Source organism: Vicia villosa, unplaced genomic scaffold (assembly GCF_029867415.1).
Source record: "Vicia villosa cultivar HV-30 ecotype Madison, WI unplaced genomic scaffold, Vvil1.0 ctg.000048F_1_1, whole genome shotgun sequence".
Taxonomy (NCBI): domain Eukaryota; kingdom Viridiplantae; phylum Streptophyta; class Magnoliopsida; order Fabales; family Fabaceae; genus Vicia; species Vicia villosa.
In genome coordinates this window covers 1,430,031-1,502,119 of record NW_026704980.1, presented here as the reverse complement: position 1 = coordinate 1,502,119, position 72,089 = coordinate 1,430,031, and the positions used below count along the sequence as shown (strand labels likewise).

The 72,089-nt window shown below is 31.9% G+C and overlaps 4 protein-coding genes across 9 annotated transcripts; all 4 read right to left on the bottom strand.

The window, feature by feature from the left end:
* Nucleotides 1-15,063: 15,063 nt before the first annotated feature.
* On the bottom strand, nucleotides 15,064-15,400 carry LOC131623005 (uncharacterized). Its single transcript, XM_058894005.1, has one exon. It carries the CDS (start codon nucleotides 15,398-15,400, stop codon nucleotides 15,071-15,073), a length of 330 nt encoding a protein of 109 aa, XP_058749988.1. The 3' UTR covers nucleotides 15,064-15,070.
* Nucleotides 15,401-40,549: 25,149 nt separating this feature from the next.
* LOC131623004 (uncharacterized) lies at nucleotides 40,550-41,919 on the bottom strand. Its single transcript, XM_058894004.1, has 4 exons — nucleotides 41,457-41,919; nucleotides 41,084-41,278; nucleotides 40,971-40,996; nucleotides 40,550-40,884 (listed from the first exon to the last, which is right to left on the bottom strand). Exons 1-4 carry the CDS (start codon nucleotides 41,913-41,915, stop codon nucleotides 40,677-40,679), a joined length of 888 nt encoding a protein of 295 aa, XP_058749987.1. The 5' UTR covers nucleotides 41,916-41,919; the 3' UTR covers nucleotides 40,550-40,676.
* Nucleotides 41,920-45,456: 3,537 nt separating this feature from the next.
* LOC131623003 (DNA-directed RNA polymerases II and IV subunit 5A-like) lies at nucleotides 45,457-47,670 on the bottom strand. The gene is made up of 4 exons (XM_058894003.1): nucleotides 47,520-47,670; nucleotides 46,936-47,334; nucleotides 46,560-46,673; nucleotides 45,457-45,734 (listed from the first exon to the last, which is right to left on the bottom strand). The coding sequence occupies exons 2-4, from the start codon at nucleotides 47,302-47,304 to the stop codon at nucleotides 45,609-45,611; spliced, it is 609 nt and encodes a 202-aa protein (XP_058749986.1). The 5' UTR covers nucleotides 47,305-47,334; nucleotides 47,520-47,670; the 3' UTR covers nucleotides 45,457-45,608.
* Nucleotides 47,671-59,047: 11,377 nt separating this feature from the next.
* Nucleotides 59,048-71,114, bottom strand: LOC131623050 (type IV inositol polyphosphate 5-phosphatase 3-like). Of its 6 annotated transcripts, none has more exons than XM_058894072.1 (12): nucleotides 70,876-71,114; nucleotides 63,415-63,449; nucleotides 63,136-63,316; nucleotides 62,244-62,306; nucleotides 61,969-62,041; nucleotides 61,723-61,827; nucleotides 60,567-61,398; nucleotides 60,278-60,462; nucleotides 60,074-60,182; nucleotides 59,824-59,963; nucleotides 59,489-59,716; nucleotides 59,048-59,345 (listed from the first exon to the last, which is right to left on the bottom strand). In XM_058894072.1, the coding sequence occupies exons 1-11, from the start codon at nucleotides 70,961-70,963 to the stop codon at nucleotides 59,506-59,508; spliced, it is 2,022 nt and encodes a 673-aa protein (XP_058750055.1). In that variant the 5' UTR covers nucleotides 70,964-71,114; the 3' UTR covers nucleotides 59,048-59,345; nucleotides 59,489-59,505. The 6 variants fall into 6 exon arrangements, with proteins under 6 accessions (XP_058750055.1, XP_058750057.1, XP_058750056.1 ...); XM_058894074.1 differs by having other exon boundaries at nucleotides 63,136-63,271; XM_058894073.1 differs by having other exon boundaries at nucleotides 63,415-63,446.
* Nucleotides 71,115-72,089: the final 975 nt, after the last annotated feature.

Here is a 72,089-nt window from a genome sequence, read left to right as displayed (position 1 = left end):
AACCAGTGTCATCCTTTCTACTTCTCTATCGTCCTCTTTTCTACCATAACTCACAACACAATATCATTGTTTTTTTCTTAAAAATAAAATGTATGGATATTATGCTTTGGTGAAAATGAAGGAAATTAATATGATGAAATTTTGTTGTTAAAATAAGAGAGATTTGTATGAATGTTATGTGATAATAACATCTTGTGTCTTAAAAACAAGTTAAAAATATTTTTTCAAAACATAATTTTAGAAAAATAGTGTTATCCATTGATATCTGTAAATATCCACGGATATCTTAAAACCCGTGGATTACCCGTTTAGCGAATATCTGACAGATATGGGGCGGATATAGATATCATATTTATCCAACGGAGCGGATACGAATATCATACTATCCGTTCCCATGGATATTCATTTACATCCCTACTTACATTCCACCATGTCAAACTTTTTTAGAAGCTCTTTTGTTTACCGCCTTTTTCCGGTCTCCCCCTTTTTTAGTTATAAAAGTCTTTTCTTTATATTGGTCAAATTAGGGTATTTCTATACCTAATGGGTCTATTGCCCAACTAACCTAACAATTAAAAATAATTTTGATAATAATATTTACATTAATACTAATAATCCTAATATATAATTAATAAAAATAGTTAATAATAATATATACAAATTCTATAAGAATAATGTTTAAATAATATCAATAATAATATCACCTAATATTAATATTAATATTAATAATAAAATTAATAATATTAAATACTAATAGTTAGAAGTAATAAAAATTACTAATAATAATCCAAGATAAAAAAAACAAATGCAAATGTTAGTAAAAAAAATAATATTAACAAATGATGAAACCCTTGAAACACCTGTTAATCGCACCCCATTTATTTCTCAGGATATTTTATAAGAGGGCGGGTTTGACAATAGGAATGTCAAACCCCATGACTCTTAATTTTGACCCTTGATAAATTAAAAGATATAGATCTGATCGGGCAAATTTTGGGGTATGACAAATACCATTGGACTCCACATTCATTTCTCCCTTTACAATCACCCTAAAATTACGGTGATTGGTTCATAGGTGGAATATAAAGGATACATTTATTTCAGCCCACCGTAATTCTCCCTACTAAGTTTAGCGTCAATCACCGCTGAACCAACTAACGATTGTAAACTAATTTCAGTTCTTACAAATTTTAAAATTTAATATAAAACTAATTTTAATTTTTAAAAATTTCAAAAAGAGAAAACTACTCCGAGCATAGGCTAATGCTTATTAGATTGACATCCTAACTTAAATACAACTCATCAAACAATAAACAAAAGAATATGTATTTAAAAATTACAAACTACGAATGGAAAAATAGAATACAGTTTTTCAATCTATAACATTATATGCAGTCTTAACTAAAAATTTGTGAGTCAAAAAAAGTTGTCGCTTGTCGCTATATGTTCTCTCTAAGCACATGTCACACTCATTCATCAATGAATCACTTATATAAAAAGAGCTTCCACTACCATTTTCACATAGATTATGCTTTTCCCTCTTAGCTTTTGAAGCTTCTGTAATTTCATCACGATCATCAGAAGAATGCTTACCGGTTAGCTTCTGCACAACAGATTTAAAACTCATGGCATCAGTTTCCACATACTCTGTAGTGATTATCACAATCTTCACTGCCTTCTTCTTATTGCTGCAACCACCACTCGCCATTCAATATTTCTCTTTTCAGATAATAACAATAGTTCACTTTTTGAGGCCTTTTTTCTTCTACTTTTTTTCCTATGGTTATTGACGTTGCATGCATGTGTTGTGAATTATTATATATTTATATTGAAGGGTACATGCGGTCGTGTCGTGTGGGGTTGAGTTGACTATGGAGAAAGGTGGAGAGAGTCCTTAGATGATATAAGCTGACCATTAGTTTGTAATATGTGAATTAATTAAGGGAATGCGTCTTCCAATCTTCCAAAAGTAGGATGCGGTCAACTGAAGATTCTAACGGTCATGCCTCATACCATGCAAACATAATTGCCACGGAAAATTCTTCTTATTTGGCACCAAAAACCACCTTTTAACTTTTCAACTCATATACATAGTTTTAAATTGTGGACCGCATCACGTGATACGGTCGCAATATTGCGGTTGCGGTAGTGTCTGCATCCGCATCAAGCCACAATTGCAGTGTGATTATGAATCATAATAAAAACGGCATCATAATGTCGTAACAGCCGCATCGTAACACCGTAACGACCACATCAGTCTGCATCAGGTCACAATAGATTAAACAATGTCGCAAAAATTATTTTGTCTACCTTCCTTTCTATTTATATCATAGATTTAAGGTATTTGTTAAAAGGATTAGTGATATTCAAAAAATAATAATAAATTGTTAATGATATATAAAATATATAATAAAATATAATATTTCATGTTTATAAATATAAATTTACCTTCAACGACTGCAATCCGCATTGCAACAACCGCAATAACCGCTACTGCAACTGCAATTTAAAATCATGCTCACATAAGGGAAAATTTTCGGTTTCATAACTATTTTTTTTGGAAGTTTATACTCCTCCTGTTCTATTTTAAGTGTCATTTTAGCTCAAAGCTCTTCAACCAAAATAATGGATTGTTAAAGTTATTTTTCATGTTAAACTTTCATCTATTTTCTCTTTTCAAATAAATTCAATCATACACTCTCTACTTTTTCAATAAATAATTGAGAAAATAATTAATTTTATGAAAAATATGAAGTGTAGTTATTGAGAAAGTAAGAGTATAATTAATAAATTATAATATTAAACTATTAAAATGACACTTAAATGGAAAACAAAAAAAAACCTTTAAAACGACACTTAAAAAGGAGTAATTTTGTTATTAGTTTATGATTTTTTGCAGGTAGCCTCGCTTGTATTTTTTGGAGGTATTTGGTTGAGTTTGCTTTTCATATATATTTTTTAATTTGTGAGATAGTCTTGTCAATGTTGTGTAGAATTTTTAGGTGGTTGGAGTGGCAATTGTGATCCATCAGAATTTTAGACTGTTTTTTAAGTTTGTTTTTTGTTAGGAGGTAGGGTTAACTATAAGGAAGATAACTTTATGGTTTGACATGCAGTTATTTGGTCTATTTGAAAAGGCTGAAATGATGTTATCAGTAATAGAGTCACAAAAATAACAAAAGATGTGGAGGAGAGGAGTATTGTCTTGACTTGATTTTAGATTTTGGATACATGCATAGAGAACTCTTGTACCTACACAAATTAACTTCAGCATTCTATTCTCAATCTAAATCTATAGAGGATTGAGTATTTACTCTGAATTAAAGTGTGTTGGTGGATCTCGTATCTCTTTTTTTGTTGAAATTTGATCTGTCGATGGTGATTCTGATTGGTTTGAGCTCTAGTCCGTGAGTAGCAAAGTGATTCTTTAATTGTGATGTTTTTTATTTCTGATTTTTTTGTTGCTACCTCTAAATTTGAGGCTTTTTTGTTTTTGTCGGCTATCTTATTTTTTTATTATATTTCTAAACACTTCTTGTACTTTTTGTTGTTTGTTGTAACTCCATTTTTTCTTTATTAATATTTTTATTTTTTCATTAAAAAAAAAAAAAGAAAGAGGAAGGGCCATTCAAGAATCTGTCTACACCTAAGACAATTATTAAAGAAGATGATGAGCAAAGCTAGAGCCATAGAAAAATCCTAAAAGCCACACTAGGATAAGTAGTAAGAGCATATGAAGAAGTTTTTTTTTATAAGCAAAATTATATTATTAATAAAGGAGAGTACAAAGGGTACTCCAACCCGATTACAAACCGACAAATAGAAAAGCTTACACGACACGAAGAAAATCTAGAGGAGCATGCAACCAATTGTATAAAATGGTACAATTAGACCTTCTATTACGTATAGCATGCCAAATCCAAGTAACAATTTTAATGTTCAAAATCACATCATCTAAAATAGGTATTTCATTGTAGAATATCACCTTATTTCTCACATTTCATATTGACCAATTATGGAGAAGTTTCTATGTGAGCGAAATTTTAATTACCTACAAGAGCTATAAGAGCAACTTGGCAAAATCTTTATGAAGTCAAATTGGGATCAACTCTCTTGTCCACCATCTGCACAACTAGAGGATCCAACAAAGAATCCAAATTTTTTATGATGAGGTTGCAGCTATATCAGAATAATGAAATCAAAATAAGAATGCATAAAAATAGGTAGGCATAAACGGGTATGTCCGTTCCGTTTAGGTCCGTCTAACAAAAGCTCGTAAAAAAACGGGGCAGAGCGGTCATAGTTAAAAGTGCGGGTCTAAAATTTTTCCTGCCACAAAATAATGAGGGCGGAGGAGGAGAATGTCCACGGACTTGCACCTTTTAGGCTTAAAAATATAAAATTTTATGTAAATGTCTGTGCCCGCAAAATAGGGACGGGACGCGACGAACACATTAGAGGTTGCGATCTTAAAATCTTGGCCTGCCCCGTAGAAAAGTGTGGGCAAAACAAACATGTCCAATGGATCAGACCCATTTTGTCACCCTTTAAAGTAGGTGCAAGAAATAAATGAAGAAGGATAAGCCTATATTTGAAAATCAATAAAAATTACGGATATCGCATAGTTTGTAGAAACTAGTAGTTTCAGAAAATCAAGGTACAAAGAATGTAAACATGCGGCAGCGGTGACTGACAGTGATACCAAACACACACTAAGAAAGCTCTAACCTTAAGCCCAAGAAAAAAAGGCTAAGGCCTAAAGGTTTCCCAAATCTATCAAACTCTAAATCTAGCTTCATGCATAACATTAACAAGGCAATGAATATCATATCTTTTGCTTTGATTATTCATGTTTTAAGTATACTTTTTAAATTAGTTTTAAGGTACAACTCCTAACTTCCAATTTTGAATTGGAGTGTATTTACACTATTCAATTCTAAGTTTGGGGAAAAGAGTGGAGTTGTAAACTTAAATTTTAAACTTTATTTCTTAATTGTAGTTTTGTATTTGTTTTTTAGCGTTTCTATTTAAGTGTATATTTTATGAGGAAAGTTTTGGAGAAACATTTAGACACTTTGAAACCTTTGAGTAGAAGAATGGAAAAAACACAACATGTTTTACACATAGGTTATGTTTTATATGAAAAAAATTGAAAGTACCCAAGACTTTGTTTGGAAGTTTGGAAGAGAAAAAATGAGAGAGTTTAAAAAAAGGAAAGAAGAATTGAGTAAAAAATTAGAAATTTGTTTGTTTCTCTATAGCTCACATGATTGTTTAGTGACAAATTAATCTCGTGGGTGTTTGGTTCTAAAAAGATTAAAAAAAAAAAAAGGGATTTAGGTAGAGAGAATTTTGAATGTTTTATTTTTGTTTAAAAATCAAAACTAAGGATAAAAAAATTGAATTAGGGAAGAAATTTATTTCCCATTTTGTTTGCGATATCTAAACTGTAGGACGTTTAGATTGTCGGTATGGGAGATTGTATATATTGAGTTTAGAGGTGGGCAGTGGCGAAGCCAAGGCCCGGCCAGGCTGGGCACCTGCCCGGGCTCTTCCTCCGTCAACCATGGGGTTTACCCGATCATCAACCTATCTCATCCAACAAACACCTTGTGAAGATTCTCCACCAAAGCATCCCCAAATTACTCCTTCACTATCCGTGCGGCGAAGTGGTTACGGCACCCTCAGATCCAATAGATCACTATCAGTATTGATTCAAGTTTGCTCTTCAATTTGGTCAGGACAGTTCAGAATTTTTATGGTTGTAGCAAAGTTTGCGGTTCTGTTTCGTGTTTACGTTTTTGGTTTTTTACGGTAAGCTAACGATTTCAACATAGTTTCGAGTTGTGTTATAGCCTGCTTGTGATTCGATTTCGATGCGAATTTTGGATTGAATTAAATAAACAGCAAGCAAACAACATTATAACGATAAATGGAATGAGCAAATGCCGGTAAAAATGAAGAAAATGGTGATTTCGTCTTTGCTTGCAAGGTGCTCGATAAAATGCCACAACCAAGTGAAAATTGTGTTCGCTTGCAAGGTACTCTTTATGTGTAGCTAATATTATGCTCAATTTTATGTTTTACAACTACAAGTGAAAATTGCAGGGGAGAGCCTTATGAGAATGTGATATTCTTGCACGAATTTATAAGTTCTTCCTCATTTTGGACACAGACAGTGTTTACATGTTTCTCTGAAAATGTAAATCATAACTACATATTGATTGCCATAGACCTGTTGGGGTTCGGAAACAGTCCTAAGCCAAGAGATTGTTTGTACCCTTTGAAGGAACAGGTGTGTGTTGCTGCTTCACTTCACATATTTATTTTTCTGCTCATTGAATAAAATACTTGTTCCATCCAATAACAATTTCTCAATTATGATTTATGGATAGGAAAATCATTATCAATAATGTTTAAATTCACATGTGTTGCAGAAGAGCGACCACAGTGCACACTGTTCTCATTTCAAGTTAATTTGTGGTGTTTGTTGTTGTTCAATGGATAACACATCCTAACTATTTTAAGTTATTTTACAATATTCTTAAGTTTATTGTTTGAAGTAATTCAAAATAAACACACCCGGATGTTGAATTATATAACCATACATCCAATTCATACTCTTTTTTATCTAACTAGTTAAATAATTTCACTTTATTTCTTATCATATGCACAAATATACTTATCATGTGAAAAGAAAAGGCTATCTCAGGCTATCTCTGTGATTTCATTCAGAACTGGGCTGCTATAAACGAAATTGATGTTTCTCTATTCTTTGTGTTTGTGGTTTTGGTGGTAGCCATACTCTTCTTTTGGAGAAAATGATGCTTGTTTGGTAGCATAATTCCAAATGCTGACCATAGCATTATGCTATTAGGCAGAGAGAAGAAATTTGCACAAAGTTTGGAACATACATGGAAAGACTCCTGAACTAAATATGAGAATTCAATTTGTGGTTTTTAAAATTTTGCCCAGGCTTCATAATTTTTCTGGCTTCGCCACTGGAGGTGGGGTGATTTTGGCATCTCTATCAGCCTTAACCCGGGGGATGTCTCGACTGTCCAGGATCTTTGCAGTCTGCTGATGCATGTTATTATGGCCGTGGCCGAGAGAGATAGCGTGGGCTGGAAGCCGAACTTCTCTGTAGGTTTCACGGTCAGAAGTTGCTATGATATTATCAGCAGTTTTCTTCATTCTCTTGGGCCTGCTAACTGTTTCGATTCGGTTTTGATTTCAATTTGAAAGTTGGAGGTTCATCATAGGATCAAAGCCTTTGATTGGAGATGTTTCATTAATAGAGTACCGACGCGAGATTTGTTAGCTATTATAGGTATTGTTCCTAATAATACCAACATTAATTGTGTCTATTGTAGTGTTTTTGGAGAATCTTCAATTCACGCTCTCTTGTTGTGTCGAATTTCTGACCTTGTTTGGAAGGAAATGACCGAGTGGATCAGTTTGTTGAGTTTAAAAAATATAGTTTTAAAGAAATATTGTAAATTGAAGAAAGCGAAAAGAGTCAAGGAAGGATGCGTTTGGGTTACAATTTGTTGGAGTTTGTGGATTCTTAAGAATGCCATTATTTTTAGGAATGTCGATTGGAACCTTTTAGACGTGGTTTGGGAAGCTACTCTTGCGCGGAGATGGTCTTTCATCGGAAAAATTACTCATTCCAATTGCAACTTCTATAAATTTAACAAAAACTCTTTGTTTTATTTATCTTAGATTTTAATTGGTGTATAATTTTCTTATGTCGTGGTTAGTCTCGTTCTTTAGTAATCGGGATTGAGAATTTTTGTTCTCTTATCAATATATCACAGTAATTATTTATATTAAAATGAAGTTTCAGAATAGTTATAATTCATTTTAATGAAATACTATTTTTTTAAAAAATTATTTAATTGAAATATTAAGTATGATTTAATTGTGAGACCTTATTAATTATCACAATGTTATTTTTTAAGTGTTCATGATCAAATTTTATTGTAAAATAAAACAACAATATTGTAAAGAGACTATTATGTAAATAAATTGAGGAAATAAAATATCAAATATTCACATATATAAATATTAAAAATAATATTTATATTAGATTGATCCACCATAAAAAAATTAAATGGTGTGTTTTACAAGTGTCATACTCATTATTTTTAATTCCAAAAAGTGATTTTCTGAAAACTTGTTTTTCCTTCCACTTTTTCTATGGTTATTGACGTGTATTTTATTTATTTGCACGTGTTGTGATTTATTATATATATTTATTTAGATTGATGGATGCAGTCAAATGGGGTTGAGCTGAGAAAAGTAGAGGGAGTCCTTATATAACATAAGCTGACCGTTAGTTTGTTATATGTTAAAATGTTAGTAAATAAAGGGAATAAGTCTAGAAACTATGAGAAGTAAAATGTGGTCAATTAAACATCCTTGTTAACGTTGACGCTTCATGCATTTTGGCCATATAAAATTGTTGTGTAGTATTAGTTATTTTCATTGTTGACCTCTTGAGTTATTTCTTCAAGTTTCTAGTATTTTCCCTCCTTTGTTTTAATGGATGATATCTAGAGTCCTTACAATTTTGACATTTATAATATGATTTTTTCCTCATTTGTTGTTAACATAAGTCGTAGCGTAAGATAGAAATTGTAGAGAAAAATAAAGAGTACACATTATTAAGATTATATTATTAAAGTTTGACAATTTTTTTGGGATTATTATAAGGATTTGAGAAACACTTTAAAAGTAAGTTTTTGTTTTTATATTAAGAGTTTGAGAGATTGAAAAATATTTCAGTAAAATATAAAATTTAGTTTGAGAATTTCAAAGACAATTTTTTGTAGTTTATATTATAATCTCTTGTAATAACATTTGAATTATAATGAATCAGAGACTAGTTCTCTCCTCCTGATATAAACTATTTTGATTGAATTGTGTAAATAATTTCTTTGGATTCTTGACTATTGTATATTTTGTTGCTTAAAGTTATTTGATTAATTGTCATTTGTTGAAGTATACCTTAAAATCTTTGCTGATGAAGAGAAAGAAAACATATTTCGAAATTGTCAAAAATCAAAAGGTCAAAAAGTAATCTATCCGAGCGATTTACGGGTATCGAGTTCGATCGGTTCGATTTATTAATGTTAGAATATTTCATATTAATTTGAAAATCATATAAACTAATATAAAAAGATATTATATGATATTTATAATATTTTAAAAGATATTATAAGATATATATTTATAATATTCTAAACAATATTATAAGATATATATTTATAATAGTCTAAGAGATATTATAAGATATTTATAATATTCGAGAGATATTATAAAATTATAATAATAATATATTTTTATTCTAACATTAAAGGAGATATGCTTTGGGATTTGTTATAGATTTTTGGATTTTAACTATTATAAATATGTATTTTTCTATTATTTTAGTATTACAATCTTAGAGCTTACATCAACAAGGGAGAATAAAGATTTAAAGGCATATCATAAAATTTTGGCTATTCTAAAGGGAAACCTTAAAAAGGCAAGAGTTTTTGGAAAACCTTTGGAGTTGTTTAGGGAAATTGGGAGGGTTATTCATATATTAAAGGTTGAAGAGGTTGAGAAACACTTTGGTAGAAAATAGAGTTAATTTTTTAGCGTCTTCAGGATTGTTATTGGGAACATGAAGACAAAGACTATTTTCTAGTAACTCATATGTAATATCTTGTAACAACTTTAGAAAGTTATAGTGAATTGAAGAGTTGATCTCTCCCCCAGAGTAGATCGTTTGATCGAGCTGGGTAAACAAACCTTCGTCTTTTTTTCTTGCCTTATTTTGTTATATTATACGTGTACGAATTATAATTGCTGAAGACAATTTATTTTAGTTGCTACTATTCTTTGTCTCACAAATTGATATTGAATTTTTTCGTAATTCACAACAAAATTCACAATATCATTGTTCTTTGTTCTATACATCATAGTCTGTGTGTGCGAAAACACAATTAAAGTCTAGGCCAAAATCACCATGCAATTAATTTTAGGGTTACTCAATTTTTTTCATACGATAACAAGTCAAATGAGTGTAAACACATTAAAATAAGTAAACTGAATCTTTCTCAAGTCTCTTGGAGTCTATTGTAGTCATAAAAACTCTAGACTACGTTAAAACAAAGTAAGACTCAACAATATGGATTTATAACCATATTTCGTGTTAATAATGTCACTAACTGAATGGACGAAAAATTGTAGAACCACAACCGAAGATATTTGTGCGCATAATCAAATAGTCAACAAAATCAACTTTCACATATCAAAAACAAATTTGGTAGATCGGATGGGACATTGGGACAATACCGTTAAAAATCTAATTAGCAGGTAATTAGTATGTTTAGTGCAAAGATATTGCTCAAGATAACCACACCCTTGAACAAGAAAAAAAGTAGCACTAATACAACCAAATTCTCTCAATTATTTTTCACCCTAATGGAACTAAGGCATCTTCTGTGAAAATAAAAAATAAAGAAGAAGAGAGTGCAAAATGAAATGATATTGTTTTAATTTCGAAAACTAGTGTGAAATAGTATGAGGAGGAATCATCTAATTCTAAGAAAAGAATTGACTCAAAAAGAAAATGATTCTCGAGTCTTTTTAATGTTTTAATTGATTAACTTTAGTTGTTAATCAATTAGGCAATCCTAATATGAAAATTTATCATGATATAATTGGACATGATTTTTACATCAGAGTAGAATCTTGTCTTTCTAATATCTAAACATGATAGAAATGATTGGATCAAGCCTAACTACTGCCCTAACTAGATAGGTGATGAATTATTTCAAGAGTTACTAAAGTATTGGGCATTAGATGTGTTATACGAGATGCCAACAAAAGGAAAAAAAAACATAGAGCATATGAAAAAGAGGTCGGCTTGCACCATGAGGAAGTATTAGTACTTCCCAACATACACATCAGATGATTAATCACTAATTTTTAGAATTATATTTTTATTTGTTATTTAATTTGTATTTTTTATATATATATATATATATATATATATATATATATATATATATATATATATATATATATATATATATATATATATATATAAGAACACCGTTTGGATAATCTCCACGATGCTTGTAAGGTGAGATCGTAGATGTTAGAATATTAGTTTATGGGGATCTTTTCAATCAAAGTGGTATTGTTAGTGATCGTTACATCCCTCAGCATTTTCCTCTTCGTTCTTTATATAGTCATCCCTTTGGATCATCATATTCCTTCCATAATGAATAATAATGCGTCGTTGAACGTTTCTCAGGATTCAATTTCCAAAGTTACACCCATCGTCATCATAATTGCTATTGATCTTGAGTCATAATGGGTCACCGAATCCTTTCATAACCTCCGTATGAATCTTGTATTTTCCTTAAACGTTACAAACTGTTGCGTACTCCGACAACCTGGCTCTTATTGTGGTTCGACTTGTGTGTCAGTTCCGTGTACCTTCATGACCCTGACATCTAGTTAACCAATCCGGGCTAGGATGGAATGGCTTATTTTTTAAAATTGTGCATCTCCATGATCCCGACACATAGGTAGTCCACCTGGGTTCTGGCTAGTCATAAAGATTCTTAACTTATGAATCATTACCTTGTCCTAAACTAAAGAGATATCTCGACTAAAAATGTCAAAATTCTGAGATGTACATAAGCCTCATAAACACGAAGTATGAAAGGATGAAGTGTTTGGATAAAGAATCTCGGCAACAATCTCATCCATGGGAACCTTTCCACGACTTGGATTTTGAACCGATTAGATCCCAACCACTATTTTGATCAGATGATGACGTATGCTTACGTGTCAATTTGGTATTGATTTTAAAAATTCCACCCATTGGGATTTCTCTCTCTCTCTCTCTCTCTCTCTCTCTCTCTCTCTCTCTCTCTCTCTCTCTCTCTCTGTAATGATGGCTTTTATGGGGAAGCTATTTTCATTGTGACTTTTCAGCATACCTACCATTACTTTATCAAAGCCTTCCATGAATAAATATTCAACATCTTTTTCTCAGACTTTTCTACTCTTGAGATTTTGAATATTTTGATTTTCTCTTCCAGTGTTGTTTTTAAAGCTTCACGCCATCAACTACTATTTAAAAAAACAACTTTTGGTATTCTTGTATCTGCCTTACTTTTCTTTTGTTTTTAACTTTAATAATGGTAATAATACATGAGAGCGATGACCAGGGAAACACATTGATTCCTCGAAATGTCCGGAAGAGAAAATATCTTTGTGACTTATGTGAAATTCTGGTGCAGCATACCCAGATGTCCTATTGGATGTCGAGACATCCGGTCTGTCATGAAATACACACAAGCAAGATATACACAATATTGAAAGGTAAAGAACACAAGTGATTGTTAACCCAGTTCGGTGACAAACACACCTACACTGGAGGCTACCAAGTTAGGAATAAGATTTCACTATCAGTAGTACTATTTTATGTAAAAACCTCTGGTTTACAGATAAACAACATCCGGTTTACCTAGTCACTATCCAATGCAACCTTTGTCTTAGAACCTCATCTAAGACAAGAGAACCTCTGCTCACTCCCTAGTGATACCTAACTATTACAACCCTACAACACCTATTTAAACAACAACTGCAACACACACTTCCATGACAATACCTAGCCAAGACTCTTGACTACGAACAACAACTTGGAGTTGCTTCAAAGCTTCCTCCAAGAACAATACACCTCTTACCTATGGGCTTCGAGGTACACAGTACATCTCTTGCTTCACAGCTTCGAGACAGACATGGTGATCTTCCCACAACCGGGAGATTCACCTAGACAAACCCTAGATTTCTACATCTTGAATTGTTCTCAAACTAGGTTACAAACCCTTATATTTATATCCTATACCCAACTGGATTTGGGCTTCTAATCACAATTAACTGGCCGTTACAAATAAGCAGTAACTTCTGATACAATCAAGGTCTTCAACCATTTGTTTCCTAAATAATCTCTTTATTTAGAAACTGTATATTCTTCAATCTTTCTGACGTGATTCTTCTGAACTTTAAATCTGTGCCTACTAAGATTGCACCATATCCCTGATTATTCTGCCATTGTTAAATCATAACAGATTTAACTAATTCACCTCAACTCAGGTGCGATATCGTGTGTTGTTATATATGGCATCTCATACGACATGTCATTCCAGATGTTGCGACATCTCAACGTAACATGTTTTAACATGAGACAGGACTACTTGCTCAACCTGTTTTTGTCTACAAGTTAATTCAGCCTATCTACTAAACCTGCTTTTTTTGTTTTACTAAAATTAATGCCAATCCTAAAACAGAAAACTTACATTAAGTTTAAGAGAGTGTAAAGATAATTTGGGAAGGGTTGAATTAGATTGTATTATTAAGTAAGTTTATGGCAATTTTGATGCATCTGTTAGCAAAACAGATTTAGAATCTTCTTCATCAGATTCTGTAGAAATATTTTGGAGATGACTGGGTATTCGTTCTATCCAGAAGTAGAGAGCTATGATCGGAGTTCAATTGATGATCAGTACATTTCCATACTCTAGTTTGAGAAAAAAAATTCCTCCACGGACAATGAAAAAATGCTATATTAGAGCCTTGCATTCATGGTGAACGAATTTGCATGACCCGTCCTCAGGGATTGTCAAATGAATTCTTCTACTTTTACTATGGGGTGATTGAGGAGTTTAAGATTCGTATACCACTTACTAACTTTGATTCGGATATTCTCAAAACCCTAAATGTTGTTCCATCTCAACTTCTCCCTAATAGTTGGGGTCAGAGAATCCTGCCATGGACGTTTTGCTTACAAGCTTTAAGTTCAAGTTTGTATTCATTTTTTGAAATAGTGGTTGCAAGTCGGTCTCCTTTTTTACAAGGTACTGGGAGCTGAGTTTAAGGTATGTTGAATATTTGTCACCACATTTGCAAATATTTTGGTTGATAATGTTTGTTTCTTCTCTTCGCTTTGTTTCTTATTGTCGTTTGTCCTATTAGATATTACACGAGAGTCGTTGTTGTGCAAAGTTTGAGGGAATAAAAGATGAGCAAGATTGGAAGCCATTATTGATGATGATTAAAGATTCAAGACTTAAATCAACAGTAAATTCCACCATTTTTTTTTTTGTTAAAGAAAACCATTTTTTAGAGAAATTGTTGTTAACTCAAATGAAGGAGTCAGAAAATTACAAATTGAAAACTATACAAAACATTAACTTTTGTGTTTTCATATTATGATAGAATTAGAATAGAGTTAAATATGTTAGAGATCCCTATAAATATGTGATCCTGTATTTTTAGTCCCTAAATTTTTTTTGATGAATGGTTCTTCTAAAAATTTTATGCATGCAGTTTTAATTCCTGCTATTTTTTAAAATTTTAAAAACTCTTTAATCACCCTTTTATTTTTAAATTTTAGAATATTTTTTTATACAAGTTTAGAATATTTTAAAATGCGAAGAATTTTATATGAATTTTTCAAATTTCAAAAAATAATGATAAAAGTAATGAAAATCTCAACTTAAAAATTAAATTTTAAGTTTTTTTTAAGGAACTTTTTAAAACGTTATAAACATATCTGCAAAAGAATCATTTAAAAATATACATTAATTTTTCAGTAGGGACTAAAAATACGTACATAATAATTTTGTAGAGACTAAAATATGTTATTTGTTCTTCTTATAATGACAAAAAAAAAACAAAATTTTGTTATTTTATCGGGACCAAAGATATATTTAACCTAATAAAATATTACAAATTGGAAACTATTAGCTAGCATTTGTGTATTTAAATAACACAGAAAATATAAATTTATTTCGTTTCTTACCCTTCAGTTTATTAGTACTTGAGACAATTAATTTTTAGAAACAATTATAAGTAACGAAAATTTAAGTATTATACATAATAATTGTTCATAACAATTAAATGATATTTAGTCTAAAATAACAAACCACCAAGAATGAAATGTGAATATATTTTTTAACTATAAATAAATAATCACAGACAAATTAATAAATTAAATTTATGAGTCAAATAAAAAGTGGTTGTTTGTCTGCATCTCCCTAAACAAAATGTCACACTCATTCAACAAAGAATCACTTATAAAAAAAGAGCTTCTTCCATCATGACCACTTTCACAAGCAGCCACATCAAAATCACTAAAATCATTTCTTTCCTTCTTAGCTTTTCTACCTTCTGCAGCTTCATCATCAACACGGTCATCAGAAGAATGCTTACCAGTAAGCTTCTGCACCACAGACTTAAAACTCATGGCATCAGTTTCCACATATTGTGTTGTAATAATCACAATCTTCACTGGCTTCTTGTTATTGCTGCAACCACCACTCTCCATCTAAAACTTCACGTTTTAAATAATTAAACCTAGAAAAGTTGCTCAATTTTTTAATCACAAAGTTTTATTCTACTTTTATTTGAATGTGTTGTGAATTATATATAGTTATAATAATGGATGTTGTCATGTAGGGTTGAGTTGACGATTGAGAAAAGTTGAGAAAGTCATTAGATGATATAAGCTGACCGTTGGTTTGTTATATGTGAATGAGTCTGGAATATATGAAAATGTTAGATATGGTCAATTTATGATGCTACCTGTCATGCTCCTTCAACTCAGTTGTTTGTGGCCACAAAAATATTTGTGGTAGAAGCTATCTTAAATACGGTTTATATCAATTTTGAGACAAATAAAATATTATTTATTCTAAAAATAAAATTGTTTGTGACTCAGCTTGATTCACATATAAAAAATTTAATTGAATTTGAAAAATCTGATTAAATTTATTGTGTTAATTTAAAAAAATAGTTAATACTCAAATTTAAATTTTAATAATTTTAATATTAATATTAATATTATAAAAATACGTTAAAATAATATATGTTGTGTAAAATATAAAATATAATAGAATAAATCCAACATCAGTATATGATCAATTTTAGTAAAAAAGGTAAATTAAATTATTAAAATTTATTAAAACAATAAAAAATCAATAAAAAATTGATTAGTGGAATATATTATAATAATAACTATTTTGATGTGGAGTAGAAATCAAAAGTAGAATGGTGAAGTCTACCGTGGAAGGTCTCTAAAATGGTGGTAAAGGTCTTTGATGGACAAAAATGAGGTATATCTGTAAGGTTAGCATTCCAACACCCAAGTTAGTGAAATCTAAGAGGAGAAACTTTTAAGTGTGAAAAATCAGTCGTACTTTGAAAGCAGTGCATGACTTTAGTGTGGGGCTCCTTAGCAATAGTACCTATATTTTCCAGTTTGAGTGGACAAAACTTTGGATTTGGTCTTGCGTTGGGCAGGTCTTATTTGGCCGTTTGGTCAAAATATTGGATCCTTAAGTCCTTGTTATCGGACATGGAGCTAGGATTATTGTGGGATTGTCGAGACTGACCTCAAGGAGTTATGTATTCAAATGTTCTGACCGTTGGAAGATATTTCTTGAGGAAGTCTTTGGAAGACACCCTCCATTCCAAAAAGGAGTTGGAGGAAGAGGGGTCAGATCTTAATGACACGATTTAGTGTCGATCTTTGGTATCTATTTTGAACGAGCAAGAGAGCAGGTTTCCTTCTTCTACCTCCAGCTGAACCTAAGCAAGTTGGACTTCCTCAAAGTTATCTGTGATGATCATCTGGTGGACGATGAGGTTGTGTCATTGGAGCCCGAAGGATCCTCTCTATCTCAAGATGCTCAAGATGACAGTGTGACTATGGAGAAAGATGAACTTGAAGCTTCCCAGCCGGAGGATGCCATCATAAAGGAGGCAACTCATGAGGAAGGTTAACAGTTTGAGTTTTTTGTGGTGTTCCTTGGCCTTTAGTGGTCATTGTTGTATTTCTTTGCCCTTATGGAGATTTTCGTAAATGTTAAAACATCAGTGTCCTTTGGATGCCTTTCATATTAATTGTTGTTTACTTTTTTTGTTTTTCATAGCAATTTCCATGTGATTGTGTTGATCCTTATTTGGAGTTATTTGTTGACACCATACTCTCCATGCACAAATAAAAAGTAGACAATGTAGCACCCAACTGATTAAAATTTGCTCGCCCTATACATATTGTAAGAAGATGAGGCATTAATAACCAAATATGTGGCCTTAACTTCTTTGGCTTGATCTTGCTCTTCAAAGGTGGTCTTTAGCGTAATGTAGCATTTCACTTGCACCTGCTCCCCATAGAATCCAACTAGCGAGATCTTGAAGGGTTTTAGGTCAATAAGATCGAGGTGGAGTCTTTCAAATGCATCCCAATATAGAATATCTGCAAAACTTTCTTTGTCCACTAGAACTCTTTTGATCTCTCATTCATAACACCTAACTGTAATGACTATGTGGTCATCTTGTGAGAGTGGATGCCCGTTAAGTCTTTCTCCATGAAGGCGATTTTGGCTTCTAGTGTCTTTTATTAACCTTCGCCTTCAACATTAGGGATATCTTCTATATCCAAGATTTGGTGAGCATACATTCTACGGGTGTAGCTAGTCTCCCCACCTTTGACAAATCTTCCTACAATAGTATTGAGCAGGTGGTGCACGAATTTGCTATCCTCGTCTTGGGATGCCTCTTTTTAATTGCTTGACCTGGGGCTCCCTACGCCGTCTAGCCTACGAGAGATGGATTTGTATGATCCCCATGAAGAGTCTTCTTTGACATATTTCTTAAGGTGCCCCTCATAGATTAGCCTTTTGATCTCTTTCTTAAGTTAATAACAATCTTTAGTATGATGTCCTTTAAATCGAAGAAACTTTCACCTTCTACTTGGTTCAGGACCCATCACGTCCATTTTATGAGATGGAGGTGTAAAGATGTTGGGTAGGCGAAGAACCTCGCGCCAAATTAGTTCACGACGAGTGTTCAGGGCGTGGAGCTTTCTTCTGTCTTTTCTACTCTCTTGAATGCAGTCTTATCCTTGATGGTAAAGGTATATATATACTCTTCCTTTGGTTGTGTGTGCCTTTGGTGTTAGGAACAAACTCTTTGAAATCACGTGTCGCCTTCTTAGCGTTGCTCTCTTCGCCTTTCATGAAACATTCTACCCTTGTGATCAACTCCACTAACCAATGGATGGCTTTTAGGCGAGAAACTCATTAAAGTGTCCCATCTTGAGTCCATTTTAGAACGAACTTACAAACATTTCTTGTTTTGGAGGGACGACCTTAATGGTGGCTTCATTGAACCGAGAGAGATAGTTCCTTAACGACCCTGAGGCACTTAGTCGTATGTTGAATAGACTGGTAATGGACATCTTCCAATGACAGATGATAATGAACTAGTGTACGAGCTTCCTCATCAGTTCTTGATAATTGGCGATGAAAGCTCAGGGTAGACCCATATACCATCGCAAGGTTGTATTCTTGAAGGTGCTAGACAATAACTTGCATTTGAGGGAGTTAGACGCTCTGATGATGGCCATCTGTGTGCTTATGGAGGCAACATGTTCATAAGGATCGTTACTCCCATCAAACTTGGCCAGAGAGATATACTTGAATCCTTCATGGACAGACGCTTCCCATATTTCGTCCAAAAGTGGTTGTGGATCCAACACTTCCATCTCCTCTAGGGGATTGGTTGTTGGCACTATCGGATATTAAGTATGTTTTATTATAGGGTTTAATTTTAACGATGTAATTCATCCATGGCGGCACACATCTCCACCACGACATTGGTATCAATTTTCCCCGGGTGTACCTTCCGACATAGGGGAATGTGATCTCCTGTTAACCATGGCTGAGAAGGTCTGGGTACAAAAGCTGGGGTGATAGTGAATGTGGTGATTGTATAAGAAGGTGTGGCTCAAGTTAGTTTTACCGAGGCCCCACGATGGGTTCCTTTCTACTAGTTAAAAAGTACAGGTGTATGTGGTATCTCTACCAGGGTAGAGGCTAATAAGAGGCCTTAGTAGATTTATAACAGTTAGGCTGGCAAGGGCTTGCCCGCGACGGTGAGAGGACCTACATGATGGTGTTTTTGGTGGTAAGAAATTACAGATCATATGAGATGTGAGAAGGTTTGTGTTATGAATATTCTGGTTAATTTATGATATATCTTTCTCGTGTTAAGACAAATTTATTTATAGAGGCTCTCGAGCCTAAAATTAGTAAATCCTAAGAAGTGGTAATCGCCCCCCTTGATTGGGGGAGACTATTGACCACCTATTTTCTTAGGAGTCAAGGTATGACTCAGTCTGCATGATTGGTGGAGGGAAAGTGTCATTTTATACATGTTTTATCATGAGTAGTAGCCTCCATACTACACAAAGGTAGCACCCAGGTGTCGTTCTTATTTGTGACTCTCACAAATATAACACTAAACATTACAATTAAGTCTGGGTAGTTATCCCCAAAGGATTAATAGTTCATAGGGTTAAATTATCCAAGAGGATCAAAGGTCCAGAGAGTTGAAATCACAAGAGGTTGAGAATGTTCCAAATGGTCTTTATTTTAATTAAAAAAGTTGGAATTTATATATGGATGATCATACTTTTGAATTTAAACATATTCTTTTATGAAGAGATTATTTTAATTCTTCTTTGTTAAATTAAATCTATTTTCATCTATGGATTTGTAAAAATATCGGCCTATTGATAGTATGGATCAATAAAGTTTATGTCTAAAATCCCTTTCTTAACATAGTTCCCAATGAATTGATGTTTAATCTTTATGTGTTTTTCTCTGGAGTGAGAAATAGGATTTTTAGATAATAAAATGGCATAAGTATTGTAAACATAGATATGAATCTTAATTTTCTTTATCTTATAATCTTCAAGTTGATGTTTCATCCTAAAAAGTGGAGTTTGACAACTTGCAGCTAATATGTATTATGCTTTTGCAGTAGACGACATAAATATTTGTTGGCTTTTTCTTGCAGGTGAGATGATATTTTCACATAGGAATTGGCAACTTTAGTGGGACTTTTTCTTTCCACTCTATCTCTAGCATAGTCAACATCACAAAATCTAACTAGGTTGTACTCATTTTATTTGTTTATAAAACAAGTCAAGGTTAATTGTACCTTTTAAATATCTAAATATCCTCTTAATAAAACTTAAATGAGATTCTCTAAAATTTGATTCAAAACGTGCACACAAATATACACTAAACAAAATATCAGGTTTAGAAGCAATGTGGGAGATCATATTACACCTCTGTGTACCTTTTGATATGCCTTTGTGCTTACATTTAAGGATAATATCCATACTCGCGGATATCCACGGACAAAATCTGTCACGGGTACGAGGCAAATAGTTTAAAAGATATTCACAGATAAAATAAATGAATATTTAAATACCCGTTTATTAATGGATATGGATACGGATTTAATGTTATCCATACCCGCGGATATCCGTATCCGTTAATAAATTATAAAAATTATTTAAATATTATTAGTTTATTATACTCTATCTTTTCATCTTCTAATAAATAGAAAACTAGTCTCCTTTATATTATATACAAATTTTATTGGCCATTTCATATTTAAGCTTCTTCTATACTCCATAACTCACTTTAATAATTTCATTGTCCAACCAATCAATACCGTTCTTCTCCCATCCAACCACTGTCATTCTTTCTACTTCTCCGTCGTCCGCTTTTCTACCATAATTCTCAACACAATATCATTGTTTTTTTTGTTAAAAATAAAATGTATGGATATTATGCTTTGGTGAAAATGAAGGAAATTAATATGATGAAATTTTGTTGTTAAAATAAGAGAGATTTGTATGAATGTTATGTGATAATAACATCTTGTGTCTTAAAAACAAGTTGAAAATATTTTTTCGAAACATAATTCTAGAAAAATAGTGTTATCCATTGATATCTGTAAATATCCACGGATATCTTAAAACCCGCGGATTACCCGTTTAGCGGATATCTGAAGGATATGGGACGGATATAGATATCATATTTATCCAACGGGGCAGATATGGATATCATACTATCCGTCCTCATGGATATCCATTTACATCCCTACTTACATTCCACCATGTCAAACTTCTTTAGAAGCTCTTTTGTGTATTTAGTTTGGTGAATGTATACTCCCTCAATACAATTATTAATTTGAATATCCATAAAAAACTTAAATTATATATCATTAGTATCATTTCAAATTTAGCCTACAATATCTTAGAAATATTTTTGACAAAAGTGGCATTAGTTTACCAAAAATTATATCATGAACATATATTTGAACTACTAAAATTTCATTCTCTGTTATTTTACTAAATAAGGAATTATCACTTTGACCTATGGAAAAATCATTTTTATGATTTGTTTGAGATTATAAAGTGACCCTTTTTATTTTGTGAACATGTTTTGGATGTTCAAAATCTTCGAATCTAGGAGATTATGTTACATACACTTTTTTGTTAGCGTTAGCGTTTAAGAAAGCACTTTTGACACTCATATGATACTATGTGATATCATAGTTTACAATAGCATGTAATAACAATATAATTTTTTTCTAATATAGCTTGAGGCGTAAACAATTTAGTATAATCAATACCTTATGGCTAACTATAAAATTGAGCTTCTAGTCAAGATTTGTTTCTTACCACTTCTGCTTCCTCATTAAGCTTGTTTTTGAAAATCCATTTGATTAAAATGACGTGATTTTCTTTTAGTTGTGGCACAAGATTATTTTATCTTTAAGTACTCAAATTTTCTTGGATCCTTTAAGGTCCGTCCTAGAAGGTTTCATATTCTTCAACCTTTGAAACTTATAAGTTTTTATCAAGAAGCAAGATGTTTTATCATAACTATTTTTAATCAAAATGAACCAACCACGCATGTTGGTGTTTTTGGAGTATCTACTTTAATAAAGTGGTTCATCCTTTCTTAGATCATTGAATCCCTCTTTCCTCTCCATATTCCATTAGCAAGGAAATCTTGAAAGTATTTTCATATTTTTCAAAGTCACAACTTCTAGATATATATGATTGAAATTTTTCTTTTATAATGGAGATTTCTTTTTTAAAACTCTAAATCTCATTGTTCACAGAGATTTATTTTTCAATTAAAATAATGTAATGCTTTTACAAAATTTTAAAATTTCAAGATTCTCTTTTAGCATTGTTATCACATATTTTAAAGTAGAAATGAATTACAGTTTATACAAGTGAAATTCTGCTTCATCATATGTATCCTCCTTATTATCAAAAGTTGTGGCCATCATTGCGTTATTTTCTTCTTCATAATCTTCTTCTTCCTCTTCAAGATTATCTCATTATTCCATCAAAACCTTCTTATTCCTTCAATTGAAGTTTTCGCCTTTTGATGTTATGAAGCTTTAGACATTTCTTGAAGTGGCCTAACTTGTTGCAACCAAAGAAAACTTTCTAGTCTTCCTTCTTAGTCATAGAAGCAAATCCTCTATATGGTTGAGAAACTCATCCGAGGAAATCCTTTTGGAAAAAACTTGGTTCCTCTTTTTTATAAAAGTAATTGATCTCTTCATCATCCCTTAAACCCCTTCATCCTCTAGGGCCTCATTATGTGACTCCATTGTCTCGGCTTGAAAAGCCTTAGCTTTTGGCAACTTTTTCTTTTGAATTTAAGGTTATAGGTTCCATATTCCTTAGAGATTTATTTTTGTTTAACTCAAGCTCATGATTCTCAAAGATCTGAAGAGTTTCTCAAGTCCCATGTGTCAAACACAAAAATATATCGTAAAACTGTGTATTTTCTCTTGCTGTATTATTCCTATATATATATATATATATAATCTATTTCCTTAATTAAGGAGATGCTAAAATAATTACATAATTACAACTATTAATAACCAATATTTTTTAATAATGAGGAAATCATCTATGTCTTTATTATGCTAATAATAGTCAATATTCTGTAATCAATTCCATTGACATCCCTCCTCAAATTGATGTTGGTAAATCTATTAGCATCAATTTGCTGACAAGGAAATTAAGACGCTGACGTGTCAAAGGTTTGGTGAATATGTATGCAATTTAAACAGAAGTGAGACATGAGGCAGAGTAATAAATCTACGATCGTAAGCTTGCCGGTGGAATAATAATTCTATGTGTTTTGTCCGTTCATGGTAAACAGAATTTGCTGCAATTTGTATGGCACTTGTATTGTCAGCATGCAACGAAATTGGTTGTGTTTGTGAAATACTAATCTCTTACAGAAGACCATGCAACCAGATAATCTCAGAGCATGCTGCAGACATGGCGCAATATTCTCATTCAGTGGATGACTTAGAGACTGAGTCTTGTTTCTTACATTTCCATGAAATTGGTGCATTTCCTGAAAACATACACCAGCCAGTAGTAGATTTCCTAGTGTCTGGACATCCGGCCCAATAAACATCGCTGTAGGCTTTGAGTTGTGGAGATGCACAAACAGGAAGAATATACCACGATTGGAGGTGCCGACGAGGTATATAATAATACGGTGGACTGCTGAAAGATGCAAGTGCCGAGGGGATTGCATGAATTTGCTTATTGTGTGGACAACAAACAAGATGACTGTTTGTGTAATGGTTAGGTAGATAAGACTCCCCACAAGTTTTCTATAAACAGTCGGGTCTTGAAAAAGTGTACCTTCATCCCATCAATATTTCACATTTACTTCCATGGGGTTGTCAACCATAGTTACATTGACAAGACCAATGGGCTTAATCAAATCATGAACATATTTGTGTTGGGTAAAAAAAAGGCCTTCTTGTTGATATTGCACTTCTAATCCCAAGAAGTAAGTTAGTTGGCCAAGATCTTTCATGTGAAAAGTGGACTGCAACAATTTCTTGATTGTTGAAATAGACTATTGATCAAATCCAGTGACTATAATATCATTCACATATACAAGGAGTAACACAATTTCCTTGGAGGTGTTTTGTATAAAAAGGGAGGGACCGTACCGACTTTGTGTGAATGAAAAGCCACAAAGTGTTATTCTAAATTTTTCAAACCATACTCTTAGGGTCTGTTTCAATCCATATAAAGAACGCTTCAGTTTGCAAACAACATTAGGCGATGGATAAGCTATACCTGTAGGGAGTTTGATGTAAACTTATTCCTTAAGGTCACCGTGTAGAAACACATTATTTACATCCATCTGGTGTAGGTGCCAAGATTTGGATGCTGCAATGGCAAGAATAATGAGCACGATAGTCATCTTGGCCACCGGTGCAAAAGTCTCCTTATAGTCAAGACCAAATTCTTTCTTAATTCCAAGAACAACTAGCCTAGCATTGTAACGATCTATTGATTCATCTGAGCGAAGCTTTATAGTGAACAAATATTTACTACCAAGAGGTTTAATAGATGGAGGACAAGAAACAACATCCCATGTCTGATTTTCTTCTAGTTCTAGAAGTTCTGCTTCAATAGCTTCTCGCCATGAGTTGTGCTTCCGGAGGTTTACCAACGCGAGTACTATGACATAGGGAAGCTGGTTCTGGATTAAGTACTTGACCAACAGTCAGAGATAGATCAAGAGGGGGCCTAGTATTGGGTAGCACAGTCGAACGTCTTTGGTAAACCAATAGAGGTTTAGGTGTTTATTCTCCTGCAGAAACATTAGAAAACAACAGCAAAATAGACTTGCATTTAGAAGGGAGAATATCTTGATGAGTTGCAAAAAAACATGTATTTTCTTGAAATATGATATTTCTAGAAACCTGAATCCTACGTAGATTAGGATCATAGTATAGAAAACCTTTTTGGTTGGGCAGCAGTGGAGAGAGCTTCGCACCAAAATCGTGGTGGCGCAAAGGATTCCAACATGAGAGTAAAAAGGACATCAAAAAGATGTCGATTTTTTCTTCCAGCTACCACATTTTGTTGAGGTGTCGAAGGACATGACCTTTGAGATAAAATACCATTGACCTGCAAGAAATCTTGGAATAAATGATATGTGTATTCCCCCATTGTCAAAGCGCGGAATTTTGATTTTGGAAGAAAATTGGGTTTGAACATAAGCTAAAACAATTTTGTAAGCAGAAAATGCTTCATTTTTAAAACGCAAAAAAAAATACCCATGTGAAACGACTATAGTCGTGAATAAAAGTGGTAAAATATTTGTAGTTCCCATGAGATATAACAGGTGATATCCCCCATAAATCATTATGAATCATATCAAAAGGTTGATTTTTATTTGATTGATAGACCGGAAATGGTAGAATTTTACTTTTACCAAGTTTACAAGAATTGCAATCAAATTGAACAACACTAAAAGAAGGAAATTTTTTATTACCAAGCACACCAGATTTCACTAAGTCATGAAGTACATATGAATTTGGGTGACCAAGACGCTTATGCCAAATTTGAAAATCAACAGTAGCAGAATTGCAAGAAACAAAATGTAATAAAGAGCATGGAGACAAAGATTAATAAAGAGGAAAAAGACGTCCAACTTTAGGCCCCTTCACGATCAGTTTCCCTAAGTGTTGATCCTGCACAAGACAACCAGATTTTGACAATTCAACTCTGCAATTATCATCAACTAGTTGTCCGACAGAAATAAGATTACTAGTGAGGCTAGGGGAAACATAAACATTGGTTAAAGAGGAGGAAATATCACCAATTTCTGTGATAGGTAAATTATTACCATTGGCCGTGTAAATTTTAAGATCACCAGAATATCTTGTAGCGTTTGTAAGAGTATCAACATTGTTGGTCATATGATTGGAGGCCCTAGAGTCAAAATACCATGGAGAACAGGGAAGAGAAGGCTTACCTGAAATTCCTAAAGCAGAAAAAACTGAAATTATCATTTGTTAAACCATTTCAGGAGTCATGTTAAGGACGTTGGTGGAAGCAATCTAATCCATACAACCAATTGCAGAAGAGGAACCAACAGAGGCAGTAAAAGCAGGTATAATTTTCTTTGGTGGTCTTATAGGGCATTCCTTAATGATGTGACCTTCTTTTTTGCAATAGTTACAGAACTTGTTAGGACAGTGTGAAGCAAAATGTCCAAGTCCTTTGCAGCAGAAACATTGGACAACACTCATATCTCGTCCTCTAGGCTTACCTTGTACAGCGTATGCAACTACAATAGAAGACAATTTATGTTGTTCCATTGTTGTTTGAGTTAGGAGGTGTTGTTCTTCACGAAGAAGCTCATTAAAGCATGCATCCAAGATGGAGACAATGGCTCTATTCATGAGATTGGACTGGATACCTTCAAACTCAGATCTCAGTTTCATAAGAAATTGATCTCTTAGAGTAGTTTCGTGAATTTTTTTAACTGCAATTTGATTAGTAGTTGACAAATCTTCTTAGACAATGTCAGTGTATTCAGCCCAAAGATTGATAAAATGAGAATAAAATTCAGAAATTGAGAGACAATCCTGTTGAGAAATGGCAATGTCGCGTTCTAGCTGGAATCTATGAGCTGCGTTATTTTGGCTGTATACTTTCTTTAGATAGGCCCACATCTTTGCTGCAGTGTTAAATAGTCGAAGATTGAGAACAATGGAAGGACCAACAGAGCTTATGATCCATGCCATGACTTGAGCATCTTTGACTATCCATTTGGCATGTTCTTCCTTCTGCTTATCTTTGTCAGAAGTAGGTTTGGTGCCATCAACATGACCCCAAAGATCCTTACCAGTGATAAAAATTTGGAATTGGAATGCCCAAGCTGAATAGTTCTTGTCATTCAGGTGAATGAACAAGATATCATATTTGTCATACTTTTTGGTAGACATGAGGCCGAGATGCTGAAATAATTACATAATTACACATAATAATAACCAATATTTTATAATAATGAGAAAATCATCTATGTCATTATTCTGCTAATAATAGTCAATATTTTGTAATCAATTCCATTGACATCATGATGTTCATGTACTTAGCTCTCTAAATAGGTGTAACTTTGGGTCTCCATCTAGAAAGTAGATTTTTAAAGATCTTTTTCACATGATCTAGAATAGTATAACTCTTGTTAAATACATGAAGTCCGGAAACCTTAAGAATATGGTTTTAATATCTTCATCGTCATGCATCTTTAATAATTCATATTGTTGTATCAGTAGCCTAACTTTTGATTCTTTAGTCTATTGATATCCTTTATAAGTACTTACTAGAAAATCATAGATGGTCTTGGATGTAAATTGATTTGGAATTTTAAGAAATTCCTTGAAAGAGATTATGTTGACCATAATGGTTCTTGCTTTATGATGATGTTTATATTTCTTCTACTATGTCATGTTTATGGTTCTTGCTTTCAGTCCAAAGCAACATCTTATTTGTTAACAGAATATAGAACAACTATCTTCAAGCATATTCCAAATATCTTCAAATTTAGACAAGAAGAAACTATAGAGCTTGTTCTTCTACCAAGAAATATGCTCATACTCTCTCTTGAAGAATAACTTTCCTAAGAATTTTTTTTTATCAAAGCACTTGATTATGTATAATTCTTAAAGCACAAAATAATTCATAATGTTATAAAGTTTCTTGCGTAAAGCCTTGTGTAAAAACCAATTGTTCTTCAACATTTGAAAATTTTATTTTCATAAAGGTCTTGAATATTATATTTTTCGATCAATGGGCCATTGGAAATATAGTTGTTGGTGTTAATCAAGTGACTTGAGGAGGTAAATTGTGATAAAAATATTTTTAAAAACTTTAAAAAAAAAAGTTTATTTTACTTGAATGATTTTAAGAAAAGAGATGAAGCAGAAATTACGTCAAAGACTAAAAGAAAAGAAAGAACACACCATAAGTAAAATCAATTTACTCATTAACCAAAAACCACATTAAACAAGAAAACAACATCTTAGTATTTAAAAATACAAACAAGAATAGAAACATAACATATTTTAAAAACATACATATATTATTTAATTTGTCATTGAAACAAAAAGTGTTGGTTTGGCAGCAACTCTCTATGCAACATGTAATATTCCTTCAACAACAAATCATTCATATAAAAAGAGCTTCTTCCAACATCACCATTTTCACTAGCACCCACATCAAACCCACTTTGATTGTTAACGTTTTGAGCTTCTGTAGCTTCATCATCAGAAGAACACTTACCAGTTAACTTCTGCACAACAGACTTAAAACTCATGGCATCAGTTTCCACATACTCTGTAGTGATTATCACTATCTTCACTGCCTTCTTATTGTTGCTGCAACCACCACTCGCCATTCAATATTTCACTCTTCTGATAATAATAATTATAATAATATTTCACTTTTTGAGGCCTTTTTTTTATGGTTACTGACGTATATTATTTTGCTTATTTGCATGTGTTGTGGATTATATATTTATAGGATCATAGGAGTAATATGGTCATGTGGGGAACAGTTGACGAATGAGAAAGGTAGAGTTCTTAGGTGACATAAGCTGACCGTTACTTTGTTATATGTGAATATGAGAAGTTAAGGGAATGGGTCTATGAAAAGTAGGGTGTGGTCAATTAATGATACTAAGGAAAAAATTTGGGTTGCTTAGTGTTATTTATGGTTAATGGGAAACTAAAAGTTATATCAATTACTCGCTCCGTTCCTTTTTATGTGTCATTTTAGCAAAAAGCTCTTCAACCAAGATAGTGGATTGTTAGAGTTATTTTTCCTATAATACCCTTATTTATTTTTCTCTTTCCAAATAAATTCATTCATACACTCTCTTTTTCCAATAACTAATTGAAAAATGTGAGGTGGAGTTATTGAGAAAATAGGGGTATAATTGACAAATTATAACATTAAATTATAAAACGACACTTAAATAGGAACACAAAAATTCTTCTAAAACGACACTTAAAAAAGAACGGAGGGAGTATATATTTTCTTTTTAGAAAGCAGGTATCTTCGCTGCAAAGACTAATCACTTTAGTCGAAAAAAAATTATAATAAACAGTAAAATTCTCTTAAATTTCTTTTAACATTGTTGATATTTAAAAATATAGCACAAATAAATTTGTTTAATTTTTTATTTTTAAATTAAATAATTTTATCTTATTTATTAGAAGTCTTAAATTTTGTCGGATATGATTGAGTGTGTTAAGAAAAATAATTTAAAATATTTTATTTTTAAGAATTAAATAAAAATAATACTAAATGATTGAATGCTAGGTATTATATCTAACAAAGTTCTAGAATATCAATGTAAAATCCAATTTCATTTTATAAATTTATGAAACAAAAGTCTAGTCTCTGAATTGTCAAATGATTTCTCTCTTTTTTTTCTTTCATATAATAAATTACAAATAACATTATCTTTTTTAACCATAAAAGTCAACTAATTCATATAATAAATTAATTTACCAATATTATTTAGTAAGGCATAATCTCGTCGAACCACATATGTGTTTTTTTTTTTTAATATTGATATTTGATTATGAAAATCATATATGTTGTTGGCATTATAAAATTTATGGAGGTTTTTCAGAATTTGCGTGCGGAAAGTTTTGAGCGAAATATGAGAATTACTCCCTCCATTTTTTATTATAAGCAAAATTCTACTTTTTAAATACATTGAATAATTAATGTATTAGGACTATATATAGCCTGAATACATTAACTATTCAATGTATCTAAAAAGTGAAATTTTGCTTATAATAAAGAATGGAGGGAGTATACTTGTATAAAAATTATTTTTTGTAAGCACTTAATCACTTCACAAATATTAAAGATGTTCTAATGATAATACACAAGGTATACGATTGATTTTATTGATTCTGTTGTATACTTCACAAGGCGTGGTTATACAACGATTCAATTTGCGAATTCTAAATTCAACAAGTTTCTCAGATTTTAATCACCATTAAAATAAAATTTAAACAATTTTTCAAAGTTGAATAGACCTTAAACAAAATTTAATCATTTTTTCAAAATTGAAGTATCGGAGGTATTCAGAGTTTGCACGAGGAAAGTTTAGAGCAAAAATATGAGATTATACTTGTATAAAAATTGTTTTTCGTAAGCACTCAATCACTTCACAAATATCAAAGATGTTATAATGATGATACACAAGGTATACGATTGATTATGTTGTATACTTCGCAATGTGTGGTTATACAACAATTCAATTTGCAAATTCTAAATTCAACAAGTTTCTCAGATTTTAATCATCACTAAAGCTCAATTAGGTACCAATTCCAACAAAACCTAATCTTAAGCAATAAATCACTACCAATTGAATAAAGGATAAACTACTCTAAGAATTAAAAACATAGACATGCAATATCCTACGAAATGCAAATGTGAGAGTAAAAGAGAGAGAGAAGACGCCGAGATTTAGAGTGCTTTAGCGTTCATCTTCGTTATGCCTACGTGCACTCTTCAATGGTTTCCCATTGGATACAATCACTAGTCCAAAATAATGCTGAAGAAAATAAATCTTCTATCTGCATCTTGACTTGTATACAACTTAATGCCAAACTCTTTTGTGCAATCTTTACTCGATTAACGTTTTTGAATCTTCCAATATCACCAATTTGCCCCAACCCTTCGTGTGTAGCAATCAATCCTTTGATCCTACCTATTCCTTGAGCGATGAATTATCTGAAGATTTGAGAAGAACTCCGCTTTGTCTATAGCCTTCCACACAGTCATTACCAAGGCAATCTGGAGAGAACAACCTTTTTCTTTTCATTGAAATTTGTCAGCACCAATTACAACGCCTCAATCTTGCAAGAACTTAAAAATCTTTACCCAATCTTCAAGAATGATTAGTTTCAAGACAGTGTCTCCCTCAACCAATCACAGATCCCTCATTATCAAGATTTGAAATCAAGACAAAATTTGAAAAAGAAAGAAATTTGAATGCAAGGGTTTTAAACTTTTCAAAAGTGAGAGAGTGTTGATTTCATAGAAAAACACAAAATGATTATGAGATTCGTTACATTAAAAGTGTTCACAAAAGGTTTTGCATGAGCTTGAGATTAAGCACAAAAAGTAGTGGAAAAAATTGGTTAGATTGGAGTAAAGAAGAATACATGGTTTGAGTCAAATGAGCAAGTTAATGGAATAAAAAAAATCAAAATTTTGACCAATTTCACGCTTGATTCAAATAAAAAACAATATTTGATTCAAATCAAAGACTCCTTGATTCGAATCATGTACAAATTCTTATTCAAACCAACTACAACAGGCCCTAATGGAAAATGTCGAAATATGGTATGATTTGAATCAGGTGTAAAGTCTGATTCGAATCAAATTAAGTAGAGGTGGCTAGAAGGAGCTTGATTCGATCAAGTATAAATTGTGATTTAAATCAAAGTGGTAAAATGTACTTGGTTTGTATGTGTCCAATTTGATTTGAATCAGGATGTGTGTTTGATTTGTTTGATTCGAATCAAATAAACAAAATTTCAATTTTTCATAGTTTTAAAAGTACTTTGATTTTTTTTACCTAACTTGAACAAAAAACACATATAATTTTTGTTCCACTGACTCATGCAATTGACTAAAATCATCATGATCAAGTTCAAACATAATCATTGATTTATGCAAGCTAAAACAAATAACGAATCGATTTCAACCTTGATTCAAAAGATGTGCAATCATGAGGGAGACTCAATAAACAATAAAGCGACAAGACAAGCAACAAAATAACCGTATTGGGGTTGGTCCCCTGCATGTGTTAGGGATATGCAGGTTCAATAAGTAGTATATCAATGGTCACCATAGCAAGTTATTAAAAGCTCTGAGGGGTTTACGACAAGGAGACCTCATATCTCCTCTCTTATTTTTAATGATTATGGAATATTTGCATAAGTGCTTGGCTTAATTGCAAGTTCAGCCAAACTATAACTATCATCTCAAATGTGAGAGGTAAGGGTGTGAAAAATATTCGGTTGTGAGGACCAAATTCATAAACATATCCAAATCTGTTTTAAATATCCAGATATAATTAAATGGTTATTTACCAGTTTAGTTATTAATGGTTGATTATCCATCCATATAATCTGGATATAATTAAATGGTTATTAACCGATTAGATTATGTTTGGATTAAGTTATAATCTGATTATTATCCAAAATCCAAATATTTTAATTCAATTATAAATTTTTTAATTTTCAAAATAAAAAATATATATACAAAATTGGATTTTTGTTTTTTAAACCGTTATATAATCATAACCAAATTTATAACAAATTTTTATTGAAATATAGTTATGGTTATAAATTCAAACTATTTAAATGATTTAAAAATGATTATGATTTAATTTCTAAAAATAACCAACCATACACACCCCGTTAAGAGGTTACTTATCACAAAACATTTGTTTTGGAGATGACTTGACGAGTTTTACTAGAGCTGATGAAATGTTTTGTGATGAAATGTTTTGTGAGTATGATGAAGGAAAAATTCCATGAATTTTATGAGGCTACGGGTTTAAAAGCTAATCAAGCTAAGTGGGGGAGTGCCATGGATAGTGAGTTAATGAAAGGCTCCTTATCTTTTAAATATCTGGGAGTCCCTTAGACAAGTAGAAAGTTGTCCATTCATCAATGTAAACCTTGATAAATAGTCGGGAAAATCCATCATTGGGTTGCAAAGACGTTAAGTTATGCCGGGAGATACAGTTGATTCGTAATGTATTTTTCTCTATTACAAACTATTGGGTATATGTTTTTCCTTTGCCGAAGAAAGTGTTCAAGCACATAGAAACACTTTGTAGAAGATTTCTTTGGACATGGAAGGAATGAATACCCCTACTCATAAAGCGCTCCGGTTGCTTGGGATAGCATTTGTGATCCAAGAAACGCTGCGGAGCTAAATGTCACTTCATTACTGAATGGAATAAAGCTACTATGACAAAACTGCTGTGGAATCTACAACAAAGGATGATAAATTGTGGGTGTGGTGGTGGATTCATAATTATTATATTAAGAACCAAAATGTAATGACATGGAGTATTCCAAAGACCTGCTCGTGAATTCTCAAAAGCATTATGAAACATAGACATGAATTGAGCAGAGTACTTGCGGGTAGGAGTTTATACGTCGTCAAGGTAAGTTCGTTATAGCAAATGTGTATCATGAATTTAGATGGGACAAGATTCCAGAAGAATGGAGAAGGGTATTCTTCAACAATGTGGCAAGACCGGTTACATAAGTATGGTGTTAACACAGATAACTTATGTATGTTCTGTTATGGATTAGAGACGATAGACCATCTCTTTTTAAATGCCATGCGACAAAAGGGATTTGAAGTAAAGTTCTGAAGTGGATAGGGATTGTTCACCAACCGGATGCATAGGGATTGGAACACAATTAGATTATCAGTGTTACGCATAAGAAAGGTTGGCTTAGTGAAACTGGCTGTTGCAGAAACAATCTTTGCTATTTGGAGATACTGAAATGATATTATCTTTGGACAGATGTGAGACTCTTAACAGGACAAAACAAGATGCATATGCAAACTGTGCTGGAGAAATTTTTACAAATCATAGTGCAAAAAAGTACACTTAGTAGGAGGCTTAATAGATACGAATCTGTTCTGGCCATGAATTAAGCTTTTCTGGTATTTATTATTGGAGACAACTTCTCTATCCATCACAAAAAATTGGGTAGTGTACCTTCCACCAAACACATAATGTCATCTAATCTTAACACATTTAATTATTTATTAAATATTATAATTGTTTGTTGTTTTCAAAGCAATTTACATAAGAGGTAACCTTACCCAATTTTTTGAGTTGGGTAGATAAGAATTCACCTTTATTATTTAGTGTGTGGATGGATAATTACGTTGTTATTACCTGAACCCTAGGATCTGTCTGTACTTAACTGTTTTTGAATAATAAAAAAATTTTGATTAAAAAAAAGAAAAACATCTACAAATAATATAATAAAAAATAGAAAATTTATCCACAATTTCTTAAATGTGGTTTATACTATTTTCCAATGAAAATATAACAAGTGTATTTAAATATCATTTAGAGAATCAAAATAACAGAAAATTGCATATGTGTAGGAAGAAATTATATATTCAACATATTTTTATTGAAAAATAGTATAAAACACACAGAAAAAATTGCATATAAGTTTTCTCCTAATAAAATTTAAAATTTTTACAAAATCCAAAAATAATAATTGTAAATAAAGAAAGAATGAAACAAAAGACTTTATTTTTTTTTACAAAGAACCAAACCAAAATTTACACATTTTTGTTCTTATAAGAATAATAATAAAAAGTATATTAAATCCAAAACAATTTATATTTTTTATAAAATATAAATATCTATTTTAGTTAAAATTATTAATCCCTATTTTATAAAATTGTTCGTTCATTTCACATATTATTTACTTAAAAAAATTCAAACCGTGAACTTCTCACGGTTATATGTAAATTTTTAGTGTTTAAAGGAAAATGCTTATTAGTAAGAAAAGAGAAAAATAAAAAATGCAAGAATAAATCCTAACCATTCATTATCACCACAACTTCCATTATCCCTATTAAAAAGGAAGTTAAATTTAAAATTAATTTAAAATTTCCCACTAAAATAGTGACACATATTCATTCTTACATTTCTTCCTCAAATTCCTTCGTAATAAATAGCACTGCTCTTATAAAAACCGTCTCTTAACCTTACTTGATTTTGAAGCTGTTAGATTTTAAGGTCTATCAAATGTATTCATTTATTGTTTGTGCGTATCACAAATTGACTTAGTTATTAGTCCAATTTTTGTATTATTGGAACATTTTTTTAATGTGCATTTATTTAGTAGACCCATCTTTGACTTACCACACAAGTTATTTGTGGTGTAGTTGCTAAGAACGTAAACAAAATAAATCAACATGTACTTTGAACCAAATTTCAAGTGCAACCTATATGAAAAGTACTCAAAATAATATTGAAGTATACCAATCAACTCACACTTACCCAATCAACAAGAAAATGGGAAAGGTAATGCACTCTGGAATTACATGTATGATATTTTTTATTCATTCTCATTAAATAAGTCAATGATACCACCCTTTTCATTATCTTTTTAATTTCAATTCGAGAACTGAGTTTTACTAGGGAAAATCCTATGGCAAAATTACATATGATGAAAATAGCACTAATTAGATCCTCTAAGCAATAATATATACAATTCATCAATAAGCGATGGAATTTATTTTATTTAGAAAAATGTTCTAAAATAGTATTAATCAAGAGAGAGATATTTAAAAAAATATATGTGAGATTTAAAAAATGAAATAAATTGCCAGAAAAAAAATTAATTAAAATATTTAAGTTATTTTTTTGGATGAATAGACATCTAGGGGTGTACACGAATTAGGGACCATCAAATTTAGCCTAACCCGTTATCCAACTCATTCAAACTTCAATGAATTAGGTTCATTGTATAACTTATAATTTCACAAAATCGAATCAAATCGACCCGTTCATTTGAGAGTTGGATTTACGGGTTGTGTTTCAAATAAATAATATGTTATTTGAAAAAAACAATTAAAAAAAAACTGTAACACAATTCAATACAATTATACTCATTTATCATTCAAATTTGATGAAACATATAATAAAACATATAATATCATATAATGTCTAATAAAATTCATCTACACCTCATAACTTTTCCATGCTAACATAAGTTTTACTCACGGAATAGTAACAATTTAGTCGTCTGTAAATAAAATTTTACCGACGGAAAAAGATTGTGGATAATAATTGGTGGGTAATTTCAAATTTTTCTTGTAGTGATAGTAATCATCAGTCTCATTGTTTCATGTCTAGCTACAGGTGTAAACATTTTTAAGTAGTCTAAACCGGATTTTTGTAGAAATCCTCTAGCTACTAACCTTGTTTTATGCTTGGCAATTGACCCACATGGCTTCATATTTTTCTTGAAAATCCATCTCACACTAATGGCTTTCTTGTTCTTTGGCAACACAATCAACTCATATGTCTTGTTTCTTTCAATTGCCTCAAGTTCTTCCTTCATGGCCTTCATCCACACCTTCTTCTTGAGCGCCTCATTAATGGTGACAACTTTAGAGTCTACCATCATAGCACATTGTATGACTTCACCTTCAGAGTCAATCTCTGTATCATGCAGCAACTCGAAGTCTGCAAGTCTCATTGGTATCTATATGATTCTCTATGGTCTTTGAAACTGTGCAATTTCACCTTCAGAGCTAGGTTCATCTTCAGAAGCCTCACCTTCAAAGGCTGGATCACCTTGAAAAGCTGGATTACCTTCAGACTCAAACTCACCTTCAGAGTCAGAATCTCCTTCAAAGGAAGATTCTCCTTCAAAGGCAAAATCTACTTTAGAGTCAGACTCAAATTCAGAGGCAGAACCTTCAAAGACAGGTCCTTCCGAGGCAGATTGATACTTGTTCCAGTCCCATGTTTCTGATTCTTGCACTATGACATCTTTGCTGACAATGATTTTGTTGGTGACTGGGAAATATAGCTTATAAGCACCTGTATAGTGGTAACCTATAAGATACATGACTTTGCTTATGTCATCCAATTTCCTTCTAGAAGCATCTGGTACGTGTTTTTAACATACAAAACCAAACACCTTGAAGTGACTCACATTTTGCTTTCTTCCAATCCACTTATTCAAGTAGAGTTTTATTCCTTCTCCCAGCAAGACCATTATGCTATGGAGTGTATGGAGAAATCCCCTTATGCTCAATACCATGCTCCTCACACAAATTCTTGAACTCACCTTCACCATCGGTTCTGAGGATCTTCAACCTTCGTCCACTGTGATTTTCAGCCTTCACTTTGAACTTCTTAAACTCAACAAACACCTTATATTTGAACTTTATGAGTGTTACTCGTGTCATTCTTGTAAACTCATTCAGAAATGACATAAAATACTTGTTTTCTCCAAGTGAAGTTACTGGAAATGAACCACATACATCATAATGCACCACACCCAAAGCATGAGTTGCTCTTGGAGGCATTTCTGATGAGAGTGATAATCTTGGTTGCTTGCCTCTCATCAATATATATCACATGACTTATCTGGTGCCACAATCTTTGGAATTCTATGTACCAGATTCTTTGAACTCAGATTCCCTAAACTTATGAAGTTCAAATGTCCAGATCTCTTGTGCCACAACTCACTCTCTCTTTTAACACATGTTGCATTAAGACGTTGATCGAATGTTTGTAGTTTCATCATTCACCTTGAATGTCTTGTTACTTCCCATTTCAGACTACCTCATCAACTTCTGATTACAGTCATACAACTTCAAGATATTGTCATTCATGGTTATTCAAAACCCGTTTTCAAACAGCTAACCTACACTCATCAAATTACTCTCCATGCCAGGAACGTACCATACATCCATAATCAGTACAGTTTTTCCATTCTTCAACTTTACTTTGACATTTCCTATTCCTTCAGCATTCAGATACTCATCATCAGCATAGCTGATTTTGCTCTTTCTACCAGAGTCAAAATCAATCAGCCATTGCTTGTTTCCACTTAGGTGGTTTGAGAAGCCGATGTCCATATACCACAGGCCCACCATTTTTCCACATTCCTTATCAGATTCCATCAATATCAAAGATTCATCCTCAAAATCTCCCCTAACTATATTGGATTCTTCATACTTTCTTTCTTTGTTTGACCAGTAATCAGCAGCAAAATGGCGAAAGCTCTTACAGTGGTACTAGTGAACCTTTCTCTTATAAAACTTTTCCTTTCCCTTCTGAACATTCATATGTTTCTTCGAATCTGTATTGGAGGATTCTGACTTCTGAGCACCACCACCATTTTTTTCTTGTTCTCTACACATGCTTGCTTCTTGTTCTTCTGGACAAAAGAAGCTTTCAGAACTTGTTCTGTTTCTCTTTTAGAGTTTCTTTATGTCAGACGCAACTCTTGTGCCTCAAGACTACTATGAAGCACTTCAATTCTCATGGTGGTGGTGTCTTTAGAGTGTTCTATAGCTAAAACTTTGTAAATAAACATAGGAGTAAGTGATCTTAAGTAGTATCTTTTCAATGATTACTTGTTAAGAGAGCGTTTCTCCACAAGCCTTCATCTCATTCGTGACCATAATCACTCTGGAGATGTAGTCCAACACCTTCTCATTGTTCTTCATGGTGAGATTCTCGTATTACTTGCGTAGGGACTGCAAATTTACTTTTTTCAATGATGCGTCGCCACCATAGCACCGCACAAGTGTGTCTTACGCTGCCTTTGTTGTCGTTGATTCGATAATTTTCTCAAACACTGTTGTCTCCACACACTGATGGATATAGAACAATGTCTTCTGATCTTTCTTCCTCATTTCATATTAAACATTTTTTCGCGCTTCAGTTGCATTCTCTACAACCGACATGTAACTGTCATTGACGAGATCAAGAACATCGTGAGCGCCAAACAACACACGCATCTGAACCGACCAATGATTCCAATTATTTTTGTCGAATACTATAAGCTTTGTATTCAAGCTACATTTTCCACCGTTCATCTTGGTTCTTGTGCAAATCAGTCAATTCTCACCAACACTAGTGTTTCCCAAACCCTGAGAATTAAGAAATATGATTCTCTTCGATTCGATCTTTAATTCAGTGTGAAATTGAGGAACGAAATGAAGCACAGATACGTCAAAATCCTTGCCGAATTGTGCCTGATACATTCTGATACGCCACCAATACATATCAAAGGAGTATCCGAATTTATTTATTTAAATAAATAAAAATATTATGATACGACGACAACCTCCGATACTTTTTGATACGTGACTTTTCAATTTTTAGCAGATTTTTTATGATGACTCTTTATTTCTAGTTATAACTTTTTTCAATGGTGATTATTTAATATTCTTTCCTACTAACTATTGTTTTAATTAGGGATGAGAATAGGTCGGACCGGCCTACATGTGCCTATGGCCTAGCCTATTTAAGGTCAGGCCAGACCTATTTGATAAAAAGGTCAAGCTTAGACTTTTTAAAAGCCTATTTAATTACATAGGTCGGGCTTAAGCTATTAAAAAAACCTATGAAGCCTTATAGGCCGGCCTATATATATATATATATATATATATATATATATATATATATATATATATATATATATATATATATATATATATATATATATATATATATATATATATATATATATATATATATATATATATATATATATTAAAAATAGTCTAAATAAGTTGGCTTATATATGCATATATACTAGAAAAAAGTTAAATTGGTTGGTCTATATATGCATATATATTAGAAAAAATATTAAATAGACCGACTTAAATATTCATATATACGCCGACTTATAAGACTTCTTAAATAATACGAATTAATTGAAAACCTTAATGAGAAATAGGCTTTTAAATAGGCTTTCAGGTCAGGTCAGGCCAGATTTTTAAAAAGGTAGGTCATGCTGGAAAAAAAGAATCTATAATAGGCCATATGCCAAACTCATATCTTGCAAGTTTATCGTAGGTCAGACTTAGGCCTTATAAAGTCTAGCCTAACCTAACCTACTCTCACCCGTAGCTTTAATACCCATGATTTCTTTTCAATTCTCAATAACTGAAATTTACTAATACTAATTATTACTTTTATTTTTTTTCAATTCCTATAATACGTACAATAACTTACTCCTTTCTTTCAATTTTTAATATTTAAATTTCATTCATATTAATCATTTTTTTAATAATAACTTTTTTATTTTCAATATTTTATTTCCAATCATATTAATCATTACTTTTCAATTTTCAATATTTCTTTTTCATTTCTATAATAAAATATTATTTTTCAATAATATAGTATTAAAATTATGTTATAAATAAATCATGATTCAATTAAGTATTTAATATATATCTTAAATGTAACATATCTTGTATTATTTAACTAATAACGTACCGCTGTATCGGTTACGTATCGTATCCGATACTCATATTGTGTTCGCGCTTCATAGGAGGAACGGAATAGATCACGCAGCTGGACACACCTCATATACATTCATATTTTTTTGGGAATCGAACCAGGATCTAATACCAATTGTTTGTTGGAGTTATAACTCTATTGATGTACACGATTGAAGATGAAGATGTTTGGCAATGACAATTGGATAGGGGATGTATTAGAGGTCTAACTCATCTTTACAAAACTAGCTTGTAAGGTTTCAAAACTCTATTTCTAACTAGTGTGGGAGAGATTTTTCCAATAGACTGAACTGTTGCAAAATAAAATTCTGAATCTTTTCCAGATTGTCTTGCAAAAAAATTGTGATATAGCTAGCATATACTAGAAGCAGGTCAGAGAGGTATTTGAAATTCCCAGTGGATCACATAATTGGATATAAGTTTGATGGAAGAAGCAAGTGAGTTGAGAGAGATTATATCAAACTTTCAACTTAACAAAAAACCAGCTTCTTGGTAATGAAAACCGGACATTGGGTTAAGTATGGATACTCTTCACTAATTGAATCTGCTGATCACTTTAAGAATCCATCGGAGGATAAAATGAAAGCGTTGAAACATTTATGGAAATTAAAGGAACCATCAAAGTACCAAGTTCTGGGTTGGAAAATCTTGATAGGAACTATGGATATATATTGCATCTATGTAAAATTGTGGAAACGAGTGTAAATGCTAGTATCTCTATTTACAAATATTATGCACATGTATATAAACACAGTACCCTAAACACTTACTAAATATCCAAAATGTGCCAAAAACCGAACTTTGATTACTGTGAATTATTTGAACTTTGATCTTCATCTGATGAATTTGATAAAACTGACTGCTCCATAATTTTGCTGTCACTACTTTTTTTCTCACTTGATGACTCTTTCACATAGGTGTTGATGGCAAGTTGTCCAGAATAAAGCAATAAACCAAAAGAGTTTATGCCATACACAAATGTAGCAAGGTAACACAACCCATTTATCACTGTCCTGTGACACAAATATATCAAATTATTGTTATTATTAGACAAAACTTTATAAAACAAAAATATTAAGTTCTTTATAAGGATGAGTACCTTATGGTGATTGTTATCTGGCGAACCTGAACAAATCATTGACTATAATGTGTTAAATTCAAGATTAACATGAAGAAAAAGGATAGAAGAAAAGATATGAATGTTGTACAAACCGAAAAATTATCTGAAATTGATTGGCGATATAGTGATGCTTCAATAGTAGTTGTGAATCTATAGAGAATGACTGCAATAACACCCGCTATAATTGCTCCCAAGAATGCTTGATCTGGTGAAGGCCGTTTATTGGACTTCTTAGAACTTTTTGATCTATTCAATGATGACTTCTTTACTCCAGAAGACCTATATTTCTAAAATCACCAATTCATTTCATTGATTAGTCTCTTAGAAATGAAAATTATTATTTTAATCTTCAAAAACTTCAAATACTAGTTAAGGTTGAACTAAAGTTTCTAGAAACTTAGCCTAAAAATATTTAAATTTGCCATAAATTGCTTGAATTAATGGAAAAAAAAAAAGAGAGTATACCAGTTGTTTTGCTGTTTTGATCCTGCGTTGGATAGTGGGAAAGAACAACACAGCAATGGCTGCACTGAGAATAACACTGAAAGTAACTTGATTCAAAGAAGAGTCATCAATAGCATCAAAAACGGTGCCTAATTCCACTGTTGATGTAGTTAATTTGGTTAGCCACGGTGAAAGTTCAACATGAAGAGGATTAATGGCAGAAACAGAAACAGTGTGAGAATTACATGTTGGTCTATGGACAAAGTCATGAACAAGGGGTGATGGTGAAGAAAAATGGTGTGTGGTGAGAGAAACAGGTAGATTTGGGAAGAGAAACTTGTGATTATAGTGTAAATAAGAGTGCAACATTGGATATAGGTAAAATAAAAACACAAAAAGTGAAGTTATTGTTGTGTTTTTTTCTTTGGGTTTGTTCTTCACATTGGTTTTGTTTGGGAGTGGAATAAAAAATCTCAACATGTAAAATATCTATGTCTATTTTTTGTCTTATGATTTCTTTTCTATTGAAGCTATACTCTTTTTTTTAAGTGGATGATATTGTCTTCCTTCTCCTTTCACACAAAAATTCTTATTATCTTCCTCTTTAAAAATAAAATCTTTATATATTAAGACAAATAATTTGTTCTCCACACTAAAAAGATATTCATTCATTCAAATTAAAAAATACATCGATCAATACACATTTAAGATCGCTAAAAACTGAAAAAAGTGAATCTGCAAACAATCTTGCAGCACCTAAGTTAATAGCATACAACGGCAATATGAAAGTGCCTACAAAAATGACAAAATAAAAGTCACCAGAATATTCATACTTCTGGATCTGCAACATTGACGCCCAAGTCTTCCTTAGATCTACAATGATTTGAAGTAAATGTGTCAATCTGAACCAACAAACATCGTATTAAGACGGGAAAATTAACAAGCATCGTACTAAGACGGGAAAACCAACAAACACCGCACAAAACGATGAAAACTTAAAAACACACAAGAGAAGAAACAAATTTATATGGATAACCACTTATTTAAATAAAGAGAGAAAGAAAAACGATATTGAGGGGTAATTTCTAGCAAAAAATAACCAAAAACCACCCCTATGATGAAAGAATGATAAGAGAGAAAAGTTTAGAGGAGAGGAGTGTAATTTGTTCTCCACTTAACTTCGCAATAAATTCATTGTTATTTTAGGAATGTGCAATAATATAATTAATTGAATTATATATTCAAAGTGAATTGTATTAAGAGTTTAATAGGTATGCACTGATAGTGTAAAATAGTTTTACACTGTCATCCAATAAAAAAGAAGCAGACTGTCATGTCATTAAAAAAAAATTTAAATTAAAAGAAGGAGTTAATTGGATACATGGTTGTGATTGATTGACAGTGTAAAATTATTTTACACTGTCAGTGCATCACCCCTTTTCTCTTGTATTAATTAAAAATATTTGAATCATTTAAAAAGTTTAATTAATTGTTTTAAAAATTATTATTTAAAATTACATTTTATAATAAAAAGATTATGAAAATAAAAAAAATTGAAAATTTATAAAATAAGTTTTTTTGGAAAATAATAAATTCATTTTCAATTTTATTTTAAAACAAAAAAATTGGCTCTAAAAGAGTTCAAAATATAAAACTGGTTTATAAATGCGAACTGGTTATAAATTGATTTATAAATACACACTTATCCTAAATTGGTTTTAAATTGATCTGAAATCGAACCATTTAATGTGGTTTGGTTTGGTTTTGGGCCACCAACATATGCCCAATAGCGAAGTGATAGAAATAAACTACAAAACATGTAGACTCTTTTCCTCTCTAAGCAGACAATTCCTCGTCCGAGAACTCATCCAGGTCATTTTGAAGGGTGATTGTGATTCATGCCTCACTTCAACTTTCATTTACCAATTGCTTCTCCTATTTAAGAAGTAAAGTGCGTCATTTCTCAGGTATTCAAATACATTCTCATTCTGAGATCACTTTTTATTCTCATACTGACTCGAGCACTAGAGTGCTAACCTTACAAGTCAGACCCCCTTCCATTGCATCGGAACCTCAAGGCCACTATAGACATCTCTGCTACCTTGTCCACTAATCAACTTTGGTTCCAATACAGAACATTAATGCATCCTGTTAGAATTGACCTCTAATTTTGACGAATTTCCATGATCAAATCTCTCATGATTCAATCGAATCTCCTCAACTTAAAGTGCATATCACTGTTTCTCGATCACTTCTGTCGAATTTTGAATTCATTTCCTTTGGATCCTCCCTCAGATCCACGGACTATGGTGGCATCCAAAGCCACTAGCTCCTCCGTCCAACGACAAACCATTGTCGTTGTTGCTGAAGCGGTCAAAGATCCACCATCACTTCTTCAAAGAGCAGATAATCCAATCCTGATAACATCTTCATTTGTTACTTATCGACACCCATTAAACCTAAAGCAGATCAAGGAGCATACCAACCTCTATTGTTTCTCATATATGAGCAAAAATTTCACTAGGGCGAACCTTCGTTCAGACCTCCACTAGTGCCTATGATTCTTGGAAAGGAGATGCTTCCCAGCTTTCAACTGTTACACGTTAACCTCGACGTGCAGGGAGCAGATGATTTGGTGAACCGTGTTTACAACATGGTGCAATAATAGAGTTCTTAGGCCTTAGCGGAAATAATATTGAGTACCCTGCAAGAAGTGACCTAACGAAGGACCAAAGCCGTCATCCGTAAATTGGTACCAATTCAGGAGGAAAAACACTAAAAAGAACTCCAGAAGTCGTCGGGTCTTCGATAAAACCATAGACACAAGACCCATTCCACTAGTACAATGAAAATTTTCAATATTACAATAATTTAACTAAAATTTATTGAATCATCAAAATTTTAAATCAATATATATATTACACATATTTGAGCACTACTAAATTAAAATTTGAATATTTTAACAATTTAACTAAAATTTATTGAATCATCAAAATTTTAAACCTATATATATATATATATATATATATATATATATATATATATATATATATATATATATATATATATATATATATATATATATATATATATATATATATATATATATATATTACACATATTTTTGCACTACTAACTTAATAAAAGAAACCAAATTCTTTATATGCAGTGGAGAATATAGTTCCATGTGATATCTCACAAAGTAAGATGTTAATTAGTAATCACAACCACACACACGTAAGATGAGAAAAAAAGTACACATAAATACATCTTAAATGAAGAAAACAATTTACTTTATCCATCGTGGCTAGCAGTTACTATTCACAAAATCATAGTAGTAATAGTTAATCCCATACAATTCTTACCTCTCAGTCAACTATTATTTTGTTTGTAATTAAAGAGCAAAAGAGAATTTGGGAGGGAGGGGGAGAGAGATTAATAGGAGTTATGAACCTAACAGTTTAGTTCTCTATTCATACATTTCACAGAAAACTCTTATTTTTTTTATTGACGTATATGCATTCTGGCAGGCAGATTATCAATATTGTATTGAACTCTTGAGATAAAACAATACAATCACAATTGTATTGGAATCCTACTGTAATTTAGGTTATGATATAGAAATATTGTTTATATTATACTTAGACCACTCAATATAGTTCAATATCTCGATGACTTCTGAATTGACAAACAAAAGGGCTATGGTACTGACTACTCTTAATTGTCAAAGAAAAAAATCTCCAAAGAGATAAATTCTCAAAAGAACGGAAAGAAGAGAAGAAAAGAGATGGTCGATAACCACTCAAATTTTGGAAGACATGCTTAGATTAGAGTTGTATTTTTGTAAAATAAAGGAAGTTGTGATGTTTAATTTCCCTTAAACCTTAGTGAAATTTTCGCACGACGGTTATGTGCTTTTAAATCGAACTGATTCTTTGAGAACCAAACTACTATTAATTAGGACTGTTTTAAAATTTAAAAAAAAAAAAAAACTAAAACGAAACCAAATCAAGTATGCGAATTGTTTAAATAACACCAATAACATAACCAAACTGTTTAACCGAATCCACCAAAAATACAGGTTATTGAATCACTGAGTGCAAGCAAGCTTTGCATAAATATTAGTAGGTAACATTACAAAAGTAAGTATAGCAGATGAGCTCAAGGAAATCCTTATACAACAATTCGGTATGTAACATATGTGCCTGCAGTCTCGCTTGGCCGGATTATCCGAACAACTTGTCCACGCTTGAGTCCATAATATCTCGCAACAGGATCCGTCACGAACATTCTAGGTAGCTGAGAAGCAGCCCAAAAATATTAGATCTAATGAACTGTAAAAGAAGTTTGTAGCAGAATACTGTAAATGCAAATCAGAAATATATGTAGAGGGAGACAAATAGGCATGCCTGTCCAGCAAAAATACAGGGTGTAGGCGGACATAGTTGAGTGAGCGAGCCTAAAACTATAGTTGCCCAGCAAAAAAAAAATGAGGGAAGGGCGGGGCAGGCATGCGGGCTTTGCTCCCCTGAAGGCTAAAAATTGCAAAAAAATCTTGTTAATGCCTGCGCCAGCAAAAGCCCATGAAAAACTGGGCACAGCAGGACTGACATATTAGACGGTGCAGACCTAAACCCTTGTCCCATCCCACAAAAAAATGCAGACAAAACGGACATGCTCAGCGGGTCGGACTCGTTTTGTCACCCCTAAATATATGACTACAAGACCAATACATCTATAAAATAAAGAATGAAGGAGCTAACACTAATAATTGCAAAGCTAAACTTTCACTATGCTTGAATGAATGAATACAGTCCAAACTTATTAGATACAATGTTTATCTAAAAATGGATCAGGCTTTTCTGTAAATGATGAGATTAACATTTGTAATAGTATGCTATGTTGTTTTAGCATCACTTTTTTTGTCATTCAGTTACATGCATTGTTCAGTCCAAGATGCATGTAATAGAATTTCAACGAATTTCATGTGATCTGAACTTCTGAATAGAAAGATTTTTTTCTTTACAGAGGTTATTTTGCATTTTTTGTATCATTGCATTACAATGCAGAATTAGTATCTTAACTAACAAGCATATCAGAAGTTCTCATCAATAGAATACTGACCTGAGTTTCTTTGACGGTGTATGTCTCGAGCAAGTTTTCCTTCTCAGCCTCGGTGAGCACCTGATGTTCCGGCACAAGCTCGTGTTCTGTTACGTTCACCAGCAGTTCATCCTCCTGCACAACCAGCGGTTACATTTACCGTTAACAATCACCTACACACATGAAGAAATCTAATCTATCTATTTGTCTGTCTATCTTCCATCTAACCTATTCTAACACAAAATGTCACCCTCTTACAACTTAGTTAGAATGAATAACAACTCTGATAGTTAATATTACAAGGATCAACATTTGAAATTTACAATATTTCAAATTTCTCCTTTAAATTGAAAACCGTTAATCAATTTAGACTCTACATCAAGGAATAAATGATTACCTGAAACAGTTCAATACGATGTTTGGGGGCCAAGTCCTTAAGAGCTTCAGATGGTTTACTTCGACTAACAAGGATAGATCTCTCGACTCCCTCGCTCTCCATACGCTCACGGATCTTCGTAAGAACACTGAGACCGAGTTTGGCTACACGGACAAAGTAAACAAAGATTTTATCAGAAGGATCGTCTTTGTTAGTTTTGAAATAAGTGGGGTGTCCTCCCTTCAGGTTAATGTCAAGCTTTTCTTTGAACTCTTGTCTCGACATATTTATCTCGGAGTCTAGAACGAGGTAGTTTCTGTCTCTTAACATTTGCAAAACTGTTCTGTGAACCCTGTGTAGTTTGGGTATCTCTTCCTCGGAATACACCATCTTTACGTTTTTTTGAGATGCAAAATTAAACTACAGAGCATGAACCAATATGTGATCATTTTGTGTATCCAAAAAAAAAAAATTATTTGCAACATAAACACAAAAAACTATTATGCAGAGAATCAATTTAATTCAATTAAAGTTAAGGAAAACAAAGAAAAATTGAAATGGAGAAACAAAACGACATGGCAGAGTCGAAGTGGAGAAGAACTTACAGTTGCTAGGGGAGACGGAGACGGCGGCGCACAAGAGGGAGAAGAGGTATGGGGAGGCGCGGGAGAGTTGCTAGGGTGGGAGATGTCGCAAAAGGCAGCGAGGGTTAGTGAGGTTTTAGGTTTTTTTGTTCTGCGAGGTTTATGTTGAGGTTGTCCTAAATCTGTGATATTATTATTTTAAAAATTAATAAAATGTTATAAAATTAACCAAAACAATATAGAGATGAAGGAGAGATGAAGGAGAGAAAGAGTAGAGAAAATGTAATATTGTATTATCATCTTTCAAGTAGTTCTCTTTACATTGCAAAGTGGTATCTATTTATAGGACATTAGGAAGATGAAAAATCATAACCATACTATACCACTTAATAAGGAATATGAAGATGAAAGATAAGAATATATATGGACATCCACAATAATATTTATTCATAACACTCCCCCTTGGATGTCCATTGAGGATATGCCTCGTTAAAACCTTACTAGAGAAAACCCAGTGGGAAAAATTCTAGTGAAGGAAAAAGAGTACAATATCCCTTGAATGTGAATTTCCTCGTTAAAAACATTACCAGGAAAACCCAATGGGACAAAACCATGGTGAAGGAAAAAAGAGTGCAAAACATATGTGTTTCTCCCCCTCACGCAGACATTTACATGTGAGACGATATTCTTTGTAGTCGTTGCTTAAAATGTCTTCTTCAAAGTGACTTCATGTAGTGGTGATAGTTATGCAGGATTTTATGAAGTTGTTGCCATGATTTGTTTCGTAGATCTCCATGAAATGGTTGTACCATCACATGTAAATAAATAACCTCTTTCTGATCTACCATTGTGAGAATCTGACAAGTAACCTACATCTCTAAGATAATGAAGTATATGGTTGACCGCTTTCCAATTTCTTCGTGTAGATGAATAATTCTATCTTACTTATAGATTGACCGCAAATGATATATCATGATGTGTATATTTAGCAAGGTGCATTAGTACTCCAATTGCACTAAGATATGGTACTTTATGACCAAACAATTTTTATCCTTTTCTCGAGGCCTAAAAAGATCTTTCTCCACATCTAATGATCTAACAATCATATTGGAGTAGGAAACATGTGACATTTGTTCATATAGAATCATTTCAACACTTTTCTATATAGCCTTCTTGATGTACAAATATTCTTTTGTCCACATGCTCAATTTGCAAACCTAGACATATTTTGTCTTTTCTAGGTCCTTCATCTCAAACTTTTTTTTTAAGCAATTTATAGCTTTTGGAAGCTCTTCAGGAGTTCCAATAATACTTATGTCATCCACATAGACAACTATTATTGCAAATACTTTTCCACATCATTTTATGAAAATACAAGTACAAATTGAATTATTTGTATATTCATCATTTAGTAAATATTCACTGAGGCGATTATACCACATGCATCCAGATTCTTTCAGCTCATACAGAGACTTGTTCAATTTGATGTAGTAATTTTCTCGAGATCCATAATTACGTGCCTCTGGTATATTGAACCCTTCAGGGAGTTTCAGGTAAATGTCACTATTAAGTGAACCATATAAATAAGATGTCATTACACCCATCATGTTCAAATTATGCCCTTCATGTGTTACAAGGCTAATTAATTATCAAAAATCGATTGAATCCACTACAGGTGAATATATCAAAATCAATCTTAGGTCTTTTTGAAAATCATTGAGCAATAAATCAAACTTCATATCATTCTTATTTTTCTTTTTCACAAAAACTCATTTATACCCAATTAGTTTCACACCTTGAGGTGTTCGGACTACAGGTCCAAAAGTGAGTCACTTGTAAAGTGAGTTTAATTCTTCTTCAATTGAATATATTTATTTTGGCCAATTCTCACTTAGTCTACAATCTTTAATAGACTTTGACTCATGATCCTCGTTATCATTGATCACTTTTAGCGCTATATTGTATACAAAGACATTGTCAATATTGACTTTATTTGGTTATCTCAATTTCGGTTCTATTCCATTTCATCCATGACATAATTTATCGAGATCTCTTTATTTCATATTTCAAGTACTTGATTTGTTCTTCTGGAACTGAAAATTAAATTATGTCAAAGTGCTCTAAGCATTTTCATATCCTCACTTGGGTCATCTTTAGTTTCTTTTCTTAGTAGAGGACTTTTAACATTGGAACCGACTTTCATACCACGCTTCAGGCGCAGCAACAACTCTGTTGCAATATTATATTATCCAATAGGAGAATCCACTTTGAGTGGAGTATTATCAGCTGATAATTTATTTCATATACTTTGGAAATGAATTATATTTTGATTCATAATGATTTGTACGAGGATCAAGACAACAATTTATTTTAACTTGTTCATTTGAACTTCTTGTTCATGATTTCAGCTGTTCATTTGAACTTCTTGTTCATGATTTCAGCTGCTTATTCCCTCCCCCTAATATTGGGAAAATTAATTTATCAAGTGATAATCAGCCTACTGGGCTGCAATCAAGTATTTAATTATTTTCTCAAATCATATCCTCAAAATTGAGAGTCATATTAATTATATTTTTCCAATATTCTATCATGACTCATCTTAATGTATTATATTGGAGCAATTGGAATATACACAACACATCCAAATGTTTATTTAGATAAGAAATATTAGAATAAATTAGGGAGGACTAAGATATAGTATCTTGTTGGCTTAATGCGAATAAATATCTTAATATCATACTTTGGGTGTTTCAAATATATAATTTAGAATTGATGATCTTATAAGTATCAACCATATAATTAACTTTAGACGTCTAAAGAATGGATCTTCGGGTCCATTTTCTTTTTATGAACATATATTACATGATATTCAATATCAATTTTAATAATATATGTGATACTTATAAAGGAATTTCTAAAAAAATCAGAAAACAAGATCTTAGTCTAATTAGTTGAGAAAATGATTTCACATACTTCTGGTTGTGAGTAGAGACATATGCATGATCTTTTAGTCGATGCAACAATTAATGTCATAAAAACTCAATTTCTCAAATTTTTATTTTCCTGTAGAAACACACAAAAATTGACTGGATTGAAGAAACTTTTGGTTCTTCAATATAAATTATTCGCATCATATTATATCCGAGATGACCCAACCGGTTTTACCAACGACACATTTAAGTGTAATTTGTAAACTACTGGTTTACAATGACATGTGCTTCAATTGTACTAATATAAGTGTAGTACAAGCCCGAGGGAAAAGTCGATAGCTTTTCTATTATACATTTTATGTCCAAATTATGTTGTGTAATACAAAGATATTCGATACCTCCAATATAAGTCAAAACCAATATAATAGTATTTCATTATTAAACACTTTAATCAAATACATTCATATCGATTAAGAAAAATAATTCTTTAAGTAATTCTCTTGAGATATCTTAACATTAGTTTAAGAGAGGTTTTTTTTTGTGTAGTTCTTCAGGAACTCAATCACAATCACAATTTTTTTATAGTTCTTCAGAAACTCAATCACATTTTGTAGTTCTTCAGGAACTCAATCACAAATCGTTTACTAATAAAAATAATAATATTTATAATCCTTCTGGGATGCACGTTATTCATGCAATTCTTCAGGAATGCATGAAAATTACAATTGTTGTTTTCATAAAAATTGAACAATCATTCTTTAAGCAATCCTTCAGGGATGCTTCAAGAACTTATCGATGATAGACAACTTTAAAATATATAATTGTGTTAATTAAAGAAAATTTCCAATGAAATCTTATAAAAAAAATAATAGAATAGCATGCTAAAATTTAATCTATAAGATGAAGACAAATCTTAAAAACTTACTCGAAAGAGAAGAAACATGATTATGCAAATTGATCATAAAATCGCTCACACGGTAGAGTTTCGTACTGATAACGTGTTATAAAATTAACCAAAACAATATAGAGATGAAGGAGAGATGAAGGAGAGAAAGAGTAGAGAAAATGTAATATTGTATTATCATCTTTCAAGTAGTTCTCTTTACATTGCAAAGTGGTATCTATTTATAGGACATTAGGAAGATGAAAAATCATAACCATACTATACCACTTAATAAGGAATATGAAGATGAAAGATAAGAATATATATGGACATCCACAATAATATTTATTCATAACATAAAAAATATTTTAAAAATAATTGTATCACAAGTTTAATTTACGCGCAGATAATATTTGATTTTTATTAGAAAAAATATATATTTGAATCAAATAGTAATGTGTTTCTTTCCGTTTAATATAGGTCTTAAATTAAATTTCTACCTTAAATTTAAATTTAAGGTAGAAATTTATTATTTATGGTAATTCTTCCATAAATTAAAAGTGTTCTTATTTAGAATGAAATGATAATCGGAAAAGTTGAACCTATGCAGTGTTGTAGTGGTACAGTGTTCTAATGTTACATGGTGCGAGGAACGATTGACATGTATCCCATTCTAACTGACCATCATGATTTTCCTATATTGAGGATACTACAGTGTCTCGAATAGTCTTAGGGAGATATCAACTGTTGATAACGGGGAATGATCATATGGCCTTTAGCTTTCTAAAGGAATATATAGGGTTCTCGAGGAGCCATTTTTTTCATTACTAATTGTTTATTGACTTTGCTCAAGAAATCTCTTCCTTTTTCTACCTTTTTTCTCGAGACTCTTTGGGATGAGTGTTGATATGTTCCCAAAAAATTTCGCTCATCAGTTTAGTTTCACGTGTTCGGTTTTCTGCTTGAACACATGGGTTCCACTGTTCGAGTTTCCAGTCTTCTTCTTTGTTTCACCATTTTAGGTTTTCTAGTGCTTTGAACTTGTTCGCCTTTCCCATTGTTTCTGCATTCGTTATTTGACCTTTTTGCTCATGGTTATCACGCATGTCTCAACTAAGAAGGTTGGTAAAGATATGTTTGGGTAAATTCAGAGATATAAAATGTTTTTTTCGCTTTCTCTTGTGGTGACGTCTTTCCTAAGCTATGATTGACGAGTTCGTCAGAAGATTGGGGTGTTCTTCCTCCATATGAGAATCAAAGGGTATATGGTCAGTATGATGGATTTGTTATCCTAATTCATGAGTGTTTGCTCTGCCTCATTGGCTATTGTCTTCCTTCAACGAGTTCAAAATTAGTGTTCTGAACCATTTAATCATTCCCCCCTCGCAGTTCCGCCCTGTGAGTTTGGCGTTCGTCAAGGTTTTTCAACACTTGTAGGAATATAAAGCTAGTAAGGCGATAGTGACATTGTTCTTCCATCTCTTTAAAATGAAAAGTGATTCCAAATCTGTGAATGGCTCTGGTTTGGTATTTCTGAGGAAAAGTACTAAATACTGCGAGACTTATTCTAATAGTGTAAAACATTTTAATGAACGCTTCTTCCTAATAGTTTCTTTCAATAAGGAGGGCCATTGGAAGACTTGTCAACTGGATCACGGTGTTCCTTCTACATGTATGTAACACCCGTATAATTTTAATATTAATTTAATTGGAATATTGAATTAATAATTAGAATTATTAAGGATTCTGTGAAAAATAATGGAAATAATTGTTTATGGCATTTGGGCCATTGTGAGAAAATAGTAAAAGGGGAGGTGTGGTGTAGTAAGGCTCTTTACTAAAATTTATTATTATTTTCATAAAACAATTGGAATTGGGGAAACAGAGAAAGAACGTGAAAGACTGAAGGGTTTGGGAACACGAAGAACGTGAAGGAGAACTGAAGAGGGAGAGACCAATCAAGAACTCTTGGCTAAGGTAAGGGAGGACTCTCCATTTAATCTCTATTATCGTATTATGAATAATAGTATGGATTAGGAGTATTGTTTGGATTAATTGATTCTATATTCTGGATTTTCTGTTTGTGTTCATCATTTGGATTGGAATTTTGACTGCTAATCCCTAATGACTGAATAGATTAGGTTGTGATGAGTAAAATCGATTGTAGAATCATAAACTGTTAATTGTTGGGTGATTTCTATACTCTTAGAATGTGAAATTTCTGGTTTTGAGACCCAAATCGCAGGCTGTACAGATGAATTCGCGAGGAAGACGAATGGGTAAGTTGCAGGTTTGGTAAACTGCTGCCCGTTTGCGTATGATACGCGTATGGTACGCGTAGGGAGGGGGTGATACGAGTATGATACGCTCCCCAAATGTGCATCAGAATGCACTTCCTGCTCGTATGCGTATGGTACGCGTATGGCACTTGGTTGGTACGCGTATGCCTAGCTGGTACGCGTATGTGTGCATTTTGTGTGGAGAAATGGATCTGTTCATACGCGTATGATACGCGTATGGTGTGGGTTGTGTGGATTTTTGGACCTGTTGGTACGCGTATGGTACGCGTATGGTCAGCGTGAATTACAGATTTTGCTGTTTTGTGATTTTGAAAGTTTGATGACATGTAACTTTTAAACTGATGAATTTGTATGAATTATTGCTGTCTGATTTATTGAATGATGCTAATGTATATATATGAACATACTGGTTAATAATGATGATGAATGATGATGATGAATGAGTATAAGATGATGCTACTCATAGTATGATGATGATGATAGTATGTTGTATATATGTTTGCATGCATTCATAATCATTTGATGAGGGTTGTATCCTAATGATGAGAGGATGCAGTGAAGGGTAAGATTCCCATTGTGTGGAATCTGTGCTGGCAGGGCCATATCTGGATGATGATAGATCGGTCGGTGGGTTTTCCCATTGATGATGTTGGCACCATATGCATAGTGTCAGTTTAATACATATGCATGACTTTTATAGCATGATTTATATATGTTATGTGATGACTTGATGTTTGTGGATGTGTGACGATGATGTGTATGAATATGAAACGATTGGGTGAATGATATAACTATGATATATTGTTATTTATGATGCAATAACATTGGTTAACTGTGATGAGACTCACCCTTACCTGTTGTCATTTTCAGATTGAGGATAGCGGCGCGACTTGGTGAGGATTAGCTCATAAATCGGTTTAGTTGTTGTGTCGGTGTCATGCTCTGATAGATGTAACACTGGGAACGCAATGTTTTGAGTTTCGATTATAACTCTATTTGTTTATTTTGTTTGAAATCTGATACATTGATGATGTAATGTTGACTTGATGATTCGATTCCGCTGTGTAAACATGATTTTTATCTAATGAGTTATAATTCAGATGTTTTCAGTGAATGCATGACATATGCCGAACGTGTGTTTTCTTTTATTTATGAATTGTGGCACCTCTTTACATGTTACTCTGATTAATATTTGTTTAATTTTCGCGGGGTATTAGAGGGGTGTTACAATGTACATATCTCTTTGGTAAATACTGGACTCGGAGTCACTTTCTAATTAAAATCGGGATTCACCTCTATTGGGATGAAGACTTGTCCAAAGAGGAGATGTATTTGAAGGGTCATCTAGTGTCCTTTTGTCATGAACTTGGCTATGTATGTGTGGTGATTCTGTCTGACACGACCTCCAAGACTCAGCTAAAAAGGTGCATTCAAACTCGTTAGATTGTGGATGCCAAATACATAATGAGAAGAAGAAAATTTTTGGTAAGAGACTTTAGAATTTTGTCCTTCTTATTTCCTTTCCTTGATCTTTCCTAATGTCTTATGTCTTTTACAAATGCCATGAAGAGTGAACATGCCATGAGGCGGTTGAGGAAAGAAATTGTGACCACTACTATTTCAATTGGGATTCTAAACATGCCCTCAACAGAGATGGTTTTTGCAACGTGTACACCTGTTGGGAACCCTTCTGGCCCGATTATCGGATAAATTGGACAAATAATTTATCCTTGCATCATAGATGCTACCTCAAATTCTCCTGTTGTGCCTTAGTGGAGGGAATTTCTCCATTTCCTCGTCGGGAAAAGGAGGAAAGATTATCCATAATTTCTGAGACGGGAAAGATCCGAGATGATGGTTATCTTCGTAAGCACCTTCAACAAACTAGATATGTGGGTGGATCCTCTTCCACAGATATGGATATGAATCTCATGTTTCTATTTCATTCGAATTTGAGTACATGTGATTGATTTTATGCTTCAGTATCTAACAAAGATTACTCATACTTTTTAGAACTTTCTGACAAAGCTCTTCAAAGGGAGTTGGCTTACCATGCACGTCAGACATCTCCTTTTCTGAATTTTGGTGCTTCTAGTTAGGAAGAGGTTATCTTGTCTGATCGTATTCATGAAGAGATGGGAAGGTTGAAAAAATGAGTTGGCGGTCTTAGCGTTAAGATGGATAAATGCTTGGAAGAAATCCAGGATGCTTGACTCATTTCTCGCCATTAAAATTGCTTTAGGACCCTTTCGGTATCCTGATTCTTAAATTAAAAAGGTGAAGTGACTATTTTATGGGGGGCCGAGAAGGATGGGGCTTTGGCAGAGGGAACCCGATTTTTGGAGGTTGCTCGGAAAATAAACAAGGAGATGGAAAGGTTTTCAAAGTGTCCCAATAGAATCAAAGGAAAATTGAGTTTGGCCTAATAACATGTGCGAGGAAAACCTTTCTCTTTGTAAGGAGTTGGCCGAATCCCTACAAAATGATTTTTGTGTGGCTAGGGCCGCTTTTGAGAATGCACTTCAACAAGTTGAATACTTCTATTCAATTGGTCTCATATTTCGATCTCAGGTACGTCTTGGCCAAGTGATTAAATGCGGGTAAGTAGTTCCTCCGGATGGCTAGCAAGTTCATTTTTTATGATGTCAGCGTGTTTAATTCTGCCATTTATGTAGTCTTTATGTCCTTAACTTTCAATACACTTGTATATGTATTTTATTTTATGTTATTTCTTGTTTAACTTATTCCTATTTTATGGTGTCGTTATGTCATGTACTTTCATCTATAAGGTTGGCTCTTTTTCTAAGTATTGTGCTCGAAATTTATTGGACGTCTTTAGGGGTTGTGTCCAAACAAGGTTTGATACCCCTTCCCATGCCCTTAAGTATAAACCTGGTTTGAGGTTGATGTATTAGTAATCCTACCACAAACTTTGGAGTGGCTAGCTACCATGAGGGGGTAGGCCAGTTATTTGCCTTTTTTAGATGCATTATTGATGTGCTTGTGTGTCGACGTTTGAAGGGTTTTGATTGCTCTATTCATCGTCATTATAGTTTATGACAACTCCCCAAGTTTGTGTAATGGGGCTTCAACCCTTTTGGTCGTACCCCAGACTCATTTCTATCTTTCATGATAAAAGGGAAAAGACAATTTAGTACTACAATGGTGGTAGTATATTATACATGCCATGCTTTTTCTTCTCCAATAAAGGAAATACAAAATTTAACATAATCGATCTTGCCACTGATTGCTTGTTACGGGGCTAGTGTCACCTACTTTCCTTGGTGTTAGCCACTTTTGTTTATCAACTAGAATTGGCATGCTTATCTGGTCAGAGGTTGAATGTCTGATGTAGGAAAGCTAGTTGCGTGTATCAAAGAAGTCATGCGTCAGAAAGGTTTGACAGAAATTGTGTAAGTTTAACGTCCAATGCCAGAATGACTATTATTATACCTTTCCGGATAGGAAATCGGCTCACGAGTCTAACATGTTGCTTCTTTGTGATATATGGGATTTTTAAGCCATTCATGTTTATTTCAATCCCGAAAATAACATTTTAATATTTTTTACAAGTTTTTCAGTTTTATTTTTATTTTGGATTAAAACCCCATTAGGGTTTCTTTTTTTGTAATTAAACACTTTTAGGTGTGGCCGTCAAGGTTATTTATCATAATAAAATTCAATATTTTTCTCTTTCTGGTGGATTCTACAATTTTACTTGACAAGTTTTCCGCTTGCAAACTTATGTTTCGCTCTAGGTTTAGTGTTTGCTAATCCTTTGTGATTCTGACTACGTCGGGTGGCATCAGACTAGGCTTTTCCTGTTTCTTTTGTAGCTTGATCAGCCATCGGAGATCAACCAGTAACCAAGACAGACATTGAGGGAATTATTGTGGCTTTTACCACAACCCTAACTACTTTGACTAAACAGATGGCTACTCTTACAAATTAGGTGAAAAATAGCAATAACAACAACAGGAACCAACGAAGAGACGAAATAGGAGAACAAATTAGGGTTTTCGTAGGGAGGAAACAATCAAGTTGTTATTGCTGAAAATTTGAGTTCTGAGGAAGAAGATGAAGTAGAACCCGGCAATGAAAAGGTGATTGATCATGGGAATCAACAATGTAATCATGACTATCGAATGAAGGTTGATAGTCCAATGCTCTACAAAACGATAAAAGTGGAGGAGTATCTATATTGGCAAATCGACGTTGAATGATTCTTAGACGTAATGGGCATCCTTGAGAAAAAGCAAGTTAAGATGGTGGCGATTAGGATCAAAAGTATTGATGTTGTCTGGTGGGATAAGCTTGTTGTTCAGAGACAAAGGCAAATGAATGGGTCAGTCCTAACTTACCGAAAAATATAACAATTAAGGCTGCAGCGGTTTTTACCAGAGGATTATGAGCATATTCCTTATAAGATGTATAAGTGTGTTTAGGAAAATCAGAGAGTCAGAAGGTTCCTCGATACATCAACGACTTAAAGGGATCCTTGCAGAAGAAGATGGGTTTATAAACTATATGAACCGCGAATAAGGCATCCAATTTAGCTTTGAAGGCATTATTGATGGAAAAATTCTCTCGAAATTTCTCATATTTACACAATCTCTGCCACGTGGAGTGGAAAAGTTCTTACACATGGAGGACGCATGTAAAAAAGAGGTTAGATTGGTTTTTCCAAGAAAGCCATCATGAATTGCATTAAATGCTACCCACACTCTATCTTCAATATGCATCAAGCTCTCATACTTTATTGATGCGGCGTCTCCCACTAACGCTTGACTACCTAGGAAACATCTAGAAAAATGTTAATACTCGCTCATTTAGCTGAGGGACTCACCCTCATTAAAAGGGATACCTTTAATTAAGGGATTCATCCCTTTTGGCTGAGGGACTCACCCCTTTTCAAGTTTCAATCTCAATTATATAAGGAAAGGTCTCAAAGGTCAAATTCTCATTTAAAAATTGTCCAACTTAACATGTGAGAGATTGTGAAAATACTTAAGAAGTTCAATGAAAATTGAAAAATGCCAGAGGTAACATTAAAAGTAACACTACCGGTATGTTTCAAAATTTGAAAAGATCTAGCAAAATAGGAAGTTAGCTTCCACATTTTCAAAGTATTGTACTCTTGGGAACTATAAATATTTCCTTTTGTAGATTTGATTGGTTTGTATTAACTTTATATTTTCAATTTTGTTGAATGTAGTCATTTATAAGTTTTTATGTCATGTTTATCAGGCACCATATATATTTCATGTTACAATCTTATATTTATGATCATCCTACTCAATTCTAATACTGAGTAATTGTTTTGGTAGGATCTCATGATTCTTGTTATGATGTAACATTTTACAATCTTGTCACCCCTCTCCAATTTTAAGCAAGATCTCAATCTTAACAACATTGTTAAATGAAAATAAGTCTTCATTTCTATAAATATGTAGAACTCTTATTTAAATTTCTTATATATATAATACACACCTCAATCACACAATTACATATATAGGATACAGCCATTCAAACATCTAATTCTAAATCCTATTGGAAAGATTCTGAAAGACAAAAATGAAACCATTTCCTAATTAAATGTTGAAAGTAGAAAACCAAAAAAAAAAAAAAAACTATATTTAGTGGTTGACATTCTGTGTGTTAGAAGTTGCAGCAGCTATGACTGATGCTCCTTGAAATTGAAATTCTGGAAATAATCAATGTCCTTTACAACACCCTGCATAAAAAGTACTTTTTTTTTTATAAGTGATTACTTAACCAAGTCATGGTTGTAGGGATCCATATGTTGAAGAGTAAAATACACAACTCGAATGCAGAAATACATGCTAGTGTTATATGCTGATATATGGAATAACTCACCTGTTCAAATTAAGCAGTTATTTCCAACTAACTAAATGTTTAATGGCTTCTTCATTTTCAATCTCTGCATTTGTGAATGTTAGGGCTCGCTGTAGCTTCCTAGGCGAAAACGACTCAACTTCAACGATATATGTAGCAGTCACGGGTCTGTGATCTGATAACTTAAGCTCTGTCCTTCTGTAACTCAGTAATTTCATTCCTTTTCCGTATGAAAGAACACGATCACACCTGAAACGAAAATTCATCAACACCTCTAACACTTGCATCTAGTAGTTAGATTTAAGGACATAATGAAGTTAAAACATGTAAGAGTCTCATGCTAAGTGGAAGCATACCATGCCGGTGTACGTTTTGGAGCCTTTGGATCGCCTCCATAGTACTTGTCTGAATTAACCTCGTATTTATAAGTCGGTGGAAAATTTAATGCCCCTTCTGACCATCCTCCAAATGCACCGTTCTTGATTTCTCGCATGAGCTGTCACAGTAAGATTTCAATTTACTAATCAGCTTGATGAACTAGCTACTCAAACAAAATTGTGCTATAGATGAATGTTATTGAGCAATACACAATAATTTCTGTATTACCTGATCTTTTTCAGCCAATTTTGACCACTGTTTTTTCTTGATAAGAGCTTTTGTTTCCGCATCTGATAAGTTGAGACGGTAATTCAAATCACCCAACCAGATTATTCTTCTGCAAATGAATTATAATTAAGAAATTGTAAAAAAAACCCATTAAAAGACACAAATACAAGTCAATTTGGTAAGGTTATTGAAGCTTGCACTGACTCGTGATCGAGGATTCCTTTTGGAAGTCCAACAATAGAAGGTGAATGAAAATGTGTTCTGCGCAGTATTTCATGAACATCATAATTTCGTTTTAGCTCGTCTCCTTCTTTTTCCCCAGACGTAAGGTGCGTACATATAAAACAAAAAAGTGTCTGATATATGGACATACTGACAGATACTGATCCCTGAAATGTTGAAAAAATTGTTATAAGCTTGTGCAATAATACGATATATAACACTAAGCCAAACAGATAGGGAAAAAGGAATAGTTTGAAGAAAGGGAAAATACTTTGTTACCAATATATCCCATAATGCCAACACCTACAGTTGAGACCTTTAAATTGTGAATATGTTTCCGTAATCTCCGACGAACCCACACAGTGATGAAAACTCCGACCATTTGCTTGCTAACAATCCTTACATATGGTGATCTTCTTTTCCGCTTTATTAAAGCTTCAAGGTCAATTTCAGGAAGCAAACCCATTCCTGGCATTTCATCCATAATTGACTTGAAAGCATTATATGTTTTGAATGATTTTAATGACTTAAAGGATTTCAATGACTTAAAAGAAGTTGGTCTCTCCAAAACTCTTTGAGATACTAGATGTAGCGGAGGCTCCGGCCAACTCAAACCAATCCTTTCAGATCCACTAAGCATTCTGGTTAGTTTTTTGGTCTTTTGGGTAATTGATGCATCCCAGTTTTCTGACGGACATTGCGGCCAATCGAACTTCTTTGGAAAAGTATACTGTCTTTTATAATCAAAGACATTCGGGACACTGGAGTTGGCACTATCAGCATTGTCGGAAGCCAGTAAATTGGTATTCATGATTTCGTTCGTATTACTACCATCAGAAATATTTTGCGCTTCATCCAAAGGATGGACTTCCTCGCCGATGTCGCTGTCACTTTCAAATAGTATTTCTTCTTCTATATCAGGGCCATCATCTGTTGGCTGAAATTTTGATGGAGATGGTGGGTCACTAAAGCATTTGGTCTTCGTTACTGAAGGTTCGACTCTATTAAGTGCTTCACGAATAATATTCTCCCATTTTGGAACAGGGCGAGTATCTTCAGCACCAAAAATATTGCCGGGGTTTAAGGGTACAATCTCTTGAAGACTGCAAGTGTAAGGTATTCAATCAATCAAACAAATCGAAAAGTCTAGATATGCATGAAATAGAAGTTATTATAGAATGGCATCAGATTAATCAGTTTCCGTGCAATCTTAAGTGGAGAAAAAATTTTGGTTCGGTTCATCAATGATGAATAAGTAACTGTATTTGATGTGACACATATGTAGCACCAACACTTCACATTAAAGGTATATATGGTGTTCGACACCGACAAGTGTGTCATGTGTGTGTCAGTGCTTCATAGCACATATCATCTTATCATTATGCACATTGATAACTATGTTTAGCAACAACCGATGAAGAACTTACCCGAGGACATAGATGTCAGCTGGTTCATCGACACCGAGCCACTCATCAATATCTAGGTCATCAGGTGGAAGTCTTCCTCCAACATTCCATGTCGCAGCACATACCCTACGAGTCACATAAACACCATAATCAAGATATGAGAGGCTTTGACTATTCTACAATATAAACTGTATTCTTCAAACTTTCAAAAAATTGCCATGATTTTCAGCTCGCAAATGCTAAATAAACATCGGAGTAGTGTCTCACCTCAGTTCCTTTGAGTTAATATACTGAGATCTATAAGTTGATGACTTCTGTTTCCTTAACTTTGGAACAAAGTCTGTAATTCAATAAAAATTGCTCATAAGTAAGTCAAACATGCTAAGGTCATATTCTGCTTATATTTGAGTCGGTACTTGTTTACAATTAAATACTCCTACAATTTAATTTAACGCAGAGGCCGAATTTTACATCTCGAGTTAAATGTATAAAATCACGTACATCAGAGAGTAAATTAGAGCTTAATGTATGGAAAAAATCACCTTTTGATTCAGATGGAGCATCAACACCTGTGCCGTCCATAAACCGTGACTGTCTTCCCCATACTGCATAACACACCAAACTCAAAATGAGACTACAAGAACCAATTCCAAATGACAAAAGAGCTATAAACAATCTCAGTTCTCAAATCATTCGACAAATGCATAAACACCCCAATTCTAAACTTTCTAAACTAGCACTCAAGTTTAACGCTATTGATAGAACATTTGTTCAGGGGAAATGGTATATTTCCCCTGAGATACTTTTAGTGGAAAAAAGATTAAAAAGCCAAATTGGTCCTTGAAATTGTATCAATCTACTCCCCCACATTATCAATATTCAAAAAATGATCCCGGAAATGGCCAAAAGCTTATCAAATCCGTCTCTCCGTTGATATTTGCAGTGACAAGAATGACATTAAGTTCTTAATATCAGAGATGAATTTGAAACTAAGTGAATTATGTCATGATGCATTTGATAACAGATCCGAACAAAGGGTTGAACATGATTAACATTTCACAACTCCATAGATAACTTTGGAGTATTGATAAAGGCTTACAAAGGGTTGAACATGATTAACACTACAATCTCAAGCTCTATAGCACCCTGTAGCACAGACACATCTGGAAAAAATTGTGTTAGTGTCAGTGTCCGAATCAGACAACGACACTTGTGGTCATGTGATTACGTTAAATTTATTCATTTTTTAAATGATTATCCGTGTCGAAGTGTCATTTCTGGGGTTAGTGCTTCATAGTTTTCAAGGACCAACTAGGAAATTTACTAAAATAAAACTTTCCAAATTTAATCAAATTAACAAAAATTCACAAAAAATAAACTAATTTCCCAAATCATCAAAATGAAAAAAGAAATGATAACTGAGTGATTACTAACCTTCATTTTGTAAATCATTATCAGGATCATCTTCCTCATAATCAGCATCATCTTCATCCTCAGGATCAGCACTATAATCAGACTGATTGCTACCAATATTAAGCCATTTACGCATAACCACTCTTGCCCAAAAAAGCTGTATGGAGGAGCAACCCAAACAACACAATTCAGCCCATGTTCTCTGCAATTTTCTTCACTTTCCCAAAATCAACAAACCCCAAAAACCACAACAACAATGCACAAAAAAAACAAAAAATAAAGAAGAAAAAAAAAGTGTACCTGTTGATGATGATGTGACCTTTTCTTCATAACTGCTGAAATTTGGCATGAAAAGTGAACAAAGTATATTGATTGAGAATTTGGGAGAAAACAACAACGACAAGAACAAGAGCAACAACAATGGGTAGTTGAAGATTGAGGTTTTGACTGAGGAATTTAATTCAGTTTTTATAGAGATTCTGGGAGAAAAGGAAAAATAAGATGAGTTTATTCAACTTTTTATGATAATGGATTTTAAATATTTAATTAATTAATTAATTAAAGAAGATGGGATTGATAAAGAAATTCGGTAGTGGTCGGTCCCAAAACTATCTATTTATTGAAAATAAAATACTTATCTTGTTATAATCGATTTTTTTTTAGTTTTTAATAAAATTATTTATTTTTTAAATAAAAGAGGGCTCTGTTTGGTAAAAATAGCAGTCGGTTGATAAGTTATCTTATAGCTTATGACTGATGACTGATAATTTATAATTTATAGACAGATGACTTATAGCTGATAAACTGATTGAACAGTTTGGAAAAATTAACGGTTTAATTAGTTGATAAATTAAAATACCTAAAAAATATTTAATATATAATTATTTTATTTTAAATTAAATTAAATTATAAAGGATGGTAGTGAGTTTTAGTTAAAATAATAAGGATAAAATAAGAAGAAAAAATGATAAGCTAAAACGCTGTTTGAAATAGTGTATGAAAAATAAACTATAAGTCGGTAAAATAAGCTATAAGCTATAAGCTATAAGGCATAAGCTATAAACTCAAAAATTATCTTACCAAACAGAGCCTTAGATGATGCAAATGCTCCTAACGTCTCAAGTTCAAATTCCGTTAGAAATTAATATTCATCTTAAGATGGATTGATTTATAAAAAGTATTGTTTAGTCTTTAATTAGACTTTGTTAGTGAACAATACGATTGATTTTTTAGATTAAACGATTCTCGATCGAATTTCGAGTTTTCAAAAAATTAAAAAAATAAAGCAAAAAATCATTTAAAATTCAAAACCTAGAAATCACTTTTGGATAGGAGTGACAAACGGGTATGTCCGCCCCGTTTAAGTCTGTTCTGCAAAAGCCCGTAAAAAAACGGGGGAATGAGGGTCAATCATAGGTGAAGGATGTGGGGCCTAAAACTTTATCCCGCCCCTCACTAAAAGTGAGGGTGAGAGCGGGACAGGCTCGCGAGTATTGTTCTTTTTAGACATAAAAATACATAGATTCATATAAATGCATGTGCCTGCAAAGCCAGCAAAAAAAAAAAAAAGAACAGTGCAGAGCAGACACATTAGAAGGTATGAGCCTAAATCTTTAATTTGTCGCGCATTAAAGTGCGGGCAAAACAGATATGTCCAGTCAAACTTATTTTGCCACCCCTACTTCTAGAACTAACATTCACTGCAATCACCTTGTTTTGCGGTCATGCATTCAAACGTTGATAGTAGTTCGATTAAGATCAGAATATTTTGATTTAAAAGTGATAATATTTTAAAACTATAAAATAAAAAAGTGTTTTTACGAAACCGTTCAATCAAAATCCAATAATTAATAACATCGTGATTGCATGAATGCGGTTTTTTGTCGATTGCATAATCAATTTCTATTTTTAATGAATATTTGAGATGTCGTATTTTAATTCAAAATTTCTATTTTCAAACATATGTTGGTACACTCGACAACTGAATTAACTTAATCGAATTTTCATCCTCCTCCCGATCGGGGTTGCGGGAGATCGAACCGTGGTTCTCCCTACCAAGTCCAACGCCAATCATCACTGAACCAACTAACGATTGGTTATGATAATTATAATTTAATAAAAATATAATGTTAATCTATATAAAATGATATAGTTACATTATTTATGGCTGGAGATTTTTTATGTTTCTTTGAAAAAGAAATTGTTAGTTATGTTAGCTTAGAAAATTAGAAATAAAGGTGCGGTCCAACTTCACCTTTTTTGAAGTGCTTCGTACACGGTTGTATATATTCAACTCTTACTCTTAGTTTTTTTAGGTGGGGAATATTCTTTGAAAACTTTGATTGAATTTCTACTATAGATTTATGAAATGGAGATACCTAGTTCACACACACACACATATATATATATATATATATATATATATATATATATATATATATATATATATATATATATATATATATATATATATATATATATATATATATATATATATATATATATATATATATATATATATATATACAGCGGCGGAGCCAGGAATTTTAAGTAGCCTGGGCAAAAACTTTACATTATTGATTATTCATCTATTTTAATTTTCACACCCATTTTTAATAATTTTTCCCTTAATTTTGCCCCTGATTTTGTCTAAAAAATGACTATTAAATTAGGAGGAGTACAAAGAAAATAGGGGTTGAGCCCGGGCGCTTGCCCGGGCTAGCTGGGCCTTGGCTCCGCCCATATATATATATATATATATATATATATATATATATATATATATATATATATATATATATATATATATATATATATATATATATATATATATATATATATATATATATAAGAAGATATCAACTTGTTTCAGAAATAATTCTGCATTGAAATATTTCGTTCAATAATACAAATAGTAGAATTATGGTATTCAGTAAAAACCTTTAGTTTAAAAAGTTAAATTAACAAAATAGTTACTAGTAATACATTATTAAACAGTTACTTTTGCAATAAGTCGACGATTCTTGTGTTTGTATAAATTGTACTTTAAAGAAAGAAAAAAAAGTGACGGAAGGATAAGCAAGTACACATCAAACTTGACCTGTTTGTCTTCAACATTCTACACATCAATCTTACCTTTTTCATATTGAAGAAAGTTTGCACCTCCTAATTGACCTAAGCTACTTGTTAAAACCCTAGTTGTTGACAATATTAATTCATTCTAGGACCACTTCAATCTTACTTTTCTAGCCAACAAAACATTCTAACTTTTTTATTCCATTTATTTACTCTACATGTTAAAAACAAAAATAGAATATATATATATAAATAACACCACATGTTCTACAACACTTTACCATACCACCAAGATGATATAATAAAGAATAAAAATTCAAAATTGTGATTTTGTACGTAAGAACCAACTAATCGCACGATCATTCTTTTATATTAAGTTCTAAAATAACAATCATAGTATAATCCACCAATAAGATGAGTTAAATCAAAATAAGCATACGCACAATTAATAGTATTATCTACCAATAAGATGAGTAACAATCATAGTATAATCCACCAATGATATGAGTTAAATCAAAAGAAGCACAAGATCAATTAATAATATTATTAAGTCTGTTGGTGTAAAGAACAAAGATTGCAAACTTATACTAATCTCCTAAAGTCTTTTGTTTTTTTTTTATAATTAAACAAATATTTTAGAACCTCACTAGTTAAAATTAAATGTATACAAAGGTCAAGTGGAAACACAGTCACAAGCAAAAACCTTAAATTAAGGAAATAATATTTTAAAGGAAAAATATGAAAGACGAGAAAGTTAGTTGCAAGTCTTATATTTATTTATTTTTGTCTAAAAAAATAGTTACATAAAATTAATATTAGGAATGTGTAAAAATATTTCTTTAAAAAAAATAATTTTTTTATTTTCCGAAAATGAAAAGGATTTCTTTTAAAAGAAGTTAAATATTGTTTTTCTTGAAAAAATTTAATTTCTAAAATTAGATCTAAAATAATTCAAATTATAAATAGAATTATAAATACAAAATAATTTTAAACTGAACTTAAACCATTTTTAACTATTAACTATTTTCATTGAAGTGATTATTAAAAATTAAATCAAACTATTAATGTAATTTAATTCAGTACTATTTATTAATTATGAGTGTACGACAAGTTGATAAAAAATTCCAAAAAAACAAAAAAAAAAGGACAAGCTTATTGTAGAAGAAAGCAAAATTATGAGCATATACATAAATAAAAAGTTAAGTAGATACATTAACTTTTAAATATTTTATTAATTTATATTTCACTTTAGATGAGATAATTTAAAATATATTTAATAGTTATTATCGATTTTAATTTTGTAGTTGATTTATTTTATATATGTCAAAACTATCTTGATTTTTTTCTTATGATTAAGTTTAATATATTAATTTAAAATAAATTTTATTGGTTTTTTAATTTGATTTCATCATAGAATTACTAAATTGCTTTATATCTTTAAATTTATCATATTTAATGTAAGAATTTTAATATGTTTTTCACATTCATAACAAAATATACAAAATATCTGAAATGTGACTTGAATAGTGTGATACCAAAATTTAAATGATCTCAAATATTATTCTAAAATTTAGATTTTATATATACAGCCATAAGCTATTATGAGCAGGGACCTAGTTGGCAGACTTGGTTCGGAGGAAAGACAAAAAAAATTAAGTGAAGAGGCTGGTTGGAGGTAGATGACTCCTTTGGCCTTTAGCTTAGAAACATCTATAATTTGTTGACAAAAAACTAAATGAAACAAAAATTGTTTGGAGTTTTGTTTTTTCTATTAATTAATAAATATGCATTACAATCATACGTCTTATTTAAGAAAATTTTTTTGAATATTTTGTCTAACTAAAAAAGATATTAGGTTCTTATAACATTTAATATCTTGATGGTGCATATTACAATATATAATATCAAAAAGATTTGATGATAATTATTCTGGCATACCAAAAAACTCTCTTGATAAACAATAATAGTAATTTATATATAACGTTCATACTCTTTAATTTAACAATGTTTTTTTTTGGACAAAATTATAAAAGAAGAATTTTTACATATAAAATAGATAATTTCTCGTTGATAGTATATTTAAAGTCGGTCAATAATATATATAAAATGAAAGTCTATATACAGTGATGCTTCATGTCTAATGAATTATGAATGTGACTTATAATTAATTTCCAACATAGCACTATGCTTATTATTATTATTAGTATTATTTTTTTGAAATACAAAGCATATGAATTGGAATTCAAATCATACATCATAACTAGGTGGCAAATAATGTATGCATGTGATGTTATATGTTACACTAATATTTGTCACGAACGCTGATTTTTAGTAATTGATAGTTCTATAGTAGACATGGAATAAAATTTATATTCATACTAGATCTAGTCTAGTGGCCTTTATTTTAACATGAAAACATTATTTTACCATAGATTCCTTAGATTCTATATGTGATTATTTGGGGGAATTAAAATGTATACCACATGATATGGGCCCAATTTTGTGGCTAACAAACAAGCAAACAACTCATAAGCATGGTCACACAATATGCTTTCAAATATAAGCTTTGACATTTATATACATCTTGTCACCTCTATACTTATCCAACTATGTTAAAAGTATAAGTATGTATTGTATTTTTTTTATTGATATATACAAATTTAGGACTAATGCATAGGACTTCAAGTTTCTTAAAATTAAAATATAAGTAAATAGAATTTCGTAAAATATTTATTGGATTAATTCGTGATTAAATAGGATCTCTATTTATTTTTTCATGATTAAATTATGGGAAAATTCTTAGGTGGACACGGACCTAAGAATTTGTTTTACACACAACCAATCACATAATTTTAATTAATTAAAAAATAAATTAAGAATTTTCTCTCTCCTTCATAATCTCAACCACCCCATGAATCCAATTAAAAACAAAATTAAAATAAAAATAAATTAAAAATTACTTGCTTCTTATTGGTTGTGCCTAAGAATATAGATTTATGACCGTGTCCATGCAAGAATTGCTCTAAATTATGACTAAATTACACAAGACCTCCAAAAACTTGAGATGACTATGTACAGAACTATATATATATAAATATATATATAAATATATAAGTATATACATATAAAATTTTATAAATTAAAAATAAATATTTTATCAATTTTCTATAAAAAAATATGAGAGGCGTAAAATTTATTTGAATTTAAAATGAAAAACTAAATTCTTGAATCATGTAAAATAGGAGACCAAAAGTGTCATTATATTAACCTAATATGTGATAATTGTGTGTAAATTATTAATTCTCTTTCACAAAATATAAATGTTTATTTATATTTATGTATTAAGTTATTAATATTTATAAATTAATAATTTTAAGAAAAATAGTGTCTATCTAAATATATATATATATATATATATATATATATATATATATATATATATATATATATATATATATATATATATATATGATGAACATGTGAAGCTGGAGCCCCTTGAATTTGTCCTAATGAAGTTAATTAATTTTTACGATGGAAACAAATTAAAAAAGAAAAACTAATATATTAAATTTAATCAATATATAAAAAAATCATAAAAATTTCATACAATAACTTTATATGCAAAATGAAAAGAAAATAACAAATAAAATAAAATTGATTAAAACTATTTTAAAAATGTAAGCTTAATTATATATACTTAAATGAATGGAATTTATTCCTAATTAGCTTTATGTTAATTAAATTACAAATATCTTTTTCAATATTAGGTCTCTTTAGGCCATTTGGTTAGTTAAAAAAAATACTTAATAAAAATAAATATTTTTTAGGATGTATATTTAGCTTCTTTTTTTTTTTAATAAAGGCTAATATATATATAGGATGCATATATATAGTTCCTTTACATTAAGTATTAAGAATCTACTTTATTTTCTACTTTTTACCTTTATGTAAAAGGATGCTTTGGAAAATAATCAATTGATAATATTCTTCCAAAATCTTAATTAAAAAGTGCATGGCTAAAAAAGTGTAGAAAAAGTTTGGTTATTATTAAAATTCATTTAACTAATTAATTACTTAAATTCTTACTTTTTAAATATGATATTTAATGAAGAATAAAGGGTAGTAATATATTACACAAACATAGTATACAAGACATCATTGTTAAGGACCACAATTGATAAAGACTCAACTTCTAGGAGGTGCAATTAATTCAAATTATGTATAGTCCTTGTTTGGTGTGGGATAGATTAATCCCAATTAATTATGGCGGTGGCTTATCATTAATATATTTTCTTCTTTCTGGCCGTGGGTGGCTTATCATTAATACTTTATTCTAAAAATATTAGATTTTTTTTAATACAAAACATTGAATGTACTAGTACTACTATTATTCATAGTCCATTATATATAATAGTGTTTCAACAATTAACATTTTTTTATTTAAACTATTTAATTAGACTCTACTCAAATCATAAAAGATTTGAAAAAGGTTCCTCTAATGAAATATAATATTTAACACCACATAAGACATTGAAACACTAAGAAGAAATTATTTAGTGAAAAATGCAAGCACTTAGTTACTTTCAATAATGAGAAAATATTCTAAAACATGTAAATTAAACAATAGAGATGATTTTATACGTATTACCAATGATGATGAAGAAGAAAAGAGAAATAAAATCATACCTTTTTTGAGATTATCCTTTTGTTGGTGTGCTTCCTCCAAATTACTAACTTGTTTCTTAAAAATGGGTGCACAATTTTCTTCTTCCATAGAGAGGCTCTTAATTTGTGGCCACCATTTTTGTCCTGAGCCTCTTCTTATCTTATAGTACAATTGAAATTGTGAGTCTCTTGTTATCTTAGTAGAATTGAAATTGTGAAATTGTGAAATTATGAATAAAGTTTCTTGACTGTTGTATAAGATAGTGGAGGAGGTGCAATATTTCTCTACCAATGATGATATATGTAGTGGATTTTGAGGCATGTCGGTATATACATACGTGTAAAGGTATATAACTAGCTAGTGGCTTAAATGCCCATCATATATTTGGATTTCAATTCCCATCATATTTTTGGATTTTGATTTTTTACTTTTGGTTGACTTTAAGCTAGAAAAATGACAGACCAGTGTGAAAAAAATGTTGAAAGAAATGGAGAAAAAGGAAAGTTTCTTAAAGACATTTTTTTTAGTGATTAATTGTTAGTATATAATTATATACTTGAATTCTAGATCTTTAATTCTTTTTAACTCTTAATTCAACTGTTTCAAGTCAATTAAACTATGCTTTTGTTTTGTTGTCATATTTTCAATGCATTCACGTAACAAATTTGATCATTTGATTGAAATCGGATGGTCAAAACTTAAAACTTAAAATTTGATATTTTTACTTTTTTTAAAAATGAAAATTTATATGATAATTTGAGTTATCTTATACCGTTCTCATGACCATGATTATACAAAGTTTTTTAATTTTAGACAATTTGAAAAGGATTTTTGTAGAGGCTGAGAAAAAATGTCTTGACAATTTAAGAAATATTATTTTTTAGAGGCTGAGATAAAAAGACTTTTTTTTTTTTTAAATTTTAGATGAAAATTTCTTCACCCACCTCCTAACCTTCTTGTCCATCTCCGGTGAATTTACCACACTGCCTCTTGTTTCGGAAGTTCATTTCTGAAAAGGTATTTTTTTTGTTAAAAAAGGTGTTTTCGGAAATGTATCTCCGAAAACGTCTTTTTTTTAATATAAAATATTGATTTCGGAGATGCATCTCCGAAATAAAGTTACTTTTCAGAAAATGTGGTGTTTTCGGAAGTTCATCTCCGAACGCACCCCCTTGGAGGAATTCGGAAATGAACTTCCGAAATATTCCAAGAACAAATTGGTCTTGGAATGTTT

Excerpts from the sequence above, each read along its gene's own strand:
- LOC131623005 (XM_058894005.1), bottom strand. The coding sequence starts at position 15,400 with ATGGAGAGTGGTGGTTGCAGCAATAACAAGAAGCCAGTGAAGATTGTG.
- LOC131623050 (XM_058894072.1), bottom strand. The coding sequence starts at position 70,963 with ATGGAAGAAGAAAATTGTGCACCCATTTTTAAGAAACAAGTTAGTAAT. Across the intron at positions 62,307-63,135 it reads TAATGATTTACAAAATGAAG|TATGGGGAAGACAGTCACGG; the intron begins GTTAGTAATCAC and ends TGTGTTATGCAG. Across the intron at positions 61,828-61,968 it reads ATTAACTCAAAGGAACTGAG|GGTATGTGCTGCGACATGGA; the intron begins GTGAGACACTAC and ends TGTGACTCGTAG.
- LOC131623003 (XM_058894003.1), bottom strand. The coding sequence starts at position 47,304 with ATGGTGTATTCCGAGGAAGAGATACCCAAACTACACAGGGTTCACAGA. Across the intron at positions 46,674-46,935 it reads ATCGTATTGAACTGTTTCAG|GAGGATGAACTGCTGGTGAA; the intron begins GTAATCATTTAT and ends CTGGTTGTGCAG. Across the intron at positions 45,735-46,559 it reads ACACCGTCAAAGAAACTCAG|CTACCTAGAATGTTCGTGAC; the intron begins GTCAGTATTCTA and ends GCTGCTTCTCAG.
- LOC131623004 (XM_058894004.1), bottom strand. The coding sequence starts at position 41,915 with ATGTTGAGATTTTTTATTCCACTCCCAAACAAAACCAATGTGAAGAAC. Across the intron at positions 41,279-41,456 it reads TCAAAACAGCAAAACAACTG|AAATATAGGTCTTCTGGAGT; the intron begins GTATACTCTCTT and ends TGGTGATTTTAG. Across the intron at positions 40,997-41,083 it reads CAATTTCAGATAATTTTTCG|GTTCGCCAGATAACAATCAC; the intron begins GTTTGTACAACA and ends TGATTTGTTCAG.